Source organism: Staurois parvus, unplaced genomic scaffold (genome assembly GCF_062004578.1).
Source record: "Staurois parvus isolate SC_StPar_1 unplaced genomic scaffold, SC_StPar_1.0 ptg000137l, whole genome shotgun sequence".
NCBI classification, from domain to species: Eukaryota; Metazoa; Chordata; class Amphibia; order Anura; family Ranidae; genus Staurois; species Staurois parvus.
The window spans coordinates 16,195,956-16,268,044 of NW_028317933.1; the positions used below are offsets into that span (position 1 = coordinate 16,195,956).

Sequence of the window (72,089 nt, forward strand, 5' to 3'; positions counted from 1 at the left end):
TCAACAACCGACTGTAGAATAGGCTTGGGGTGAGGACACCACTGCATTCCTTGACAGGTAAGTGCCATAATATATATGTAGCCCTGTTTTGGGGGGGGTTATATGATCCTTATACATACATACAGTGCCTTGAAAAAGTAATCATACCCCTTGAAAACTTCCACATTTTGTCATGTTACAACCAAAAATGTAAATGTATGTTATTGGGATTTTATGTGATAGACAACACAAAGCGGCACATAATTATGAAGTGGAAGGAAAATGATAAATGGTTTTCAAAATTTTTTTACAAATATATATCTGAAAGGTGTGGCGAGCATTTGTATTCAACCCCCTTTACTCTGATACCCCTAACTAAAATCTAGTGGAACCAATTGCCTTCAGAAGCCACCTAATTAGTAAAAAGAGTCCACCTGTGTGTAATTTAACCACTTGCCCTTCAGAGGATTTACCCCCCTTCCTGACCAGGCCATTTTTTGCGTTGCAGCGCTGCGTTACTTTAACTGACAATTGCGCGGTCATGCAACGCTGCACCCAAAAGAAATTTACATCTTTTTTTCCCACAAATTGAGCTTTCTTTCAGTGGCAATTGATCACATGTGTTTTTTTAATTTTTTGCATTATAAAAAAAAGGCCAACAATTTTGAGAAAAAACTATATTTTTCACTTTTTGCTATTAAAAATGTCCAGTAATAAAATGTTAAAAATCAAATTTCATCATAAATTTATACCAAAATGTATCTGCTCCATGTCTTTGCTAAAATAAATCCCAATACATGTAAATTAAATGGTTTAAGTGAAAGTTATAGCATCTACAAATGGTGATATATACAGGAATTTTTTTTTTTTTTACTCTAGTACCAGTGCATCATACATTTCCCCGTGCTGCCCAAGCCCCCCTGTGTGCCTTCCCCCACACCCCGGCAGTGCTGATGGCTTCCCTCCTCTCCTTCCCATCAGCAGATGCAAGAATACAATAGGATCAATAGAATGGAGAGTGTGACAAGGGTCCATAATTGTGTCACATTTACCAGCCCTTCCTTTCCTGAATGAACACAATGGTGATTGGTAGCGATCACTCACTGTGCTCATTCGTAACTGAAGCATAATAAACTGTGTTAAGTTGGGGGCCCTACTACATTGGCTGTACGGGGCCCCGTGGTTTTTAACAGCAGCCCTGCCCCGTCACATCAAGCCTGACTTTTAAATCGTGCAACTTGCAGTGAAGTTGCGCAATTTCAAAGTCGGGTGAGATGCTGATTTCAGGTGCGAATCACAAGACATCTGACACAGATATCTAGGCAAATCGCACCACAAGTATTGCATGTACTACTTTAGAAATCGGTGAGGCTGTGACCAAATCAGAACCGCACTGATTTCACCGCTCTAATTGCTGACAATAGGGTGTGACTTGGCATACGATTTGCAAATCGCATGCCAAGTGGCACTGGATGTGCCTGGGGTGTGAATGGGGAAACAAGCTGATTCTAGGACATCTAATTCCCATGAGTCAAAGCAAATCATTTGTAATCAGTTAGCACGTTAATAAGATGGTAACTAATATGGAAAGTCACAAGGTGATTGGTGCAGGAAGGTCACATGATATAACATGTATTCGGCCAAGCCGCAGCTATTTCATTGGGAAGAAGCGCAATCATTCTTCCTGCAAATGAAGAGTTAACAGACGTTGCGCAATATTGATTGACAGCTTCTTCCCTAGCGGAGGCGGGACGCTACGCTCACCCAGCCAATTACGTTCTCTATTTTCAAATGCTCAGCGAGAGGCCAAGCCGCTGATTGCCTTGGAGACCCCGGCAACAGAAACCTGTGATTGGCGGAATCAAATTATAGCGCGTCTCTGATTGGTCCTCGAGCCTGGGGTTTAAAACGTTCAAACACAGGGCGGCTGAGCTAGCAGTGCGGTGTATTCAGCGGAGGAAGGAACAGACGTCGTCTCTACAGACCGGCCTCACTCAGGTCTTCTCCTATACACATACATGGCCTCTCAGAACGTGGACCCGGCCGCTGCCGCTACCTCAGCGGGCCACAGGAAGGGACTGGAGTCCGGGGCTCAGGCTGCTCGGGGCTCTGTGGGCAGGAGGTGAGGGGACGAGTCCTGTGTGTCTTTGTGTTTATAGACTGGTCTTTGTGTGGGGGGCTGTGCCTGACTCTCTGGGGGCCATCTTTTGTACGGGCGACAGCTGTATTGAGCTTCTTGTAGTTTGCCTGCTGTCCGGGCTGTGTCCACCATGATGGTCCGACCTCCAGTAGATGGAAATCCCGAATGGATGGCCTAATATGCCTATACACTGCGCAGTATCGATCAATCTGTAAAGACTTACATACATGGTGCAATCTGATTGTACAATCTACCAAAACCAGGTTATATGAGGACCTACCTGACCTATCCCATCCATCGGTATGCAACCAGGTGGGTCCTCCTATGTACTTGGTGCTGGTTCATCTAATGGAGTTTGTTAAAAACCGAAAAATAAATAAGAATATATATATATAATTTTTATAAATCTTTTATTTATACACTTTTTGTAAAATGAAAAAAGTGATATAAATTAAAGAATATATATTTATACCACTTCTTTTTACAGTGTAGAAATGTAATTTAAAAAATAAAATATACATTATGCTTTTTTTTTTTTTTTTTTTTTTTTTTTACAAAAAGTGGTATAAATATAATTTTAAAATTTGTATGTGTGTGCAGGGGTGGACTGACAAATCATGGGGCCCCTGTGTCCTTGGTCAAACTCAAAATAGCCTATGAAAAAGGTACCAGGGGCATCTCATGGGGCCCCCTACTGACCCCAGGCCCTCTGGCAGTGCCCGAGTTTCCAAATGGTCAGTCCGCCCGTATGTATGTGTGTGACTTTTTTTTTTTTTTTCTTCTCCCTCCCTGCATAAGGCCGGCTTCACACTGTCTTGATGTGCTATTGGCCGCAGCGCAGTGTGCCCGGGGTTTTTGTACAGGTTAGCTTTGCCTTGCCATGGGCTTCTGTTCTGTTTCATGGTTTAGTTGCACCCTAGGACATGTCTATAGCAAAGTGCAGCTAACCTGTACAACTATGGGTGCAACCAAAGCGCCTTTAACCACTTAAAGCCGAGTTCTACTCAACCTATCATCAAAAAATAAGTCAGCAGCTACAAAATCTGTAGCTGCTGACTTAAAAAAAAAAAAAAAAAAAAAAAAAAAAATACTTACCTGTCCCATGGTGTGTCCCCGCAGCCTGTTTCACTGGCCGTCCTGTATTCCAGGAGGTTGGCATCTTCAGTGTGGGCACCCGACTGTGATAGCTTGCGGCTTCACAGCCGGGTATCCACTGCGCATGTGAGAGTAGCGCTGCGCTTCATGAATGGTCCTGTAGTCTTCTGGGACCTGTCATGTGTCCCACGAGACTACAGGAAGGGAGGCAGGACACCTTCCGTTTCCGATCGCCTAGGTCAGTGGTGGGCAACCTTTTTTTTTCAACTGAGCCAAATCTCGCCAAAACCACGATTGAAATTTATTTTGAGAGCCACATTTTTAAAACTGAAAATACATAGGATGGTACACTGTTTTTAGTTTCAATAAGTTTTTTTTATAGTAATTCATCCCCCATATAGTAGTAGTAAGTAAGTAGCAAGTAGTAAGCCAAGTCCCCCCCTGTGTCAATTCACTTACCTTTGCTCTGCGCGTTCCTCTCGCCGTGTTCCCGCGCCGTTCCGGTCTTCAGGGCGGACTGAGAGGAGCCTAGCTCCTCTCACGTTTGTCACGCTGCCCCGCCTACACACATCCTGACAGCCAATCACTGGCTATCAGGATGTGAGTGGCAGCGAGACTGGCCAATCATTGCGTTTGAGCGCGCTGCCCTGGCTGTTTTTTTTTTTTTTTTGGATCACGCTGCAGAGTCCCTGCCGCCCGAGAGGAGGGAGGGGAGCGGGTGCCCGTCACACAAGAGCCGCATTAAAGCGTTTAAAGAGCCGCATGTGGCTCGCGAGCCGCGGCTTGCCGACCACTGGCCTAGGTGATCGGACCAGAAGTGAAAGCGGGTACTTGTCAAATTCGGGTACCCGCCCCCCCCCCTCCAAAGGTGCCAATCCTTAATGGGGAGTGGGGGAGCAGTCCTTTAAAGCGGAAATTCCCCTTTTGGGTGGAGCTCCGCTTTAAGCTCTGGAAGGTTTTATCCCCAACATGATCAGAGCATTATTTTTTTTTTTTTTTTGCTGTTTTCTACTTTAAATCAGAACTATACTGTGCTAGAATCCAGCGATGCACTGTCTGTGGAACTCTGCGTCGGCTGCTGGCTTTTTCATGCGGCCATCTTCCGGATCATTGGCTGGGTGGGGCTGATGTCAGTCCCACATGTGCGCGGGAGTTCCATCAGATTTGGCATTGCCGAATTTGTGCGGTGAGTTGCGCTTGTGCAGCTTTTTGTACTGGGGTGGACATGCAGGTAAGATGCTTTAATGCAGAAGAGACAAAGCATGCCTGTTCCCCAATTTTTAAACTGTAGCCTAAAGCTCCACTTTAACCCCCGGTTCACATACGTGCCGGCTGCGTTTTGCGTGGGCTCGAGAGCCCATTCATTTGAATGGACTCCCGGGACACACAGGGAAGAAGTCCCTGTACTTCTGTGGAAACTGCAGCCCGCACAGGAACCTCGCTTCCCAGTACGGTTGCAATTTCCAGTGCAGGCGGTGTGCTATTAGAATTAATGGCACTTGTCTGCGGTTCTACATTCTTCTGTGCGGGTGGTGCGGCTGCACGGATTTTTGTGAGGATGCACAGTGGCACCACCTGCAGAGATGTGAACCTAGCCTTACTGGCAATTGCGTGGTCATGCAACGCTGTACCCAGATGAAATTGATATTCGATAATGGAGCTTTCTTTTGCTGGTATTTGATCACCCCCTTGGTTTTTTTTAATTCTATAAATGAAAAAAAGACCAAACATTTTGAAAGGGTAGGGGGGAGGGTGGTTGTCTTTTACTTTTCTGTCATAAAGCATCCAGTAAAATCAAATGTGTTCATAAATTTAGGTCAAAATTATTTTTAAATTAAAAAAAAAAACAAACCTCCATTTAGTGTAAATATCGGCTTGTGCGACAGCTATAGCATCTACAAATTATGGTATGTGCTGGAATTTACCTAGCTGTGAAGCTATACCGATCATGGCGGTCATCAGCGACTTGTAGTGGGACTGTGATAGTCTGGCGCTGGCTGGGAGGGACAATGACATCAATAGTGATGCTAATACAGTGATCGGTGCTAATCTAGATAGTAAGCTCCCAGGATCAGGCCCTCCTATCCCTCTTGTATTGTTGCTGTATTGTCTCCCTGTATATTGTAAAGCGCTGAGCAAACTGTTGGCGCTATATAAATCCTGTATAATACTGTACACTCTCACTGTATTGACACTGGCTACGAAGGAGTTAACATCTTGGGGCAATCAAAGGGTAACTGTTTGCCTAACGTGCTGCTTTTACTACTGGATGTGGCTGTTTTTCTCAGTCACTCAATTTCCCCATTAACGCTGTCGGTGCTGATGGGAGGATTCTTCCTACTGTAAGATTGTTTTCTGCCAGCAGGGAGCATTCCTTACTGGCAGAACACAATGATCATGCTAGCGGCTATAGATGCTGGTAATGATCACCTGCAAAAAAATCAGGCTAGTTGTACTGAAGTAGTTGTACCACCAGACTGCCCATGGATGCATCAAATCTTTGCTGGTCCCTGCTGAACCAGCTAAGATTTTCATTTATGGCCATCTTTCTCCTCCTCCCCACTCCTCTGCCACATTTTGAACTTTTTTTTTTTTTTGGTGGGGTTGGGGAGCAGGTATCTGGTTTTGATAGGTGGCTGCACAATCCACGCAGGTGTTCCAAACGAAAGTTCTCAACCAATCATCCAACCCACAGCAGACTTCTGGGCCACCTCACAGATCCCAGAAGACTTCAGGACCATTCACAAAGCACAGTGCGGCTCACACATGTGCAGTGGGCAGCCGGCTGTGTAGCTGTAAGGAGTCACAGCCGGCTTCCCACAGAAGTTAAGATGCTGCTGGGGATCAAAGACCGGTGAAGAAACTGGTTCGGGTAAGGACAGTGTTGGATCCTGGGACAGGTGTCGGTTACAGTATTTGGAACTGCTGACTTTTTTTTTTTTAAATTTTGAGGAAAAAAATTACACTTTAAAGCCCCTTTTACACTGATGGTCCAATCGGGTCCGCTTTGCTTTTTTTTTCTTTTTTTTACACGAGGACCCAATTGGACCAACCATAGATCTCTATGGACCGGCGGGTGTCAGTGGACAAATGTATGCTGGCATCCGATCCTGTACGCCAAAACGGACGGATAGGGATCTGTTCCCCATCCGTCTGGTGGATTGGATGGAAACGGACAGGCAGTCCATTTTGCATCCTACTTTCTCATAGAAGAGAGTGGGCAGCGTCTGTCTGCTCTGCAACAGTAGAGTAGACAAACCTGTCATCTGCCTGATCAGTGGCTGAGGGGTCTGCCCTGTCTGAAAGGGGCTTAAGAGTATAAACTTTTTATTTTTATATCATTACATGGGTCAGATCAACATATGTTATCAACTATGCTGATGAGAAAATGAGTAGGATGTAAAATGTCTTTGAAGAAATTAATTTCTAATGTTGTATTTGGTTTTTGTTCAGTGAAGTCGATCCATTCCTAAAGCAAATGTTAAAAGCAAATTAAGTCGTTCAAATGTTCTGTAAAGTTTTTTTTGTTTGAATTTTCATAAGACTTTTTCTAAGAATTTTCTGAAATTCTATTCCTCCAAATGATATGTAGCAGCCTGTTAAGGCACAACTTGTTGTTCCTCATCTTGTGGTATGTGATCTGGGGTGGCTCGTTGAAGAATTAACAGGCCATGTCAGATCTCTTGTGGTTCATGTAATCTGGTGTAGCTTGTTCAAGAACAGGCAGCCTCAGATCCTCAGATCTTGTACGGTGCATACGTCAGATATGTACCAGCAAGGAAACTAGGAAGACGCTGGTCACTGATGACATTTGTGAAAATGGCAGCTCCATGGCCGGCACATAGATGCATATAACAATTGTGGCAAGGTAGTAGCAAAGACACATGTATATCTTTACCTGCCTCTCTCATTATCCTGAACACTTTAAAAGGCTGGATTTTTTTTTTTTCGTTACGTCTCTGCTCTCCTGATCTCCAGCAACCACTTGTCCATATGCACGCCCAGCGATGGCTGCTTGGCATTTCTCAAGGTGGGTTCCCTGATGGTGACAGCATTGGGACATGCCTGTGTAATGTGCATTGAAAGACCAGTTGTAATCCTCAGAATACTGTGTGAACAGTTGTAATCTATAACAGGAAGTGCTTGGTCCAGTACAGAAACTGTAGCTGCTGACTTTTTAATAAACACTCACTTGTCCCATATCCAGTGATGTTCCTTCCTTTGAACCTCTGTCCCCAGTAACCTGCATCTCGACTGAGCACCTGGCTATGACAACTTGCTAGCGTCACAACCTGGTGTCCACTGCACATAAGTGAGTAGCGCTGCACCTTGTGAATGGTCCTTCAGCCTTCTGGGACCTGTCAACGTGTCCCAGAAGACTGCAGGGAGGGGGAGAGGAGAACTTCCACTCGAAATGTAGCGGCAACTTTGGGGATACCAGGTAAACTCTGGACACTTTGAGGAAAAGAAACCTTTTATTCAAGCAGCGCTGGTTGAGACTTGGCCAGTCTCATGTCTGCAAAGCTAAGTGGCTTCAAATATATCGTAGTATACATAACAATTATGTCACAATGCATATTTTTCTTCTTTCACTTTCTGTACATTCAAAAGGCTTTCTAAACTGTGCAGTATATTGCCTTGAATGCCAGCTACAGATAAGGATACCAGCTACAAGCTGGAACACAATTCACAGGAAGTAAGTGGGGGGGGAGGGGGAGAGCTGGTGGCCTTGCTTTTGCAAACAGAGGCTGCTAGAAGTTAGTTTAAAGTGGAACTCTGCAATATCTGGGTACTGCCACAGGATCACCTAGGCTAGCCAAGTATACTGCTTTTTTGTATTTCTTTTGTGGAACATTCCTGGTATACCTGCCAGTTCCCCTGCTTTCCTATTTCAAACTAACCATGTTGGGTGTAGAAGCACCCCTATCCCAACTTGGCCAGCACAGCTGGAAAACTGGGATTACGGCCTGCCTGTCCTTGTGTCCTACAGCACAAGACTTGTACTGACTTGCCCTCCTGCACAGCAGTTCAGTATATTGCTCCTGCCTTCATCAGCGTAAACCAGAGTCTAGTGTCACTTTTAAGATGCTTATTTGGATAATTAAATGATTGATCGGGTTACTTTTTTCGTAATGACTTTTGACATTGAAAGTTATCAAATCGATGTGAGGTTACCACTTGCACTGGGGATCAATATAAACGGCAATGAAGGAAGGGTAGTTGCATGAGTAATCAATGTGGGTCAGCTATTAAGCAAATTGGTGACAAACATACATTGATTGCAAATCAGGCTGGCTTATTAGCCCAATGTGTGGCAGCAGTTAGTTGCAATCTGTTTCAGCTGCAAATGCACAATGTGAGACTTGGCGTTGTGGATGAGACAGATTTTCACATAATTAAGCGGCATAGGGAGACCTAATTTGGAGACACTGGGATTGCAATGTTCAGACAATGGGGAAAATGACTATCTGGGAAACGACTATTATACAGAAATGGGCTCCAATCAAAATATCATATCTCAATGGGACCATCTCCTGACATGGAGATGGAGAAGCCCCATAGAAGTCGATGTGGCTTTAATGTGCAGGTGTGGCCAGGAGAAAGGAGTATACTTACCCATGAGCCAATAGCATCTGTTTACATCTGTAAAGGGTCAGGGTGGGATTGTTGGGTCAGAGCAAAGGGGGACATAATTGGTGCAATGGACTGAGGGCATGGATGGGCTCACAATTATAACCAGAGAAATCTATATTTAGGTAAGAATTACTTTTTTTGCTGCAAAGGTGCACTGGCCAGGGGCAACTGCCACTTATCAATGATCAAATTAGACAACCTAAGCATCTTGGACACGTTTTTGACCAGACGTTTTGGTTTGGAGCTGTATACCTAGAATTACTTTGAGGTCAGATGTGGGCTTTATCCTCAGTGTTACCGAAAATTGGTAATAACCAGATTCATTTACCTTCGGATAGAAGCCTTTTGAATAAAATATATGGGTTACCATGCTCTAATTTATTTTCTTTGTCAAGTTACTCAAAGGCTTTTTTTCTTCCTTCCAGGTTACAGCAAGAACTGATGACATTAATGGTAAGTATAAAATTAGATTTGCCAATGTCAGTGGTGTAGAAATTAAAAAAAAAAAAAAATTGGGGTCCCAATCTATTTGTCCTGATTGTGTGTGGGTTTTTTTTTTTTTTTTTTTTTTTTTTTTTTTTTTAACATTGAGCTGTTTGTTTATCCCCTCCTCACCTCCACCTTCTTGTTTCTAGCACTGCACCCAGGGGCTAGCAGGGAGGGGAGATAACTTGCAGTGTGATGAGCACCAATTGGCTGTTAGTCAGGAAAATGTCTGGCACTCAGCAAAAGTGCATCCATGAGGAGTTGGCCCCAGTGGGGGGGGGGGAGGGGAAACTACTTTACTCCTTCAGGTTCCACTCACACAGAAGTGCTTGGGTGCTCAGTAAAAGTCAAACTCTGCTCTGTTAAAGGATCAGTTCACCTTCTTTAAAAATTTATGATAAAAGCATCTTTTTTTTTTTTTTTTTTTTTTCGCCTGGAAAGCATTGCATGAGCGGTCACCAGGCAGTTTCACATGGACAGGAAAAGTCAATGACCTTCCAGAGTGCTCAACAGCACTGTGGTAGTTAAAGTACAAACCGACATCTGCAAAGGATGTCTGTATATGTAGTTGTCACTCACAGAACTCTGAATAATATGGCCAGAGCCCTATACGGCTCCTTTCTTTTCAGAAAGTGACAGCTGGTACGGGGATCTTCTCGGCTCATGAGTGGGAATGGCACATGTTCCACCCTAAAAATGGATGGAACATGTAACCTGTTCCTAAAGGTGAACTTAGCCTTTAACTTTTACTGCCAGAGCCATTTTTGCACAAGTTTAAAAAAAAAAAATTATTTTAGGCCTTAAGATTACACCCCCCCCCAAAAAAAAAAAAATTTTTGTTTCTGAAAGACACCCTAGAGAATAAAGTAGTATTCCAATTTGTCACATATTAACATATTACTGCAAAACTCTTAAACTCAATGTCAGTAAAAAAAAAAGAAGGGGGCAAAATTTTTTTGATAAAAGATGAGGTTGCAGTGAGAAAATACTCAACATGTCAAACCTTAAATTTGCATGCGCCTTTGAAATGGTGACAAATTTCAGTACCCTATATTTTCTGTGGGAGACATTTGTAAACGTATCTGGTCCTACTCCGCTAGGTCAGATCTAGTTTATCACTTTTGATTCTTTCTCCAGATGTCTGGTGATAAAGGAATCTCTGCTTTCCCGGAGTCGGACAACCTGTTCAAATGGATTGGCACAATTGATGGCGCTGAGGGAACAGTGAGTATCTGAGCACTTTGTTTTCCATTGTTTTGATTAAAAAAAAATACATAAAAATTGGACATGCATTAAGTAGCATGCTGTTTGTAACTGTAAGAAAAATAGACCTTTCCTGAAGGTTCAAAAAACTCCTCTTTCCTGAAGATACTAGCTGCCTGACCTGTTTGTGTAGACATCTAGGGTAAACATCTTGGTGTACATGTCATGGGTTTGACACTGTGAACCCACCATACAGCTGTGTAGATCAAACTGAATGAACTGTATTGTAAGTTTCCTGCAGTCTCAATACATGTGGCAGCACAACACTGCTGGGGGCTGTTGCTCACCCCACCCAGTTTGGCAACTCTGTAGTCCTATGGTGCGTGTTAAAGCTGAACTTGGGCATAAAGACTTTCATTAAAAAAATGCAAAATAACAAAGTATTATGAATAAGCAGCTTTCTAACCTGTGAACACCCCCCCCCCCTTCTCTCCTTGCTCAGATCAGAAGTAGAACTTTATGGGGATGCTGGTGGCCACTGGGAAAATGCTTCCATTGTCAGGCGTCGAGGGGTTTATTCCTGTAGTGGGGCAGGACACTTTGCCATATACTTTCATACAGTGTAGTATGCACCCAGGGATGAATGCCCAGGACACAGGCTGTGCTCCAGGTATTTGTCCTGGGTGCATACTACACTAAATGTAAGAACCACTCTGCACACTGTCAGCCACAGCAGCTGTCAGCCTCTCATAGCGTTGACAAGTTGCTGGCACTCACACCTACTCGCCAGAGACTCTTGCACTGGGGCTAAAAGTGCTGGTCCTAAGCTGGCTAAAACAGATGCAATTTATGCAGTTCTATGTACTGGCTGTTGGCACAACATCCTTCAAGATGTAGGTCTTAATCTGTAAGAACCCTGACGTTTAATAGCATTACACTACACTTTTTTTTTTTTTTTTTTTTTTTTTTTATAGGTGTATGAGAAGTTGAGGTACAAGCTGTCGCTGGAATTTCCAAGTGGTTACCCCTACAATGCACCACAAGTGAAGTTTATTACCCCATGCTTCCACCCTAATGTAGACAGTCATGGAAACATCTGCTTGGACATTCTAAAAGATAAATGGTCAGCTCTGTATGATGTCCGGACCATATTACTCTCGCTACAGAGCCTTCTGGGAGGTGAGAATCTTATGTCCTATGTGTGTGTGTATATATGTAGACATTGGTTCTCCTGAATGCAAATCATACCATAGCTTTGTAGTTTCTGCACCTGCCTATAGGGATGGTACTGCCTGACATTCTTAGAACATTGGTGCCTTGAGGGAAGTTCTAAAAGTCTGTATATAGAACAGCAAGAAATTGATTTTAGGCATAAAACTACATTAATGTGTACACACTAAAGTTTCTGAACATGCTTTGAGTACAATCTAGGCACCTAGTGGTGGTGTCTTTTTTACGTGCCTTTTAGGGGCACTATGCTAAAGTATTTTTAGCACTTGAAAGCTGGCTTGCCTGAAGGGCCACCTGTTATATTGGCCCAATAGGGGGTGGGAGCATGCCAGTCTTCGACAGGAAACATCACTTTATTGTTATAGCTTCTCCGTTTTCAGGGGTCCTCAGGACCTGTTAAGCTTGCCATACATTTTTACAGTCTGATAAATCTCCTGCCAGGGGCTTTACTAAACAAGCCATTCTGTGAATAGCAATTCCCTTGTCCTATGACTGCTGTTTAGATCTAAATGAATTTATACTTTCTCCTAGATTGTAAGCTCGAAAGAGCAGGGCCCTCGAACCTTCGTGTATTGTATTTACTGTCTTGTCATGGTCTGTCCCCCTTGCTAGTGTACAACGCTGAGTAAACCCTTTGGTGCTATATAAATACTGTATAATATTGTAACAGGCCAGTTTGTCTTCAAATCTATTCCAAACTCGCATTGGGCTCTTCCCCAGTGAGTAAACTGAAATGTGCATGGGATTACAGAAAGGTAGGATCAAGAAAATTCAAGGCACCTAAAGCTGGATAATTGAGTCTGCCTGGAATTCAGCATTAAAGCAGAGCTCCACCCAAAAGAGCAAGTTCTGCTTTAAGGCCTCCTCCCCTGCTCCTGTTTGAGATGGAGCTTTTGAGAAGGAGCAGGTACCAATTTTGACAGGCCTAGGCGGTCGGAAGCAGAATTTCTCCCCCTCCCTGCAGTCTTCTGGGACATGATGGGTCGCAGAAGACTACAGGACCATTCAGTGTGCAGCGTTGCTAGCCTATGTGCTGCAGGCACCCAGCTGTGAAGCTGCAAGCTGTCACAGCTGGGTGCCCATAGTAAAGATGGCGGGGAGAGAGGATGCAAACTGAACCGCAGGGCTGAGCACAGCATATGTTCATGCAACCCTCAGTGCATACCGCTTCATCTTCTAGCTGGGTAGTAGATACTTGTAACCACAGTTTCTGAGATGCATTCCATGCTGCCAAGCAATTGCATATGTGGTGCTCTTGTAACATATTAAAATGTTCTGTTTTAGAACCAAATAACGACAGTCCTTTGAATGCACACGCTGCAGAGCTCTGGCAGAATCAGACAGGTAAGTGCTTTCTAATGCTTATTCCTAACTGACTTTTTCCATGTTGTAGTGGAAATTGCTTGGCATAAGCAAATGCAATGTTCTAAGTGATGTGCTGTTTGGAAATGCGCTTCTATGGAACAATGGAAAATTGTGCAGATGTTTTCTGTCAAAATATTTGACTCATGTCTACTGTTATCCAGTGATCCGTGATGTATATTGGATCAATTTTATTTGTACCCTTATTGAAACTTTTACAAGCAAGAGTATCTATTGTAATTTGAGGAGTGAAGGCCCTTGAAAGTGTGTGGGGGGGGGGGGGGGGGTTTTCTCTCCAGATTGCTTTGCAACAGGGCCATTGTATGCCAAAGTAAACTGTAAAAGACCAGGAGAGAGATTACAGAGTAAAGCAAGGATCCTGTGGGACCTCACCATAAATTGGGACATCTTTCTGTCAAACAATTAAATCTAGGAGTGTGTGTGGGGGGGCTTTACTCTCATGGTAAGTAGACCTAAGATGAATGAGATTTCCAGGAGCCATTGGCTGAGGGGAAAATTCTTCTTCTCCCTAGTGGCAGCTGTTTACTTTTAATTATGTAGAACAGATTTTGTATCTTGCCATACAGATATGTAAATTTAGGTCTAAATATAACCCAGTCTGAAATCCTATCCCAGCAATGCAAGCTGCTTTTCCATAGTCCGTGTCTGCCCCTAGGTGGCAATCACAGCCTAGCATTTCTAGATGCCATCCATGCTGTATGATTTGTAACCTGCATATTGTCTTGCAGCATACAAGAAGCATTTACTGGAGCAATACAAGAAGCATGCCCAAGAAAAGGACATTTGACCATCTTGCTGTTATGTTGTGTTCTGTGCATGAATGCTGTAATATACGCTTAAGTTAATGAGTTTGATTGTTGTGTACAAATAAAGTGGTTTTATAATTTTTTGAATGTATTGTTGCTAAGGTGTCCAATATACATTGATCCACAGTCTGCATTTGCAGATGTTGCTGTAGGATTTGTAGTTGCTGATTTTTGCCAGATTCATTGAAGATGTATAGCGTACATACAGTTTACTTGAATAGTGACTTGAAGATGAACTTTCCCTGGCATATAAACAAATGCTCTAGCGGTTTGCTCAGCTTCTACATTCCAGCCTGTGAAACTATTGCTATCTCATGCACTTGCTGCTTCACTGGCGGCTTGCGTTTGGGAGCTCCAACTTTCACGTTTCGATCACTGCGCACATATATGAAATTGGAGACTGGGTCCTGGAGCCTCCTGGATGTATATTGTGTAGACTATGGGGGCCATGAAAGGGTGGGCTGTGGTTGCATCATCCTTGCCTAGTTGAGGATATAAAAGTGAGATGCCACCAAAAGGAAACTGCTTACTGTGTGCTGCAATAACTCCCCCTCCCCCCCTCCAGCACAGCATACTTGGTGATTTAGGTTATTAAGTCAATTAAAGTGCAATTTTAAGAGAAATCCCCCTGCAAGATAATGTGCTAATTTATATTGCATACTAGCACATTTTGCAATGCATACCTTTTTAAAACAAAGCCCTCCAACGGCATGCTGTCACTGCTCATAGGGCTTCTATCTTCACCTGATTTTTCCTTCTGGGATTATGGGCTCCGGTTGTTCGAATGGCTGAGCTGTGATGGCCTCACACCAGCAGCACCACGCTCTGAAGGGACGGCATGCTTATGCCATCCCTTCAGAGTACATGTGCCAGGCTGCACAGATGGTGAATATCCCCTAAATATTTAGGAGCTATTCCTTGTACCTACAGATAGGGTTATAATAAAACACTTGTAGATAAAGTGTACTCGTGGTGTCTACTATTGCTTCAAGCATCAGGTGAGGTCAGAAATGGCACCCCCCCCATTTCTTGGCACAGGTTTTTGGCACCGCTTGTGTCTAAATTTCTATTTGGATACATTTTCCACAACAGCAGGTGTATATAATCAGTTCTTGTGCTACACAGGATATGATTTAATAGAAAATCTGAGTGGGGGTATTTGATCTGCACTGTGCCAGGCAAGTCCAATCTAATGATGGTCATACTAAGGTAAGTGCAGCTGAATCCATGGCATTTCCACTTGCCCCAATGTAGGCTGCTGTGGTTTTCTTCATGGAGAGCAAAGGCAAAGAACAACTTGCTATTTTGATTCTAAACTGCAGTACACCTTGTATAGGAGACTCAACAGCGGCAGTGCCAGATGATTTGCAGTCCCTGACGTAATATTTAAATCACTGCTGTTCATTTAAAATATCTGATCAACCTGCTTCTGAAAGTTCTGCTGTAAATTGCCATTTAGTGTCTTGGGCTTTATGCTAGTTCCAGGGCAGTAATTTGGGTTTGGATGAGTTGTCCACAAATGGCAGAACAGTCCAGTGACTGTTTGCTTTTTGGTAAATTGTTTTTTGTTTTTTTTGTTTTTTATTTCTGTTAACTAGTGAGATTTTAAAAACTGCATCTATTTAAGATTGTCTGCTCATTTTTGCCACAATACAGTTGCTTTCCATACCTAGTGCTGCTGATTGTATTTGCTGTAAAAGCATTCTTTAATTCCCTTTTGGGTACTCCCTCATAATAAATCTTTTTTTGTAACCATATTGATACATAATGGAAAAATCTGTCCCTAATGAATGGAAAGACTGACAATTAGCTTAATGCAGATCTCTTAAAGCGTCGTCTCTTGGGAGGTTTTCAACTTTTTTTTTTTTGTAAATGGATTTAATTGACTCCCAAAGAAGTGCCTCTACCCAAATCCCTAACACAGTACTTACTGTGTTCACAAAGTCTGTTCCAAGGCAAGACTTTGCTTTCTTATGTCGGAGCCTGTAATTAGAACAGTGAGTCCTAATGTTACCAAATCTCGGTAGACTAGCAGTCAGAGGCAGCAATGCCTTAGAGCCCATGCTGCAGATATACAGCTATGAGACTGCAGGCACAGGAGTGCTCAGGTACCCTTGCATATTAGAAAGTGAACTGTTTTTTTCAGAAGGAAGTCCAAACAAAAAAAAATATATATATTTTTTTTAAATAGTGCAAAAAAAAAAAAATGATCAAATACCACCGAAAGGTCAATTCATGGGGGGAATAAAGGATATAAATTCTATTTGACAATGGCAGGGTCATGCAATGCTGCAAACAGTTAAAATAACACAAAAAATGGCCTGGAGGGGGGATCCTCTGGAGGGAAAGTAGTTAAATTAACATTTTCCAAGAGTGGTGATTCCATACTTTTTGCCAGGGGTTGTAGTAAATCCTTTTTCTTTTTGCGTTCTGGCCGTCCTAAACTTTACTTTTAAGTCTTCTGGACAGTTCTATACAGTGCAATGCAGACTCCTATGGCCTACTGTTACTGTGACAGTTGCTTCTGTGTTCCATTTACTTCCCTTCTATGCTGAGCATGAAATTCCATGTTTGGAAGGAAGCAACATTGGTTAATGCAGTATGTTATGGTGTGTTAAGTGACACTGAACTGTGGCTAGTGCATACTAGCACATTAAGACCTAAACCCAGTGGGGGGCCTTTTTTTTTTTTTTTTTTTAAATTTGAGCTTTACTACTGGTTTAATTTTACATTTTTAACTGAGCTGGGAGTACAACTATCACTACACTTCCTGCGCTTCAATGCTAGCACATTAGGCTCTCAAATACTTCTTGAGTGTTGCGCCACCCCCTCCTCTCGCCTAATCATGGAGGGCTCTGCACTATATAAAACTATTCCCAAAATACAGAGGCTTCTGTGAATGAAAGGGAGGGGCGGTCAAGCAGCTGCTGTGTCTGAAAGTAGCATTGCTCCTCTCAGACTGCCGGGAGCATAGTGATCGCTGTACTCCTGGCTCTGCCTGATGCAGAATGGGGCAATGAGAGAGAGATTAGATACTGACAATAGCCAGCCTATCTACTGATAATCTGCCACTGTGAAAGCCATACAAGTACATGTTTTCTAGAGTAACAAAGAAAACCATTTGACACAAATGGATTTATTTGTAAATAAAAATGTTTTGAATGTCAGATTAGCAGAAGTACACCACATCAACATTTAACAAATGAATATGTTGTAACAGACACATGAACATGTTACATTTATGGCAGCTCTTGGAGCAATTGACTTTTGCATGATGCACACTAAACTCACAGAAAAGAAACTTTTGTTCACTGAATGTTTCAATAAAAAAAAAAAAAAAAAAGCAGGAGTTCATTTGTTCCCTAATGGCAGACAAGGTTTTAAAGCCAATGCTACAATATTTCAGAGGTTGGGGATTTGCAGCCCTGGATAATGAAGCATTCCAGCATACTGACAACTTTTTGTGGCAATCAGCCAATGTAAAGTATTTTTCATTTCACTGTATGTCACCTAAAATAAAAAAAACTAGCACAGTCTGAGATGTGTTTGGGAAAAAACACATAATGAAAAATTATTTGAGTAATCAAGAACACCTTGATGTGTTTTTTTTTTGGCATTCATCAGCAGATTTCTGTTTGTCTTTTATGGGAGACCAAAATCCTCGGGGGTTCTAGAATGTCAATTTCAACACTTTCTAGCTATGTTTTGAGTTGACCCAACCACTCCTGCACTTTTCTGTTGGCCTATAAGGCTGCTCATCACAGTGCTGGGCTAATAGAAGAAGGTGCGATCGTTAAGACTGGTCACACATTGCTTGCGGACTGTGTTTTAGTCCTGCAGCCAGTGTTAGAATGTTTAAACTATTGACAGCTGCACTTTAAAGCAACCTAGTGCTTTTCTCACGCAGGGAAAAACAAATTTGCTTTTAAAGGGTAACAGCATTAGGCCACATTTATTTCAGGTACTTGTATAGCGCGGTCAATTTACACAGCGCTTTATATATATATATATATAAACATTCACATCAGTCCCTAACCCTCAAGGGGTGTACAATCTATGCTCCCTAATTTACATTCATACATACACATACTAGGGCCAATTGAGACAGGAGCTAATTAACCTACCAGTATGTCTTTGGAGTGTCCGGAGGAAACCCACGCAGGCACAGGGAGAACATGCAAACTCTAGGTAGGTGGTGCCATGGCTGGAATTCAAACCAATGAACCCTAGTACTGCCGGGTGGAAGTGCTAACCATTTAGCCACTATGCTGCCCTTCCACATTCACATCTGTGAATGGGTCTGATTACAATTACATGCGAGAACCCCAGTGGGGGGTTCCCAGTACATAGGTGCAGGAGGCAGCCCACTGAAAGCAATGCAGGCTGCCTGGTGCAGGACCGATCACTCCACGAGAGATTATTTGCGACAATTAGCTACAGGAGCCAACATCCTACCATTGCTTTCAGTGGATGTAATTGGAGTTGAGCGCAGTCACAGGTGAGAATGTGGCCTAACTCATAACTTCCTGAATCCCCCAAGGATCTACCCCAGGCTGAAGCCCAATTTATGGGTGTCCCCAGGGGCGGACTGATCATTTGGAAACTCGGGCACTGCCCGAGGTCAGTAGGGGGCCCCATGAGATGCCCCTGGTACCTTTTTCATAGGCTTTTTTGAGTTTGAGCAAGGACATGGGCCCCATAAGTTGTCAGTCCGCCCCTGGGTGTCCCTATGTTGGAGTTACAGCACCCCCTTGCCCCTTTGTGTATGTTCTGTCCTTTTAGAGACCTGCCACTACTGAATGTTCATTAAATAGTTGTAAAAGACCAATTAGCACTGCAGGGCTTTGTAAGCTTTTTCCAGGAGCAGTGGATGTTTAGAGTCCTGTCATTTTTCTGCAAATGTAGGAGGAATTACTAAATGTCTGCAATGCACTTACATCCACTGTGTTGGCCGGTAGATCACACAGCCCTACAGCTCTGGCTGATCCTTACTGTGAATGACTCAGCCCTGCAGGGCTGTGTGATGTACCTGCCAACACAGCGGATGTAATAGTATATTGCAGACATTTTGGAATTCCTCCTATTCTTCCAGAAGAATGATAGGGCTGCTGGCAGACACCTCTGATACACAGATAGCACAGTGTCTCAGGCGTCCAATTAGTTGGGTAGCACAGAATACTGCCGCTAGATAGGTTTAGCCAGTTCATATCCCAATGCAGTACCCTCTCGTGTATAAAGCTGGCATGCCAGTGGAACTGTATGTTCTCCCCCTGTACAGGAAAGCTCATATCTGCCAATGCCGTGGATATTTCACAACAGTAGGCGCTTGTTGTCTGCTGTGCCTAATGGTGGCGCTCATATTCAGCCTGGTGCTAGATACAAGCACTTTCAATCAGCCCACATTAAGTGCCGGTTCACAGACATGCAGTGCAAAGCTGATGCGGTTTCACAGTGCAATTATTGCTGTGATAGGTGTGAATTGAATGCAATTTCTAAGGGGACTTGGCATAACAGGAGATGAAATTTGCACTACACTCATACAGGACCAGATCAAATTTGTACTGCGTATATGTGAACAGCCTGCTTTGGAAATAATGAGTTTGTAGATTACATGTGCATGTATGATTTTGGGATCACAGCTGATCCACATAGAATTTACATCAGTGTGAACTGGCACTCTATATTCATCCTCTTGCTAGCAGCATAGTCAGAAAGTGGAGGGGGGTAAGCTGTCTGCCCAGGCTGCTCAGCAATCACAGGATAGATCAGAACTGGACCAAGTGCTACATGCACTTGGGCCCCTGGGGGACTGAATTTTAAAGATGTGGTTATCCTTTAATGTGCCCATGCCCAGCAGCATATTTTACCTTTGCCTCACTTACCAAGGACTTATAGGTACAGAGGAGTATGCAACTCCTGTGACAAAACTGCTTGAAGGAAAAGTAGGGCCAAAGCTCTCTTGGGCCTACTGCTCCTGTGGGTCACGGGAGTGTACTTAGTTCTGTGACCCGTACATTTAGTCTGCTGTCAGCTGCCGTTACTCAGCCCAACCAGACTCTGGGAGATTATCCTTTTAATATTAAGATCCACCCAGATTCCTGACTGGCAGTTGGCTCAGTCTTACAGCATGCTGCTGGGAGCCTAGCCCAGCCCAGCCGCTACCCGACAGTCAATCGGCTCTTTGCTCACCAAGAACCGAGCGGTCAGCAGTCTTTGATCACTCCATTCTCTCTCTTAAAGGCAGTGGGGGACAGATGCAGAGTTGGAGCAATGCTGCATACACCCAGGTGAGAAAGCTTATTTTTTTTAAATCCCATACTTCTCTTTTAATGTCTGGCCCAGTGCAGTCACATGAAGGCGATAAGGGTAAGCTCGGACTGGGGCAATGTAGAGCTTACACGGATAACTGATGTTCTATACTCCTAGTAGGTGAATATGTGTAGCTTGGGGGGGGGGATTGGAAGCACACCATGACACAGAGGGGTATATTTACTAAAACTGGTGCACTCAGAATCCGGTCCAGCTGTGCATGGGAGCCAATCAGCTTCTAACTTTAGCTTGTTCAGCTAAGCTTTGGCAATAAAATGTGTAAGCTGGTTTCAATGCAGTTACACCAGATTTTGCACTTTTAGTAAATAACTCCCAGAGTGTTATGGGGGCAGAGATTTAGAAGAAAACCCCTTCCAAAGGGAACAGAAACTGCAATAAAAACCTGATGGAGGATCTAACGTTTACACTTCTACAAAGGTGTTGTATTGGAGAGATGTCTCCTCACTTCCTGTCCCATTGACCACACAGTAAAGGATAAAAACTGCACCAATAGGGGAGATTTTCTGTCAGGAGCTGGTTAATAGAAATGTAATAGAATGCTCTGCCTCACCCAGAACTACCTGGTTGGGGAAAGTATGCACAATCCCTACAGGCATCCTACTGGGCCATACTCCAGGAACCAGTCATCAGGCTAGGGCATAAGGGGATGTGCCTATGGCTTTGCAAATAGCAATTAGGAGAAACTTAATATTGGCATAGCTACTTCAGGAGGTCCATGGTGGGGTACTGCGCCATCAAGCAAGTAATCATCTGTACTGACAGCTTAGCCTGTTAGCTTTGTCAAGCTTATTTTAAATAATATTTTTTCCCATCAACAGTGGTTTGCTTTAAATAATGTTTTATCATTACCCAATAAAAAATCTGATTAGGTATAATTATAGTTTGGTTGTCATATACTGAACTTGACAAGTTTGGGTGCCAGACCCAGTCTTGGCCTTAAAGGCTGAATCTGCGGTGCAGTGATCTCTTACAGACCCCAAACACTATTCAACTCTCCTGAATAAATGTTACCACAGAGATTCATTTTAGGTGAATTGTATAAATTCCTGATCAGCAACTACCTCTGGTGTAAGATAATTCTTATGAGCTGACCAAACGAGTTTGAAAAAGAAATACAGCCTGCAAAGCCAACATGACCAGGCTTGGTCATACTTTGATCATGGGGATATAATGCTAGCTCGGAACACAAGACCACCATTTTTCAACTGCCTTCAGGCAATGACATTAGTAGACCCACATAGTACAGTGTTGATACAAACAGCCTGAACCGATACAGTAGCTGCAATGATGATGACCACATGACATGCAGGAGGTTTAACATGAATCAGAAAGACCAAATACTCAGAAAGTGGATGATGAATAAGTCTGTTGCTTCCTGGAAGTGTTTGTTGAACCCTGAGGAAGACTCCATGCAGGTCTCAAGTGGGTTAGGTTATTCAGCTTGCTATGATTAACATAAAAACAAAATGAGTTCAAGGTTTTGGTGATTATGCCCTTATGCACTGCTGCATATAATGATACCATGGAACATCCATTGTAATTCTTTGATTGTCCTCAGCTGAAAGAGACCCGACCTCTTTGATTCTGTCATAAATAAGCAGGTATAACTATGATTTCAGTAGCATACCAATACAGCTGAGTACCTGCTTACTCGCAGGATAATTTTTGGGCCCCCCTTTCACTCCTCAGGCCCCAGAACAGTGGCAATGCCAGTAGTTGCACCTAGGATCATGTAACACCCAACTGTTCTCAACCGAGTTTCCATTTTTCTTTAGATATAGTCCATGACAGTTGGGTTCACAGTCTTGAATGCCAGTGAGTGTCAATACCTGAGGATATGTGGCAGTGGAGTGCTGTTGATCCAGCCAGTTCGGACCACTGATGATGCACAGGCCAGTCTGAAAACAAGAACATATATTCTTTATAATTCTAGCAAATTCTAACTAAAAACAGAAACTCTTCTCTGATGTTACCTCGTGTTTACTTGAACCTTTGTTTTAGATGGTTCCTGTCATGCCTTTTCAGTAAAGTACTAAATTGTTCAAGAGTATTGTTTTCCTCATTTCTCCATCTTTCAGATCTGTGCAGTGCAGATTTTGTTCCTTAATTCAAGTGCTATATGTTTATTATGAGACCATACACAGAGGTCGAGCTAATGATTGGCGCTGGGCACAACATCCTCTACTGGAAATGTCTTCTCCAGCCAGGATCTCATTATCAGAGCAGTCATCCAGATCACAGGTTGAGCTGACTTCTGCCCAAGCCTCCTCGGTGGCCTCTACTGTCCATATCGGAATGCTGACTTTCATCTGCATGTCGTGTAGCATTCTTTCTACGTGTTCGATCTGACCAGCCAGGTCTGGGGAACACGGCCTTTCCCCTCTCTGTGGATTTTCTTTTACTCTTGAGCTCGGTGACTTGATGTTGCGTGCCCTGTAGGCCACTTCTGAGGTTTTACCAATGACCCCAGTATTAACTAGTCTCTTGCGTCGGCCATGCAGAGGGAAGAGTTGGCAAAGATGATGAGCTTTACATAAGTCCTGCTGGAAAAGCTCCAGTGTAGAAAGGAAAAGTACCCAGGTTCGTTCAAGTTCCACCCTCTCCTCCTGAGTTACTTCTTGTTCCATTAGCAAGACCATCAGCGTGTTCCTCAGATCTTTTAATAAAGAAACAAACAAAATTAAGAATTGTTTTAGAATACATTCAACACTATTTGATCATATTTAATGTTCTATTATGTTAGTTGATTTATTATTATGCGGGATTTATATAGCACCAACAGTTTGCGCAGAGCTTTCCAACATGAGGGCAGACAGTACAGTTAAACCACAATTTAATACAGAGGGAATCAGAGGGCCCTGCTTGTTAGAGCTTACAATCTAGGAGTGAGGGGCAAGTGATACAAAAGGTAATAGCTGTGGGGGAGTTGATGGAGAAAATAAAAGTACAGTTGTTAGGTGGGGAGAGACATCATCCCGGTATATTTATTTTTTAGAAATCGGTGATGCTCTTTCTTGTAAAAGCAATCCTAGCAGCAAATTAGCAGCTGAATTACTTTTACAGGCGGTGGAAAGCTCACTGGGCTCTCCCATCCCCCTGGGAAGTGCAGGACTGACGCTGGCATTTCCGCTTGCTTACCCTAAAAGTGATTGGGGACCCGACCTTCCCCAATCAACTCTATGGTATAAAAAACTGGAAGTGACATATTTTGTCACTTCTAGTTTCTCCAGAATGTTCCATTAGCTTGGGAATTCATCTGATCACACCTCTCTTGGTTTAATAGGATGTTTATAAGGGCAGAAGAGAGATATGGGGTCTAACTGGCCACTGCTGATGCTATTACAAGGAATATTGTTCCTCCCTTGTGATAGCAATAAAAGTGAAAGCAAATTTAACCCCTTCACGCCTAAGGGTAAAACAAATCTTAATGTCTAAGCACAATTTTGGAACGTTGACATTTGCAGGGGTGGACTGACAACTCATGGGGCCCCCGGGCAATAGGGGATCATGGGGCTCCTGTGTCCTTGCCCAAACTCAAAAAAACCTATGAAAAAGGTACCAGGGGCATCTCATGGGCCCCCCTACTGACCCTGGGCCCTCGGGCAGTGCCTGAGTTTCCAAATGGTCAGTCCGCCCCTGGACATGTGTTTGTAAAACCGTACATAATCATCACAACTACTTTGTATATCCGGGTGAATTATACCTTGTTATATTTCAGGACAAATGGGGCTTTCATTGGGTGGTAAATGGTAATGGATATCTCCTGATTTCTTTTTTCTATTATCAAAGGAAAACTGGTCCAAAGTAGTAAAATAAAATATATTTTTTAATTCAGCTGTGTGTTTCTTGTTGCTACCATAACCTACCACCAAAGAACAAACCAAAATAAATTTTCCAGCTCTTGACGATCGCAGCAATACCATATGTGTGTATGTTATTTGTACCCGTAGTACAGCCCAGAAACAATAGTGTGCATTTTATGGTTTGGTTTTTTTTTTTTTTTACCTAAAACACACTGACATTAAAAAAAAAAAAAAAAAAAATCCTGACCTTTTGACCCTGACCCAAACACTTACCCGGGCAATGAACTAGATCAAACCTTGATCTAGGTATTTTTGTCTTTTATTTTTTAATATATATTTATCTTTTTTTTCAATAAACATTTTTTTTTCTCTATGCCAGTAGTTAGAGAGATACAATGCATCTGTCTCCTCCATTCAAAGAGGAAAAAAAAAGAAACAAGGGGGATGGGCTATACAGTGACTGATCACTGTGATAGCCAATCAAAGTCTATCACAGTGATCATGTGACCCGGAATCGGTAGAACGGGACCTGGTACTCTCAGTGACACCCCGGTCTTTGTGCTGGGAGCGCACTGTGCGGTGCGCTCCCAGCAGAAAGACAGGTATGCAAATATGTGGCCCCACAGAAAAAAAAAGCCCAGTTCTGGGGGGCTGCATATTTGGGTGACGTCAGTGCAAAGGGGTTAAAAGAGATAGTATAAAAATGGAAAAAACAAAACAAATGAATAAAAAAAGTAAACGTAAAAATGCTTCCGTCTCACCATGCTCACGTGCAAAAGTGAACACACACGTCGGTCCTGGATTCATACGTAAATGGTGATTGCACCACATATGAGGTATCCTCACAAACGTCGGACCAAGAGCAAGAATTCTAGAACCAGACCTCCTGAGTAACTCTAAGCTGGCAGCCTGCAAAAGGCTTTTAAAGTCTTGCCTATGGAGATTTTTAAGTACCGTAGTTTGTCACTATTCCACAAGCAGGCGTAATTTTAAATCTTGACATGTTAGGTATTTTACCAAACAATTGGGAATTTTATTGTGTTTTTGTGATTTAAAATTAAAGTGTATTTTTTTTTTTCTTACCGTGTGACATAAAAAAATTGCATCACTCACCGTTTTATGCTCTAGGGCCTCTGCTTAAAAAAAAAAAAAAAAAAAGCAACACACAAATTTATATAATGAACAAATCGCCCGTTTTTTTGTTTTCGCCTGCTAGTCTTACATCGAAAGTGAAAAGGTTACTAAAAATTCTCCTACAAAAGAAAAGAATTTCGAAAGAGATTGTATTTGTATTGTATTTTCAGATGACAACTGTACTGATTAAACAAAAATTGTACAATCAGGTATCCTACAAGAAACATTTTCACGCTTGTCCCTTCGGATATTGTCGCACGAATTGTCGTGATCGGCTGTTGAAAGCTGTGTACTAACGATCCGGTTATCGGATGATTGGTTCTCGTACAATTTTCTTATAGTGTGTACGGGGCATTAAAGTGGTTAAAACATCCACAAGGTCAGGTAAAAACATTGAAAAAAAAGGGTAAGAAGCAGAACACACAGAGTAATGGAGTCATCCAGCATGTAACATCCCTGTGTCTTTCAAGCCCTGCAATACACTGAGAAAGAAAAACGTGTACATCCAATAGACCCAACACTCAGACACAAGCAAAGTAACTTGGTATATACAGTATCATGTAGGAAAGGAATGCAAAGATTTGTACAACGGGCAAACAAAACCTCTCAACAAACATTTGGCCCAAGACAGAAGGGAAAATTCTTCAGGTCAAGAGTCAGCAGTTTTCCTCCACTTTCGGGAAAAGGGACATTCTTTTGAAGCCAATGAGGTGAACATTATGGAAATAGAGGACAACTGGTGCACAAGTGAAAAGGGCAATCTACGTCATACTGGAATAATCACCACAAGGATGGAGCCTTCAACACCATCTGTCTTGCACATATAAAACAGATTTAACATCTCTACTCCAGCGTTTTGACAATTCACACCTTCAGTCATGTAATTACCTATGAAGCCTTGCTGGTTTTACAGTGCTAGAACACAGGGTTCCATTTTCACACCCGCCCCCCTCCCAGCGTCACAATAACATCTGCCTTTCAGTGGTGATTGGATCAAGGTGTCAGTGATCATTAGGAAATTAATGTTGGCATATTTTTCTGACACTCATTAGAAATGAAGGAGTGTCTTGGATATGGAATGTCTTCAACACTACAGAGCACATTCAACAAGAAGAACTACTAATAGATATAACAACCATTCTTCTGTATTTGCAACCATTTAACCTCCCAACGGTATGATTATGTCCTTCTTTCTGTGCTCAAAGCGGTACATTTTTTTGCATGGAAATGTTTTTTTTTATTGTAGGCCTGTAATTTTTAGGAATAACTCAATGAAATCTGTCCGAACAAGAGTCTAGTAAACATCCCGGGTAGCAACCATTTAACCTCCCTAGCGGTATGATTATGTCCATATTTCTGTGCTCAAAGCGGTACATTTTTTTACATGGAAATATGTTTTTTTTTTTTTAATTGTAGGCCAGTAATTTTTAGGAATAACTCAATGAAATCTGTCCGAACAAGAGTCTAGTAAACATCCCGGGTATGTTAAAACTTGAAACACAAAATCATAAATGATAATTTAATAAATAGTCATAAAAAATAATAATATAATAATACATGTAATTCAATAATATAATCAAACCAAAAACACTGAAATTTGAAATATAGCGCCGAGTTTGCACATCACTTAGCAAGTCGCAGAATCGTTTTCAGTGTCTGATGCCGAATTTCCCCACAAATCATTATCACTCAATTCTGCAAGTGGTTCAGATTTACTATCGCTGTTCTCTAGCCGGTCTAAAACCGCTAGCCGGTCTAAAGGGACGCTTTTTGGACGCCATGGACGTTTCTCAGTTTCCAGGCAGAAAGAACAATAAAAATGCAGGCAGGGCACAGGACAAAGCACTCGGGACAAAATGTATGTGAAATGGTTTGATACAGTAATGTTTTACTATGTGATTTTAGTGAATGTCACTTTTTGTCATTTTCAAATTTCCCACCGTTCCGTCCCCCGTACGTCCCGACGCTCGCAGGTGACGGAACCCAGATGACAGATGCCGGCATCCGCCGGATTACACTGCCGGGGACACTGCAGGAGGGACATCGTGGGAGTGCAGGACAAGGTAAGTGATCGAGGGATCGCGGAGCAGTGCTGCATGGTAACCCCGAGTGTAGCTCGGGGTTACCGCTTGTGGTACTGAAACTTTACCCCGAGCTACACTCAGGAATACCGCCAGGGAGGTTAAAGGGAATAAATATGGGAAAAGAACGTGTATTGGACAGATGTACTGAATATTTTTTTTTTTTAAATTGTAATCACGGGAGTCTGTATACCCGGAGTGCTCAACCTTTTGAAGAGCGAGGGCCACTTCATGTCAGAAAATAAAGTCCTGATAGATCTCTTCAGGCTGGCCCCTTTTGCAGGTATAGATATGTAAAATATTAAAACTAAGTGCCTATACGGTTTAAAATCCAGTAATACACTGTTGCATGCCCTGCTTGGCAAAGTGGAAGCAACTGGGAACAACAGTAACTCAGCCACGAAGTAGTAGGCCACGTAAAATGACAGAGCCGGGTCAGCGCATGCTGAAGCGCACAGAAGTCTCCAACTGTCTGCAGAGTCAATAGCTGAAGTCCTCCAAACTTCATGTGGCCTTCAGATTAGCACAACAACAGTGCATAGAAAGCTTCATGGAATGGGTTTCCATGGCCGAGTAGCTGCATCCAAGCCTTACATCACCAAGTGCAATGCAAAGTGTCGGATGCTGTGGTGTAAAGCACGCCGCCACTGGACCCTGGAGCAGTGGAGATGTGTTCTCTGGAGTGATCAATCATGCTTCTTTCTCTGGCAATCCGGTGGACGTGTCTGGGTTTGGCGGTTGCCAGGAGAACAGTACTTACCTGACTGCATGGTGCCAAGTATAAAGTTTGGTGGAGGGTGGATTAGGGTGTGGGGTTTTTCAGGGGTTGGGCTTGGCCCCTTAGTTCCAGTGAAGGGAACTCTTAAGGCCTCAATATACCAAGACATTTTGGAAAATTTCATACTCCCAACTTTGTGGGAACAGTTTGGGGATGGCCCCTTCCTGTTCCAACATGACTACGCACCACTGCACAAAGCAAGGTCCATAAAGACATGGATGAGCGAGTTTGGGGTGAAGGAACTTGACTGGGCTGCACAGAGTCCTGACCTCAACCTGTTAGAACACCTTTGGGATGAATTAGAGTGGAGACTGCAAGCCAGGCCTTCTCGTCTGATATCAGTGCCTGACCTCACAAATGCTCTTCTGGAAGAATGGTCAACACTTCCCATAGACACTCCTAAACCTTGTGGACAGCCTTCCCAGAAGAGTTGAAGCTGTTATAGCTGCAAAGGGTGGGCCAACTCAATATTGAACCCTACGGACTAAGACTGGGATGCCATTAATTGTTCATGTGCTGTAAAGGCAGGCCGACCAATACTTTTGGTAGTATAGTGTGTATGTATTTTTTTATTCATAACTTTAAAGTCTTGGTGAGATTGATGTTCATTTGCCTCCCAATTCTGTGTGTGCGCAAATTGGCAAGTGTCTGCACACTGGTGGCATTTCCATGCATCCACATAACGGAGTCAGTATGGAAATGCCAACACTTGGTGTGTCTGCACATTTCTGAAAGCCCTCACTTGCATGGACCCAAAAGCCAGACAGAGCCCTTCAGCAAATCTGCGCATGCACCAGACGAAACAAGATGGCGGCGCTGGAGGGAGGGATGCCAGACCCAATCTAAAAGGGACTGAATTTCCTCTTTATAATCCTGTCTGAAGACTCTCCACAGTGTGCCACACACGCATTTCCAAGAGCCAGCGTCTGATGATCTGGGACACAGGTGCACATAGAAGGACAATAAGCCCCATTGAAAACGGTGGGTTCTGGAAATGTCATTTATTTTGAACATGCTGGAAAATGCATGACATTGTGTGCTGTGGAAACAAGTACTCAGTCTTTCTCCACTCATAAATCATCAAAAGACTTGTAAGAGATTAATACAGCTTCATAGCCAGCTTCAAATACTTCTATCAAAGAAGATTTTTTTTTTCCATTTTACTTTTTATTGAAAGAATGATTTTCATAAAACAGTGGATTACATATAGACTTCTAATAGATGTTAAACAATTTTTTTAAAGGTTTCAAGGTTCCATCAGTGAAAAATGTAGAAGTAACAATGAGTCTGCTGTTTTACGGGATATAAATGAATATATAATGACAGCCGTATTCATAGCGCAGGAGTGTAACGTCAGCCTTACAGCTAGCCGCAGCTCTTTACAATAAGTCCAGTCTGCCTTGGCTAGTCATAAAGGTCAGTCAGTTGCCCTGTATAAAGGGGATTTTCTACCTTCTGTTGTATTTGGAAATGTATAAAAGCAAGCTATTTATTCACTATGCTGACACTCTAAAATCACAAAGTTTTACTGAATCTTTATTTTAGGGCTCATTCACATGTAGGGCTAGTTTATACAAGCGCTAGCCCACTGAAGAGTAATCTGCAGTGGATTACTCCTCAGAGGCAGTTTAACAGGCTAGGAGGTGGCGATAGGTCTTCTCTCACCACCTGTTTTAACCTCTAAAAGCCTGCACCACTGCTCCGTAACTGCAGTTGCGTCATGACCCTATTCACTTGAATGAGTTGAATACGGTACTGCCCACCAAACGTGACAGGCGGTTAATTGTTACTCTGGGGCAGCACAGTGGCTTAGTGTTTAACACGTCTGCCTTGCAGTAAATGGGTCATGGGTTCGATTCCCGACCATGGCGCCTCCTGCATGGAGTTTGCATGTTCTCCCTGTGCTTGCGTGGGTTTCCTCTGGGTGCTCCGGTTTCCTTCCACACTCCAAAGACATGCTGGTAGGTTAATTGGCTCCTGTCTAAATTGGCCCTAGTATGTATATGTATGAATGTAAGTTAGGGACTTTAGATTGTACACCCCTTGAGGGTTAGGGACTGATGTGAATGTTCAATATATATATATATATGTGTAAAGCGCTGCGTAGGTTGACAGCGCTATATAAGTACCTGAAATAAATAAATACTCTGTTCGCAAAGCATCAAGGCCACAGCATGTGTACCCTCCTGTCCCAAAAGCAATTGTTTTCTATGTGTGCTGTTTGCATTGCAATGCAGCCTGGAGGTGCCGTGCAACGAACTGCGGTAAGATGCAGACATGTAGCATTTTACTACAGTGCACAGAAAGGCACAGCATGTCAATGCACAGCAGCGCAACGCACCATAAATGGAGTGTCATTCTGTGCACTTCAAATAAAGAAAAAAAAAAAAAGTGTGAAGCACTGAAACGCGCATCACACTGCCCTCTCACTACCATTCACTGCAATAGCTGACCGCATGCAAAAACCAAGTTGTGTGTGAACAAGCCCATAAAGTGTTAATTTACTAACACTGCATTCCAGAGTGGATTGTACGCTGAATGTATTGATGATCCCGCTGGAGACACCTTGAAGGGTATGTTGAGGTGGAAAAAAAAAAAAAAAAATACCATATACAGTACATCTCCATAATGCATGCACATTTCTCCGTTTCATCCCTTTAACCATTTGAAGTCCATGGTGATTTTTTTTTTTTTTAACTTTTTGCATTTTTTTCTAAAAAAAAAAAAAAAAAAAAATTTACATAAACCTCCTAAACAGGTATATATTTTTTGAAAGGTGAGGCCCTGCTGAATAAAAGGATGATAGTTTAAAAATTTTTATGTCGCAAAATAAATGCAACTTTTGATCAAACACACATTTTTTAGTAAAAGAAAAACACTAAATTAATTTTACTGCACACAATCACAATATATGGTTTACTGTGGCACCATGTGTTTTGGAGCTCAGTTAGAAGATGCGTCGGGGTTCCATTAAGCCCCAGTTCACATATCTGCAGCCGTGCAGGCCGCGTTTTGCGCGGGCACGAGAACCCATTCATTTAAATGGGACTCCTGTGCCCGGGACACGCAGGGAAGAAGTCCCTGCATTTCTTCCGAAAACACAGCCCGCACGGCAGGGGCGCACTAACCATTTGGGAAATCGGGCACTGCCCGAGGGCCCGGGGTCAGTAGGGGGCCCCATGAGATGCCCCTGGTACCTTTTTTATAGGCTTTTTTGAGTTTGAGCAAGGACACAGGGGCCCCATGATCCCCTATTGCCCGGGGGCCCCATGAGTTGTCAGTCCGCCCCTGCCGCATGGGAACCTCGGTTCCCAGTACGGTTGCGATTTCCAGTGCGGGTGGCGTGCCATTAGAATTAATGGCACAAGCCCTTTGGGTCCGCATATGCGGGTGGTGTGGCTGCACGGATTTTCGTGCGGATCCGCAGTGGCACCACCTGCACAGATATGAACCCAGCCTAAAGGCGGAAGGTTTTTTACCTTCATGTATTCTATGTAAGGTAAAAACCATCAATGTGCAGCTTCCTCTGGGGCCACTCAGTGGGGGGGGAGGGGCCAGAAGCGCTGGCGGTGGACTCATAAAGAGGAGGATTGAGGCCGCTCTGTGCACAGAGCAGATAAGTATAACATGTTTGGATTAAATGAACGTTTATAACCAATTTAACAATCAATAGCACTGCCATACATCTGCAAAAGGGCAGCATATTTTTCGGCACTGCATAAAAGCGTGCGATTTTACGCACATTCCCACAATGCACAAGTGAGAACGTACCTTTAAAGTTAGTTTTCATTTATCTTAGCAAATGAAGTGAAACCAAGTGAAAATTCACTTTGCAAAGAATACCAAATCACATGCAAAGAAAATAAAAATAAACAGGATTTTTGCTTGTATGTGATTGGATGATTGAAGTTGCCAAACTCACCCCATTCACTAAGTTAAGTGAATTTTCTCCCTGCAAAGTGATTTTTTTACTTAATGAGTGAGGTGAAGTTGCGTTGATGTCAATCATCCAAACATGCAAGCATAAATCTTGAGTTATTAAATTCTCATCACGTAATTTGGTATTTTTTGCAAAGTGTATTTTCACTTGCTGCACCTCATTCGTTAGGATCAGTGAAAATTCACTTTGCAAAATGAAAAACATTCGATTTATAAAGGAACAGGATTTACTCTTTTAGTAAATCAAGGTTACTGTGTCTGTGTGGAGGTGGACATCTTAGTAGTGGGAGGACTTTCATCTCTACCAGCAAGGAGAACATGGAGCAGCACAGCATTGACATCATCAATTAGCACTCCAAAATCTTTGGGGGCTAGCAGTCCGAGGCAACAGTGCCTTAGATCTCACACTGCAGATATAAAGCTTTGAGGCTCCAATCACAGGACAGCCTAGGCACATTTACATGCCAGGAAGTGCACTATTTTTCAGGAGAAAAGACAAAAAGCTAAATCTTCCTAGGTACTGCTTAGGTGCAAATAACAGCTCTAGATATTCCCTATGACATAGCAAATCTTACTTTTTGAGTTTAGGTCCACTTTAAGTACATTTACTATGTATTTTTTTTACACATTATATTAGGCACTAATAATGAAGCATGTATTATTTCTTACAATTCATGTTAATTAGCTAATAATTAAATATTGCATACAAATATTTAATATTTACCACTTGCAGCCAGTGGGTGGTGTCCTGAGCAAGACAAGGCAGCAATTGAGCTAAAAATAAACATGAAGGCCTCAAAGATAAAAGACATATCTTCCTACTTATCTTCTAGCATACAGTGTAGTATCTTAACTTAGAGAACAGACTGCTAAAAATCATACACGTAATCATATATTATTTCTTACAATTTATTTTAATTAGCTAATAATGAAATACTGCATACAAATATTTCATATTTACCACTTGCAGCCAGTAGGTGGTGCCCTAAACATGTCTCAGCAGCAACTGAGCTAACAATAGACATGAATGACTGAAAGATAAATGACATCTCCTTACTTCTCTTCTAGCATACAGTGTAGTATCTTAACTTGGAGAACAGTCTGCTAAAACATCACACACATAATCATGTATTATTTCCTACAATTTATTTTAATTAGCTAATAATGAAATGTTACATACAAATATTTCATATTTACCACTTGCAGCCAATAGATGGTGCCCTAAGCAAGTCACAGCAGCAACTGAGCTAACAATAGACATGAATGACTCAAAGATAAAAGACATCTCCTTACTTCTCTTCTAGCATACAGTGTAGTATCTTAACTTAGACCAGCCTTTCTCAACCAGGGTGCCTCTGGGGTGCCTTGAGGTTTCTTCAGGGGTGCCTTGGCAAAATGTCTAAAAATTACCCAAAACTTGCATACAAGCCAGCGGGTGGGACAAGCCTGCCTTTTAGTTACACAAAGCCACAGGTTTCCATCGTGCACCATTACCACCTTCTAGCCACCGGCATCCTGACAACCAATTACATCATCAGTTGATGAGGAGGACGTCAGCTACATGCACAGCATCCTACTTTGACCCTCTCCTGCCCCTCTCCATCAATGCTGAGGGTCACATGAGCTCAGTGATGGAGAAAAACTGAGGGATAAGAGAAACATTGGAATACTAGTCAGTACCACTGTGCAAAAAGTGTATTTGCTTTGGAGGAATACATCACCTGTAATGTTGGGTGTCCTAAGTGTGTGGATGGTGCTGCGTTATATAAAACTATTAGAATAGGTTTTTGCATTGTAGAATGGGGTGCCCTTTTAAAATTATGGACAGTCTTGAGCAGGGGCGGACTGACAAATCATGGGGTCCCCGGGCAATAGGGGATCATGGGGCCCCTGTGTCCTTGCCCAAACTCAAAAAAGCCTATGAAAAAAGGTACCAGGGGCATCTCATGGGGCCCCCTACTGACCCCGGGCCCTCGGACAGTGCCCGAGTTTCCAAATGGTCAGTCCGCCCCTGGTCTTGAGGCACCCCAAATAAGAATGGGGTGCCTCAAGACTGTCCATAATTTTAAAGGGTGCCTCGGGACTGTCCGTAATTTTAAAGGGTGCCTCGGGACTGTCCGTAATTTTAAAGGGTGCCTCGGGACTGTCCGTAATTTTAAAGGGTGCCTCGGGACTGTCCGTAATTTTAAAGGGTGCCTCGGGACTGTCCGTAATTTTAAAGGGTGCCTCGGGACTGTCCGTAATTTCAAAGGGTGCCTCGGGACTGTCCGTAATTTCAAAGGGTGCCTCGGGACTGTCCGTAATTTCAAAGGGTGCCTCGGGACTGTCCGTAATTTCAAAGGGTGCCTCGGGACTGTCCGTATTTTTAAAGGGTGCCTCGGGACTGTCCATAATTTTAAAGGGTGCCTCGGGACTGTCCATAATTTTAAAGGGTGCCATGACTGAAAAAAGGTTGAGAAACACTGACTTAGAGAACAGTCTGCTAACAATCACACATGTAGTGCTAGGCTTTCTTATCAGAAAGCTTAGCATTCTTCACAGAGCATCATGGATGCACCCTATATTATGGGTCCGTATTTACAAACACCTTGGAACATGTTTAACCTATACAAAGTTACAGGTCGACTTTCCAGGAGGGATAATAATCAGCCAGTACTACTGGATTAAGAAATGACTGTGTGCCTGAGGACACATGACGACCTCTACCGAAAATGTACACCTAAGTTGATTCCCCCCGGGAGGTAGACCAACGGTGCTCCAAAGCTCACAGTGTCTTCCTGGCACTTTAAACAGCATAGGAGATGAATTGCCAGCAGCTCGTTCTGCCGATAAAAGTACTTTTACGTTATGTTACAGCAGTTTACGCGTTTCGGTAAAAACATTTAATCACAGCCATGACTTTCAGGAATCTGCCGTAAATGGTGGGTGTCCTTCTACGCCTGGGAGACACAGCTGTAGTGTACAGCCACCCATAGCAACGAACGGCTGCACACCATACTTGAATAAGCACATACAAGGACTTGCGGAGCTTAGTAAATACAGGGATAGTTTTGTTCATTTCAATCAACCAATCACGTACAAGAAAACAATCCTGTTTCATTTTTTTCTTGCATGTGATTGGGTATTCAAAGCGAACACAACTTTATCTTCCTTTGCTAAGTGAATACACCCTACTCCTTTGGAAAATCAGCCCCCCCACACATTTGGCGAATACCACTTTGCCCTGCAGATGGGGGTGAAACTTTGATACTGTCACTCACCAAAGCAGAAATAAGAGAGGTAGCAGGGAAGGGAGGTCTTAAAGTAAAACTAAAGTCTTGTTTTACAAAAAAAACAAATAAAACAAATGTCATACATACTTGCTCTGTGCAATGGTTTGCACAGAGCAGCTCGGATCTTCCTCTTCTTGGGTCCCCCACTGGAGCTCCTGGCTCCTCCCTCTCATCAGGCGCCCCCACAGCAAGCAGCTTGCTATGGAGGCACCCGAGCAGGTGCGCTCCCTCCTGTCAGGTGCCCCCACAGTAAGCAGCTTGCTAAGGGGGCACCCGAGCAGGCACGCTCCCATGCCATGGCTCTGCGTGTCCATTCACACACAGAGCCGTGGTTCGGCCCTGCCTCCTCCGTCTCCCGATTGGCTCACTGGCAGTGACTGACAGCAGAGGGAACCAATTTGCTGCTGGCGTGAAGCGAGTCCTGTCATCTGCCTATTGCCGTTAAGGAGGGGCGGTTGGCAGTGGTGTATTTACCGTGAAGCAAACAAGGTGTTTACCTAGGGTGGCAGTTTTCAGGTGGGGGGTACCTGCAGACTTAGTGAGGCTCCCTCGTGGAATCCAAGGAGGCCGCGTGCTACTGGAGAGTGTAAGCTTCCCGCACAAGGAAGGAAGACACTGTGCTTGGGTCCTTAGAGGGTAAGGCTAGTGCTTGAATAACTATCTCTGCAGGCAGGGGCTGGGGCCGGGTTTAGTGGAGAGTGGCAGGGCTCAGGAAGAAGGGGTGGGGGGTGTTTGTGGCGTGCCCAATTTTAGTGGTGGCTGCGGACATGGTTATGGGGGGTGCTGGTGGGGGGGCGCCCAATTTAAGTGCAGCACAAAAGCAAAATACACCACTGGCGGTTAGCGGGAGGCAAAAATGTGGCTCAACCATGCTTTTTTTTACCACCCTCTCAAGAGGAATCCCAAGCAGTATTTTTCTCAGTGATCCCCAATGGGCTGGTTCTCTCCGAGGGTCTCCATAACCTGACAATTATTCCAAGGGTTGTTCTGGGGGGGTGTAAAGGTTGGGAAAGACTGCCCTATAATAGAAGAGTCACTCACCAGTGCTCAGCTCAAAGGCTTTCTTTCTGCTCTCCTCCAGCTCCTCCCGCAGCCGAGTGCAGTCCGATGTTCCCCCAACACACAGCACCAGCTGCCGGTAACACGCGGTCACTTTATTCAGGGAGCTATGAACTTTCTTGCAGTTGGCCGCTGTCCCCGAACCGCCGCTGTCCGCTGCGTGCCCACGAATCCCACGCAGCGTCAGTGTCCTGCTGGGGTGCAAGTGTGGGGGTGCCGGGGAGGCACCCTCCAGGGCCGACATGCTTGACCTGTCCCAGTTCTGAGGCGGGGGCACCTGGGCAGACAAAAAAAAAGGAATCAAACTGATCAAGAAGCCATCACAGCACATTTCCCACACGTTCCAGCCGCCCTGTATTCATTCTGTCCATTGAAAGCGCCCTGATTGCTGGCAATGGGCTGTGCGCTGGCGATGAAGTGTTCATTAGCGCTCACCAAGCACCGCACACAAGAGACACTTCTTTTTTTTTTTTCTGCAAGTCATGACTGAACACTATAGGAATGAATGTGCATTGTCTGCAGCAGCATGAAGGAGGTGAATGCTGAGGATCAGCCATGACTTGCACCGTGCCTGTTGATATACTCTGCTGGGCTCACTAGGTTTACATGGCGGTGACACAGACATCACTGATCTCAGCACTCAGCAGGCTGGGGGTACCATTACCACTACTTCTCACCAGGAATCCTGCCCCAGGCACCCCATGTCTGCCTGCAAGGAGGAGGCTGCTGTCACTGGATATGAAGGGACTGTGCATGGAGCAATGTCATCCTTCCTAGGGCAACACAGGAGCAGTTGCTCCAAGCAACCAATCAAAACAGAGCCGTTGCTCGTAGCAACCAATCAGGTTTCAATGTCTAACCTGCAATGGTGAATGAAGAAAGCTGTGTGGTTGCTAGGGGCAACAAATGCTCTGTTTGCATTCATAAAGGTGACTGGCCGTCGTCAGGGGCAACAGATTCCCTCCTCGCTCTAGTCCTGACAGTCCAGCCCCACACTGATAGATCGCCCTCCCCCGGCCCGGTCCCCTTCGGCCACAACTTACCCGGCCCCCAGCCGAGTTGGTCGGGCGGCGGTGCTGGCGGTCACATCCCGGGGTGGAGGGAGGGAGGTGAGGAGCTGAGAAGCCGTGTGTGTGCGGCTCAGCCGGCCCGGGTAATAGGATAATGGCAGGAAGCAGCTGCTGTGCTGATTAAAGTCTCATGGAGCCGGATTCCCCCGGGGAACCAGTGTGGGAAGAGCGCCGAGCCCCCGGGGGTGGATCCCGCCTCTGGCTGCCCCCCATCCACCCCCAAAACACCGACGGGGAGGGGAGGGGAGAGGAGGAGGGGCGGCTTCACCCACCGAGCGACCACCGCACACAAATCGGGGGGAGTACCGACCACACCGATCTGCTGCACCGCACACTGACCGGGGGGAGCAGCGATCTGCTGCACCGCACACTGACCGGGGGGAGCAGCGACTACACCGATCTATTTCATCGCACACTGACCGCGGGGATCAAAGCGAAGAGGAGCACCGATCTACTGACTGTACAGCACAGGACACGGGGAGAGAGACACAACACAGCTCCATACACAACACATCACCCTACACTGTACACAATACATCACACTGTACACAACACACAATACAATACATCACACAACACACACCACACTGTACACACCACACTGTACACCACATTGTACCCATCACACAATACATCACACTGTACACAACACAGCTCCATACACAACACATCACCCTACACTGTACACAATACATCACACTGTACACAATACATCACACTGTACACAACACACAATACAATACACCACACTGTACACCACACACTGTACACCACACACAACACACAATACACCACATTGTACCCATCACACAATATACCACACTGTAAACATCACATAATACAACACACCACACTGTACACCACACTATACACAACACACAATACACCACACTGTACACAACACACAATACAATACATCACACAACACACACCACACTGTACACCACATTGTACCCATCACACAATACATCACACTGTACACAACACAGCTCCATACACAACACATCACCCTACACTGTACACAATACATCACACTGTACACAACACACAATACAATACATCACACTGTACACAATACAATACACCACACTGTACACACCACACTGTACACACCACACACAATACAATACATCACACTGTACACAACACACAATACAATACACCACACTGTACACAACACACAATACAATACATCACACTGTACACAACACACAATACAATACACCACACTGTACACACCACACTGTACACCACACACAACACACAATACACCACATTGTACCCATCACACAATATACCACACTGTAAACATCACATAATACAACACACCACACTGTACACACCACACTGTACACCACACAATACACCACACTATACACAACACACAATACACCACACTGTACACAACACACAATACACCACACTGTACACAACACACAATACACCACACTATACACAACACACAATACACCACACTGTACACAACACACAATACACCACACTGTACACAACACACAATACACCACACTATACACAACACACAATACACCACACTGTACACAACACACAATACACCACACTGTACACAACACACAATACACCACACTGTACACAACACACAATACACCACACTGTACACAATACACCACACTGTACACAATACACCACACTGTACACAACACACAATACATTACACTATACACCACACTGTACACAACACACTATACAAAACACACACCACACCACACTGTACACAACACACAATACATCACACTGTACACAACACACAATACATCACACTGTACACAACACACTACACTGTATACAACACACAATACACCACACTGCACACAACACAGCACACATGACACAGTACACATCACACTATACAACACACAATATATCACACTGTACACAATACACTATACAACACACAATACATCACAGTGTACACAACACAGTACACATCACAGTGAACACAACACACAATACATTACACAGTGCACATCACACAACACATCACACTGTATACAACACACAATACATCACACTGCACAATACACTGTACACAATACACTACAGATCACACTGTATACAACACACAATACATCACACTGTACACAACACAGCACACCACACTGTACACAATACATCGCATTGTACACATCACACAATACACTATACAACACCCAATACATCACACTGTCCACAACACAGTACACATCACACAATACATTACACAGTACACAGCATACATCACACAGTACATTACACTGTACACATCACACAATACATCACAGTGTACACAACACAGTACACATCACACAATACATCAGACTGTACACAACACAGTACACATCACACAATACATCAGACTGTACACAACACAGTACACATCACACAATACATTACACAGTACACAGCACACATCACACAGTACAGTACACAGCACACATCATACAGTACATTACACAGTACACATCACACAATACATCACAGTGTACACATCACAGTACACATCACACAATACACTATACAATACATCACACTGTCCACAACACAGCACACAGTACATCACATTGTACACATCACACTGTACACAGCACACTACACACACTGTACACAGCACACTGTACACAGCACACTGTATACATCACACAATACATCACACTGTACACATCACACAATACATCATACTGTACACATCACACACTACATCACACTGTACACATCACACAATACATCACACTGTACACATCACACAATACATCACTGTACACATCACACACTACATCACACTGTACACATCACACAATACATCACACTGTACACATCACACAATACATCACACTGTACACATCACACACTACATCACACTGTACACATCACACAATACATCACACTACACATCACAAAGGACACAAGGGACCATCTTTCTTAACGCCTATCAGAGCACAACACAGTACACCACAGATTACACTGTACACACAGCATAGAACACATCACACGGTACACACCACAGTACACATCACACTGTACACATCAAATCCAAGTGCGTTCCAAACTACACAACGTAGTACACAACACATCACACAAAGCACCCTACACATCTTTCTGCACACACTGCATCACAAAGCCTGTCACACAGTACACACACTACCCCTCCCCTGTGTCAGTACCCTGCACCCCCCAATCATCTGCTCTGGTCTGATGGTAAACATTTTAGTGCGGAGTCCCGGGAGAGGAGTTGATCAGTAATGGAAGTTTTTCTGTCTCTGTACACAGCCATCAGTAATCATTTCCTGCTCAGATCTGGCTCCTTGCTCCAGAGCTAGACTTCCATCATGACACCACACTATTCTGGATCACAGTATCCATTGTTTAATTTTCTGTATAATAAAGGCTCAGTCCACCCAAAGCTGATATTTCATTTTTCAGTAGATGCCGGAGAGACACTTCACCTGAGAGCTTCCTATATCTTTTGGAGACAAGGATCTGCCTACAAGAACCCCAAATTCATTTGTATAAAGACCTTCTTATGAAGTACTGACCCCTATACAGAGATCCTTACATCATTTCTATAGAGATCCCCTAGAAATCCCAAAATCAATCTTTTGGCGGCTGCCTTGAAAGAGACCCTCACACTATTCTTATAGGTTCCCCTTTGAGAGAGAAACTATCATCATTCTTGTAGTGGACTGTGTGTAAATAGACTGCCAACCATCATTTCTAAATTCTGCAAAGAGGTCCCCATATCATTCCTATAGAGACCCCACTCCAAACAGGTCCCCATATTCCTATAGAGACCCCACTGCAAAGAGATCCCCATATCATTCCTATAGAGACTCCACTGCAAAGAGATCCCCATATTCCTATAGAGACCCCACTGCAAAGAGATCTCCATATCATTCCTATAGAGACCACACTGCAAAGAGGTCCCCATATCATTCCAATAGAGACCCCACTGCAAAGAGATCTCCATATCATTCCTATAGAGACCCCCCTGCAAAGAAGTCCCCATATTCCTACAGAGAGCTCACTGCAAAGAGGTCCCCATATTCCTACAGAGACGTCACTGCAAAGATGCCCCAATATTATTCCTATCCCACTGCAAAGAGGTCCCCATATCATTCCTGTAGAGATCACACTGAAAAGAGGTCCCCATATCATTCCTATAAAGACTGCACTGCAAAGAGGTCCCGGTGTTATTCCATATAGAGACCATGCTGCAAAGAGATCTCCATATCATTCCAAAGAGACCCCACTGCAAGGAGGTTCCCATATCATTACTATACAGATCCTACTGCAAAGAGGTCCCCATATCATTCATATAGTGATCCCACTGCAAAGAGGTCCCCATATCATTGCAAAGAGGTCCCCATATCATTCCAAAGAGACCCCACTGCAAAGAGGTCCCCATATCATTCCTATAGAGATCCCACTGCAATGAGGTCCCCATATCATTCCAAAGAGACCCCACTGCAAAGAGGTCCCCATATCATTCCTATAGAGATCCCACTGCAATGAGGTCCCCATATCATTCCTATAGAGATCCTACTGCAAAGAGGTCCCCATATCATTCCTATAGAGATCCCACTGCAAAGAGGTCCCCATATCATTCCTATAGAGATCCTACTGCAAAGAGGTCCCCATATCATCCCTATAGAGATCCCAATGCAAAGAGGTCCCCGTATCATTCCTATAGAGATCCTACTGCAAAACAGTCCCCCCTATTTTCCTACAGAGATCCTCCTGCAAAGAGGTCCACATGCCATTCCTCCTGAGGTTCCTCAGCACAGAGGTCTCCATATTATCTCTATGAAGATTCCCCTGTAAAAAGACCCCCCCTCCATCAATTGAAAGTCTCTGTACAGAAGACCGCAGCCCCGTAGTAAGGGACCTCCACATGTAGCCTAACCCCCCCCCTTCCCCCCAGACCTGGAGAAGTTCTTTTTTGAGAGCTATCATTGGCTGTCATTCATCAGATTGGAGTGGTCAGCTTTTCTGTCCTTTCTCCGGGTGCTATGTCACTCCCGCAGCCCCAGGAACAATTATGCCTTGCAGAGGGTGAGGGTACAGGATGTGATGATGGAGTCAGAGGGAGAAGCTGGAGGACATCTTGGTGACCATTGTCCTTCCGACTGTAAACAGAAAAAATCCCAAATTTTCAAATGTCATCAGAACACAAATAGAAGCAAAACCTTGCAATGGGGACAACTGTTTTGATGACAACTGTCTGAGAGAGGATCACCCTCACTAGAGAGATTTCCATTTACGGTATAAGTGGAAGTGAGAGAGGAAGTAAAATGGTCTTAGGCTGCTTTCTCACTGATCAGTTGTTCTATTTTTGTGTTAAACCAGGGGTCTCCAAACTTTCTAAACAAAGGGACAATTTGTCCTTCAGACTTTAGGAGGGCCGGAGTGCCCAGTGGGAGTAGAAAATGTCCCAGCGTCAGTAGTAGTAAAAAAAAAATGACATAGTGCTTGAGGAAGGAGGAATAGTGTCCAGTTATTGGTGTCAGTGGGAGGAATAGTGCCCCATCATTGGTATTAGTGGGAGGAATAGTGCCCCATCATTGGTATTAGTGGGAGAAATAGTGCCCCATCATTGGTATCAGTGGGAGGAATAGTGCCCCATCATTGGTATCAGTGGGAGGAATAGTGCCCCACCTTTGGTGTCATTGGGAGGAATAGTGCCCCATCATTGGTATTACTAGGAGGAATAGTGCCCCATCATTGGTATTACTAGGAGGAATAGTGCCCCATCATTGGTATTACTAGGAGGAATACTGCCCCATCATTGGTATTACTGGGAGGAATAGTGCCCCATCATTGGTATTACTGTGAGGAATAGTGTCCCATCTTTGTTGTCATTGGGAGGAATAGTGCCCCATCTTTGTTGTCATTGGGAGGAATAGTGCCCCATCTTTGTTGTCATTGGGAGGAATAGTTCCCCATCATTGGTATTACTAGGAGGAATAGCACCCCATCATTGGTATTAGTGGGGGTAATAGTGCCCCATTATTGGTATTACTGGGAGGAATAGTGCCCCATCTTTGGTATTAGTGGGGGGAATAGTGCCCCATTATTGGTATTAGTGGAGGGAATAGTGCCCCATTATTGGTATTACTAGGAGGAATAGTGCCCCATCTTTGGTATTAGTGGGGGGAATAGTGCCCCATCTTTGGTGTCATTGGGAGGAATAGTGCCCCATCATTGGTATTACTAGGAGGAATAGCACCCCATCATTGGTATTAGTGGGGGTAATAGTGCCCCATTATTGGTATTACTGGGAGGAATAGTGCCCCATCATTGGTATTAGTGGAGGGAATAGTGCCCCATTATTGGTATTACTAGGAGGAATAGTGCCCCATCATTGGTATTAGTGGGAGGAATAGTGCCCCATCTTTGTTGTCATTGGGAGGAATAGTGCCCCATCTTTGTTGTCATTGGGAGGAATAGTGCCCCATCTTTGTTGTCATTGGGAGGAATAGTTCCCCATCATTGGTATTACTAGGAGGAATAGCACCCCATCATTGGTATTAGTGGGGGTAATAGTGCCCCATTATTGGTATTACTGGGAGGAATAGTGCCCCATCTTTGGTATTAGTGGGGGGAATAGTGCCCCATTATTGGTATTAGTGGAGGGAATAGTGCCCCATTATTGGTATTACTAGGAGGAATAGTGCCCCATCTTTGGTATTAGTGGGGGGAATAGTGCCCCATCTTTGGTGTCATTGGGAGGAATAGTGCCCCATCATTGGTATTACTAGGAGGAATAGCACCCCATCATTGGTATTAGTGGGGGTAATAGTGCCCCATTATTGGTATTACTGGGAGGAATAGTGCCCCATCATTGGTATTAGTGGAGGGAATAGTGCCCCATTATTGGTATTACTAGGAGGAATAGTGCCCCATCATTGGTATTAGTGGGAGGAATAGTGCCCCATCTTTGGTGTCATTAAGAGGAATAGTGCCCCATCATTGGTATTACTAGGAGGATCAGTACCCCATCATTGGTATTACTGGGAGGAATAGTGCCCCATCATTGGTATTACTGGGAGGAATAGTGCCCCATCATTGGTATTGCTTAGGAGGAATATTGCCCCTCATTGTCGTCAGTGGGAGGAATAGTGCTCCATCGTTGGTATCAGTGGGAGGAATAGTGCCCCATCATTGGTATTAGTGGAAGGAATAGTGCCCCATCTTTGGTGTCAGTGGGAGGAATAGTGCCCCATCTTTGGTGTCAGTGGGAGGAATAGTGCCCCATCTTTGGTGTCAGTGGGAGGAATAGTGCCCCATCATTGGTGTCAGTGGGAGGAATAGTGCCCCATCATTGGTGGCGTTTTGCAGAAATGCACTACAGTCCATTTAACATGATTTCCTTTGGGACATGTTCACATCTGTGCATTTTCACCCGATGTGGTTTTTGGGTCAGGGATTTTTTTTTTAAACGCAAAAAGTTGCATTTTTGGTTCTATTATCAGCGTTTTTCATCCAGCTTCCTGCCCTAGGGTGACAACGCTCACTCACTGTACTGTATCTGTGGAGGAGCAGCGTTGTCACCTAAGGCTATTTTTTTTAATTTGTACTACAGCCCCTGCCCCTTCTACCAGAGGCGGACTGACAACTCATGGGGCCCCCGGGCAATAAGGGATCATGGGGCCCCTGTTTCCTTGCCCAAACTCAAAAAAGCCTATGAAAAAAGGTACCAGGGGCATCTCATGGGGCCCCCTACTGAACCCAGGCCCTCGGGCAGTGCCCGAGTTTCCAAATGGTCAGTCCGCCGCTGCCTTCTACTCTGTAATTTCCATTACATGGAGGGGAGTTGTTTTGTAGTTCGCAGAAGAGAGCTGATAGCATTATTGCAGATTTCAGTACAGTGCATAGGAGAGCTACAAGGATCAATGAGAATTTTTTTTTGTCTGTGCAGAAAATGTACAGTACTTGTCTGAAAAAAAAAAAATAAAGTGACGATAAAGTCTATTTTTTTTCTGTATTTTTTCCATAAAACAGATGATAAAATAATTTACAGCTAGATTTCTCTCATTGAGCTCCACAGGCTGAATGGGAGAAACCACTCGGTTCCAACCAGGGGCGGATTGACAACTCATTGGGCCCCCGGGCAATAGGGGATCATGGGGCCCCTGTGTCCTTGCCCAAACTCCAAAAAGCCTATGAAAAAGGTAACAGGGGCATCTCATGGGGCCCCCTACTGACCCCGGGCCCTCAGGCAGTGCCCGAGTTTCCAAATGGTCAGTCCGCCCCTGGTTCCAACACTAAGTAGCATGGATGGAGAAATCTCTGTTGACGGCTATTGTCTTCAGGTAGCCAAAGCACCCACAGCTGGCAGAACAGAATGATGGGAAGAAGTTTCTGTATGGCCATCAATTTTCCACCTACCTCACTCAAATTTTTTAAATCAACTTTTGTTGAGCCGGGTGGTGGTCCAATTTCATCTCCTGCTGATTTGAACCAAATTCAAGCCGTGTATAGCTAGTTTTACATTCTGCAGAGTTTCTGTCGGTGAGGGACAAGATCGTGAGAAAAAGTAGGCAACCACCTACAGTGGCACTAGGTGGAGGACAGCTACGGTGGCCAGAGGGTTCTTACACAGGGAAATGTTACTTAGCTGGTTGCTACACCTTTACAACCGGTGATGGTGAACGACCCAACTGTCTGCATTGTATCCAGCCAATGCTGCTGTCCGACCCATTTGTCAGCATCCTAGCAACCAATGATGCACAGCAGTATAGTGTCATTTGTTGCTGGGATGCTGGCGGCTGGGCCACAGCATCATTGGTTGGGCACCCTGGCAATCAAAGGGGTGGCAGAAAAATGGGTAGGCATCACAGTAAACATGGTATAGCAGAGATCATACCAGCTTTTCACTTTCAATCATATTTATCAGTCAATGATGCTGTCCGACCCACTTGTCAGCATCCTAGCAACCAATGATGCACAGCAGTACAGTGTCATTGGTTGCTGGGATGCTGGACTACAGCATCATTGGTTGGGCATCCTGGCAATTAAAGGGATGGCAGAAAAATGGGTAGGCATCATAGCAAACATGTTATATCAGAGATCATACTGGATTTTCACTTTCAGTCATATTTATCAGCCAATGCTGTTGTCCGACCCACTTGTCAGCATCCTAGCAACCAATGACGCACAGCAGTACAGTGTCATTGGTTGCTGGGATGCTGGCAGCTGGGCCACAGCATCATTGGTTGGGCATCCCGGCAATCAAAGGGGTGGCAGAAAAATGGGTAGGCATCACAGTAAACATGGTGTAGTCATCACAGTAAACATGGTATATCAGATATCATACCGGCTTTTCACTTTCAATCATATTTATCAGCTAATGCTGCTGTCCGACCCACTTGTCAGCATCCTAGCAACCAATGACGCACAGCAGTGCAGTGTCATTTGTTGCTGGCATGCTGGCAGCTGGGCCACAGCATCATTGGTTGGGCATGTTAGCAACCAAAGGGAGGCAGAAAAATGGGTTGGCGTTACAGTATACATGGTATAGTAGAGATCAGGGGCGGACTGACAACTAATGGGGCCCCCGGGCAATAGGGGATCATGGGGCCCGTGTCCTTTCCCAAACTCAAAAAAGCCTATGAAAAAGGTACCAGGGGCATCTCATGGGGCCCCCTACTGACCCTGGGCCCTCGGGCAGTGCCCGAGTTTCCAAATGGTCAGTCCGCCCCTGGTAGAGATCATACCAGCTTTTTACTTTCAATCATATTTATCAGCTAATGCTGCTGTCCAACCCACTTGTCAGCATCCTAGCAACCAATGACGCACAGCAGTAGAGTGTCATTGGTTGCTGGGATGCTGGACTACAGCATCATGGGTTGGGCATCCTGGCAATTAAAGGGATGGCAGAAAAATGGGTAGGCATCATAGCAAACATGTTATATCGGAGATCATACTGGATTTTCACTTTCAGTCATATTTATCAGCTAATGCTGCTGTCCGACCCACTTGTCAGCGTCCTAGCAACCAATGACGCACAGCAGTGCAGTGTCATTTGTTGCTGGCATGCTGGCAGCTGGGCCACAGCATCATTGGTTGGGCATGTTAGCAACCAAAGGGAGGCAGAAAAATGGGTTGGCGTTACAGTATACATGGTATAGTAGAGATCAGGGGCGGACTGACAACTAATGGGGCCCCCGGGCAATAGGGGATCATGGGGCCCGTGTCCTTTCCCCAACTCAAAAAAGCCTATGAAAAAGGTACCAGTGGCATCTCATGCGGCCCCCTACTGACCCTGGGCCCTCGGGCAGTGCCCGAGTTTCCAAATGGTCAGTCCGCCCCTGGTAGAGATCATACCAGCTTTTTACTTTCAATCATATTTATCAGCTAATGCTGCTGTCCAACCCACTTGTCAGCATCCTAGCAACCAATGACGCACAGCAGTAGAGTGTCATTGGTTGCTGGGATGCTGGCGGCTGGGCCACAGCATCATTGATTGGGCATGTTAGCAACCAAAGGGAGGCAGAAAAATGGGTTGGAGTTACAGTATACATGGTATAGTAGAGCTCATACCAGCTTTTTACTTTCAATCATATTTATCAGCTAATGCTGCTGTCCGACCTACTTGTCAGCGTCCTAGCAACCAATGACGCACAGCAGTACAGTGTCATTTGTTGATAGGATGCTGGCGGGTGAGCCACAGTATCATTGGTTGGGCATCCTAGCAATCAAAGGGAGGCAGAAAAATGGGTTGGCATCACAGTAAACATTGTATAGCAATGGTCATACCGGCTTTTCACTTTCAATCATTTTTATAGAAAATGTATTGCTATAGTACAGAGAGGTACATGTTTGCATTATTCCCATACACAGTTGGTTCACATAGAACGATAGACATCAGAACAGCTTTTAAATGTTTCTGATGTTTCGGGGGGGTCATCAAAAATGGCTGCCTCAGGCGGCAAATAGTCTTGGAGCAATCCTGGCAAAAGAGTAACACCTCATTCATCTGGACACATGAAAGTAGGTGAGAATGTTCACTTCCACAATCCTGACAAATTTTCATCAGTGACATCGCTAGTGTGACATGACCCTTATTCCGCATAATGTCACAACAAAGCAGCTCTGAACTAGAAAACTAAAGCAGGCCATACCTGGGTCGAATTCCAAATGATTTCTTGATTGAAAATTGAAAACATCGTTCATTCTGTAATCTGATGGTTCCACCAATGATTTTCGAAAATCAGTCATTTTTCACAAATTTTCCAGCAAACTAAATGAGAAGGAACCACGAAAATCGTCTGGTGCCATCACCCCACTAACAGAGTGAAAATCAGCCGATTATTCTTAGGTCCGATTTTCAAACAAAAAATCGTTGGAATTTGACCCATGTATGGCCGGCTTAAAGGTCAGCTCTGATGGTATAACACTCCGCTTTCAGTACAATGCTGGGTGTGTCATTTAGTAGAGGGGGTCGCCACTAATTCTCATACTGAAAGCGGCTGATCTAATAAGAACATCACATTTGATATAATGATTTCTGTGTTGCATTAATGGGACGTTTTGTGATCTTCACACAATTGATACAATGTTTTCCTTACTAGATGAAAAGGATGTGATATACAGTATTTGGGTGTCGAAATCACTTTTATTTAGCTCATTTTTGCATTGGTTGTCAGCTCTTCCATCATACTACTGAAGAACATTGAAATATTAAATGTATGAACAAGTAAAATATTTGTAGTTTAAAACAATAACAAAAAAAATTGTTGAATGTAAAATGCGGTAATAAACCCAAAAGCAAACATTTATTATATTGTAGCATAGCAATTCCTAGATGTTATGGCTGCATTAATCTCCTTTTTTAAGCCTTGCTTTTATTTTCACCTGGTGATCCTGCCAGTAAGTCTTTGTTTTACAACAGAACAAGCTGTCCTGTAGATGCAGCAGTTAGAGGGTTGAGACAAACCAATTACCACTGACAGGGGTGCTTACAATGATCAGCTTTTATTTATTTATGTAAAACTTGTATACCAAAAGGAAAAACAAATTGATGTATAAAGTGATAGCTGGAGTTTGGCTTCAATTTCTTGTTATTTAAATCTAGAGCGGGGGTCTCCAAACGTTTGAAACAAAGGGCCAGTTTACTGCCCTTCAAACTTTAGGGGGGGGGGATTGTGGCCAGTGGGAGTAGAAAATGCCCTGGCATCAGTGGAAGTAAACAATACCCTAGGCTTGGTGGTCAATGAGAGGAACAGTGCCCCATCGTTGGTGCCAGTGGGGTAATTAGTTCCCCATTTCTGGTATCAGTGGGAGCAACAGTGCCCCGTCGCTGGTGTCAGTGGAGTAATTAGTTCCCCATTTCTGGTATCAGTGGGAGGAACAGTGCCCCATCGTTGGTGCCAGTGGGGTAATTAGTTTGCCATTTCTGGTATCAGTGGGAGGAACAGTGCCCCGTCGCTGGTGTCAGTGGAGTAATTAGTTCCCCATTTCTGGTATCAGTGGGAGGAACAGTGCCCCATCGTTGGTGCCAGTGGGGTAATTAGTTTGCCATTTCTGGTATCAGTGGAACAGTGCCCCGTCGCTGGTGTCAGTGGGAGGAACAGTGCCCCGTCGCTTGAGTCAGTGGGAGCAACAGTGCCCCGTCGCTGGTGTCAGTGGGAGCAACAGTGCCCCGTCGCTGTTGTCAGTGGGAGCAACAGTGCCTCGTCGCTGGTGTCAGTGGGAGCAACAGTGCCCCGTCGCTGGTGTCAGTGGGAGCAACAGTGCCCCGTCGCTGGTGTCAGTGGGAGCAACAATGCCCCGTCGCTGGTGTCAGTGGGAGCAACAGTGCCCCGTCGCTGGTGTCAGTGGGAGCAACAGTGCCCCGTCGCTGGTGTCAGTGGGAGCAACAGTGCCCCATCGCTGGTGTCAGTGGGAGGAACAGTGCCCCGTCGCTGGTGTCAGTGGGAGGAACAGTGCCCCGTCGCTGGTGTCAGTGGGAGCAACAGTGCCCCGTCGCTGGTGTCAGTGGGAGCAACAGTGCCCCGTCGCTGGTGTCAGTGGGAGCAACAGTGCTCCGTCGCTGGTGTCAGTGGGAGCAACAGTGCCCCGTCGCTGGTGTCAGTGGGAGCAACAGTGCCCCGTCGCTGATGTCAGTGGGAGGAACAGTGCCCCGTCGCTGGTGTCAGTGGGAGCAACAGTGCCCCGTCGCTGGTGTCAGTGGGAGCAACAGTGCCCCGTCGCTGGTGTCAGTGGGAGCAACAGTGCCCCGTCGCTGGTGTCAGTGGAAGCAACAGTGCCCCGTCGCTTTAAGTCACTGTACTTTTGTTTGTTTTAGGAGGAAGGTGCATTGTAGTATGGCTCAGTTTGTAGAGTAGTTGCAATGTGGTATTGAACCTTCCCATATATAGGAACACAACATTCTTTTCAATAGGTTTTTATTGTTTTTTTTTAGTATTTCAAGTACATAGTACAAACTACATCGCTTTCAAAGACAAAAACCAATAAAAAGGGGGAGGTGTATTGTAGTACCCTTTGTACTTACCAATTTTTGCACTATTTGGTTTCATGCATAACTTTTTTACATATTGCACATTTGCGCACTTTCACTTGATTGTAATAAGGGACAGCGCTTCACAATTTATTTTACTCCAGCAGTCGTTTCACACACCTTTGAGTTGTGTTAGGTTCTAGCAGCGGCCCATCTGTAGGTACCAATGCGCGGATCCTTCTACTAATTTCCTAAACTGCAATATATAACATTTTTGTTTTTGGGTTTAATACCCTTTCCCCCCCCCCCCCACACACACACACTTTGGTGCCAATCTCCAACAGGGATAAATGAGCTACAGCTAGCACAACATTAATAAAGGAAAAAAGTTTTTCTATATATAAAGGGTAACACTAATAAAAGTTTCATTATCTGTAATTTAACAAAAATCTAGGCAGAGCTCCCAATTCCTGGCTGAGGTATTAATACCGCAGAATGCGGCTATACTTCTTTATAACAATAGGCTCTTGCTTGGAAATACAGGAGATCCATAATAATAATAAAAAAATGTAAAACAAAAAAAAATATCTTACAAAACCTTTTAAAGAAGCTAATGGCAGGGAACAGGTTTAAGGTAAAACTAAAGCAAGCCCAAAGCCGGGTTATTTTTTTTTTCCTTCCCCCAGGGTGAATAAAAACAGAAAAATAAAGCAAATAAAGCTACAGCTGTTATGTTAACTCCTCTCTGGCACTGCCTTTCGCAGTACCTCTTCTTCACCACAAGATGCCCCCAGTCCTCTAGGTTGCAAGATAGCCAGTGACATTCAGCTTGGAGGAGTGTGGCAATACTGTGAGTGCAGCGCATCTCCAGTGTCAGCACCGTGCTATGCTCTCAGTGTAGTGATACAGAGAACATCCACTATATTTTCAGTGCAGCATGATCTGACAATTAAATGAAGATGAAAATAAAGAAGAAAAAAGTAAACAGTATGAAGCAGGGGTGGACTGACAACTCACGGGGCCCCCGGGCAATAGGGGATCATGGGGCCCCTGTGTCCTTGCCCAAACTCAAAAAAGCCTATGCAAAAGGTACCAGGGGCATCTCATGGGGCCCCCTACTGACCCCGGGCCTTCGGGCAGTGCCCAAGTTTCCAAATGGTCAGTCCGCCCCTGGTATGAAGCATCATTTACGATGCATTTGCACCACTCCCTTCACTACACACACTAGTGGCTGCGGTTACATTAAGCGTCACCATACACATTACAATCTAGCCATACATTGTACGATCAACTTTAGTGTTACCAAAATTATGTAATAGGAGAATCTACTTAATCCATCCAATCAGGCAGACCCTTACACTACATACTATATATTTTGGAGTGGCGCTGCAATACACCTCCCTCCTATTCATTTCTGTAGCATGGTAATATAACTGTTTGTCCTTATACTGTATAGTTGTTGGTAGATCTAAAGAAGATAACTAGATTGTAAGCTCCAAGGAGCAGGCCCCTTGAACCCCTTGTGTATTGTATTGTTACTGTGCTGTCTCGTGTACTGTCTCCCATTATAATGTACAGCGCTGAGCAAACTGTTGGCGCTATATAAATACAGTATAATAATAAAAAAACAATATTAGATTCAAGCCCTCATGAGCAGGGCCGTCCTAACCCTCTTGTATAGTTTGTATTGTACCTGTACTGTTTCCTCTATAATAAGCACTGCGCAAACTGTAACTTCTTCATAATAGTAAAATAATAGATGATTATGATATGTGTGCTGAGCTTTAGGCTCTGTTCACATCAATGCGTTTTTTTGTGCTTTTTGCAGCAACGCACTACAGTCCATTTAACATAGTTTACTATGGAACATGTTCACATCTATGCTTTTTTGAGCTGCTGCGTTTTTGGAAAGGGTCAGGGACTTTTCTAAAAGGAGAAAGCAGCGTTTTTACTACAATAGAGTTCAATGGAGAAGGTGCTGAAATGCATGGTAGTGCATTTTTGCCACATTTTTCTTTTTTTTTCTGCCCAGCAACAAGAAAATTCTACTTTAACCTCTTCACGGCGGCGCCTCCCGGCCTTTTAAGGCTAGGTTCACATATGTGCAGGTGGTGCCACTGCGGATCCGCACGAAAATCTGTGCAACTGCACCACCTGCACAGAGGAATGTGGACCTGCGGGCAGGTGCCATTACTTCTAATGGCACGCCGCCTGCACTGGAAAACGCAACCGCACTGGAAACTGAAGTTCCCGTGCGGGCTGCGTTTTCGGAAGAAGTGCAGGGACTTCTTCCCTGCGTGTCACGGGGTACGGGAGTCCATTCAAATGAATGGCCTCTCGTGCCCGTGCAAAACGCGTCCCGCACGGACGCATATATGTGAACTAGGGCTAAGGGGTTTCAGACGCTGGGAGGCGGGGCGGGGTTTTAGGGTCATGTGACCGCCATGATTCGCTGTCACAGCGGTCACATGATCAGAAAAGGCCCCGATCGCAAGGGGAGATCGGGACATTTCCGTGAGACACCGACATATGTGCTGGGAGCACGGAGGGCGTTCGCTCTCTGCATATATGTGTTTTCAAATGGTACACAAATATGCGGCTGCTCAGTGTCAAGGCCCAGCTGCTGACAGGCCGCATATTTGTGTATGGTCGGCGTCAAGGGGTTAACAAAAAAAAAAAAAAGCTGAACGAAATGCAAAACGCGTCATAACACATCAAAAGCGCGTGTATAAAAATGCTAAACGAACTGCGAAAAGCACTGCAAAACTAACAAAAAGCAAACTGCATAGGTGTGAATGGAGCCTTAGGACCTGTTCACACATTTGCATTTTAATGCGCATCTTGGAACATGCTAAAGCGCCTGCGTCATGGAAAGCAATGTTATAGATCACGGGTGTCAAATTGGCGTCTCTCCAGCTGATGCCAAACTACAAGTCCCATGAGGCATTGCAAGATTGACATCTTAGATTGTCATTTTAGATTGTAAGCTCCAAGGAGCAGGGCCCTCCTAACCCTCTTGTATTGAACTGTATTGTTGCTGTATTGTCTCCCTTTATATTGTAAAGTGCTGAGCAAACAGTTGGCGCTATATAAATCCTGTGTAATAATAATAATAATTTACAAGCATGACTCCTAAAAGCAGAGGCATGGCAGGACTTGTAGTTTCACAACAGCTGGAGGGCCGCCAGTGTGACACTGTTATAGATAGTCTGTTTTTTGTCTGCTTTCATACATTTATTATATCCCTATAGAAGTCAATGGTAATGCAGAAAATTATGCATTTTTCATGCGTTTTCAGTTCCTAGTAACAAGCCTATATTAGTTTTTTGTATTGGCCAACATGAAAAATGTATGAAAAACACATTAAAAGCTTGTGTCAATGCATGTGCAAAATGCGCATCAATGTGCACTAAAAATGTGTTAAAAACGCAAGCAAATACAAGGGTGTGAACCTAGTCTTACAATAGGTTTAGACTTGCAGCTAAATTGCTGCACCTTTGATAAGCGATCCACACTCAGATCACTTTCCAGAAGCATTTGATAGGCCTTGAGGAGGCTATATGATGCATCCTTACTGCCTGTTTTACCCTGTAAATGTCGCACCAATGCGCCACAACCAGGTTAATGGCACACAATTTGAGGGCACTTGTGATGCGCTCCATGTGCTTGAATGGGTTGCATGCAACGGCAATACTTCTTGTCGATCATGATAGGGGTGAAAATGTTTGTCGCGGGCAAAGAATCACAGCCACACCATGTGAATGCTCCCGTCCACTGTACTTACGGCTTAAGAGATGGCAGTTGGAGGGCAGATAAGCGATTCATCCGCAGCTGGAGACCTTCATGCAGAAAATCTTAGATTGTAAGCTCCAAGGATCTAACCCTCTTGTATTGAACTGTATTGTTGCTGTATTGTCTCCCATTATATTGTAAAGCGCTGAGAAAACTGTTGGCGCCATATAAATCCTGTATAATAATAATAATGAACACATAAAACACAACACGCAATTCTAATATGATAACAATGAGCAATCCTAGGTTTGAAAGAATAAATTATCCCTTCTACAGATATATGGGCATATTTATAAAGCAGTGAATGTGACTTTTACAATGCACATACAATACATGCATCTGGAAGATTCACCTGCAGTGAATATATGGTAAATGACAAATTCATTACTTTCTAACTATACTCCATATTGTTGTCACTTATATGTGTAAGTTGTCACATTTATCAAAGTATATTTTACAGGTAAGTGTAGGGAAAATGTGTGAGCCTGATAGAACATTTTATTCCACTTCAGGACTTAGAGCAATGGGGGGGGAGTGTTACTAATGTGCAATGAGCATGTGTGAGTCATGGGTTCTTGATGCACATAATCACCGGGAGACAATGGGAAGGTTGAAGGAAGGCACTGCACTCATACAGAGCAATCAATAGCGTATAGACTGGAGTGAGCTGTTTGTACATTGCTCCAGGATCAATAACATCAAACCTGTTCATTAAGCAGTAATGAGTGAATTCGTTTTCATGAATCCAGGCTCACAAAAAATGGGTCTATTAATGATGAGTACATGTCTACTGGGCATCACCAATTCACCCTGGGTGAGCCAATCTGCACTGATAAAGGCCTTCTTTGGACAGCTTCCTGTTTGAGGACAGTCCATATTCTGCCACACAGCATGGGCTCTGCTAACCTATGGACTTCCAAACCACGTGTGTGGGATCTTGCTTTTTATAGTTGCAGAGAGAAAATGGATGGAAATTTAGAGTAGGAATCCTAGAATCCATTGTATAATACATCCAATAAAAAATACTATACTTTCTTCATGGGTATATAATCCTACAATGCACTGCTGCGTTCAGCCTACTATGGTATGCCAGAGTTTCTCAACCAGGGTTCCTCCAGAGGTTGACAGGGGTTCCTTGAGCAGTTTCCACCTCTCGGATAAATTCCCACTAACACCAATGATCTTTTTAGTTATGTGTAGAGGGTATATCTTCCCAATGTGCACAAGTGTAAGGAGCATTCTTCCCACTGACCATCACACTAATGTATCACAAGTTGTAGATAAAGTCCTTGATGCCAGAACATTATTTCAAGAGTTTCAAGGCTGGTACATACAGCTCTCTGCCCAAAGTGGAGGGGAGAACTGAGCAATCAGCAGTGTTTGATCACTCAGCAGTGCCATCTTAATAGCATCATGGGCCCCTGGGAAAAGTAATACACAGGGCCCTTACCCGCCTGCATCAGGTATCCCCATCAGAGTGTACCCACACATCAGGTTCCCCCATCACAGTGTCCCCATACATCAGGTGTCCCCCTTCACAGTGTTCCCATCCCCTTTCCCCCTTGTACTCACAGATCACAAATGCTGTTCACACCTGCAATAAATGTATCTCTTCTTTCCCCTTGCATGCTGAGACTGAGGTGAGTTCTTCCTCCTGCAGAAGCCAGCCACTGCTCCTTCTGACAGGAGTGACATTGCAGTTACTCTTGTCAATGAAGAGGAGCACAAGTGGTCAAATAAGCAGGGACCTCCCCCCCCACGACAGAGAATACCCATTTTCCTGGCCCTGATCATGGGCCCTCCATGCATCTGGGGTCCCTGGACACTGCCCAGGTGTACCCATTCATTAATATGGCCCTGTTGCTCAGTTCTCAGTGCAGAGCCAGCAGGGGGCAGATGCAGCATCAGATCGATGCTGCAACCACCTAGGAGAATATAATAGATTTGTTTTACTATATCCCATACTTCTCTTTTGAACAGTAAAATACTAATATGAACATTAATTAAGCAGCCAATGCTGGAACCCAATCATGTGACCATACCGGAGCTTCATATTAGGGAAGTATAGACATCTTTCCTTTTACAGGGTAGATAGAATAGTCTTAGAATGGGGGTGGAAGTAAGTTTAAAAATTTGTCTGGAATTACACTTTAAATATATAATAACACCCTATGTATGTTGATAATGTTGCACTTAAATCAAAAGTATTCTTTGTGTTTAAAACTTTGTGCTCCACACTAATCCTCATCCCTCATATCCACCATCTTCCATATAGACAACATATATAAAGAGCACCGTGTATAAAAGGGAAAATCAATATACATTATTGAACATCATGAATCACTGGGCAGTGACTGCCATTCTCTGCGCTAGCAGGCTTGGTGATGCATCTCCAAAGAGTGTGTTCAGGATACCCTGGGCTCAAGGTCAGTTGGTTGAATGACACTGGACTTCAATTATCCCAAAAAATGAGTGGCCATCAGTGACAGAGGAATACAAGTTGGGCAGTGCTGGAGTGTGGAGTAAATGAGTAGAGCTCATCAACCACTGTAGGGTTTGGACCTTGAAATATTCACATATTCATAATTATAAGTAGTAAATACATTTAAATACAACCCTCACTGACCTTTGCAGTTGCAGTCACATTGGAACAATTCATCCTTAAAGTTCACAATAGAAGCACTAAAGTTGTTCAAGTTTAGCCTCAGCAATTATCTCTTTTATCTCTTCCTAAGCATCTGCTCTGTGTTTAAAGCCCATCTCCAGGCAAAATTTAGGTGGTGGAGGGGGAGCCTGGAGATCAGCTTTAAAGTATAGAGTAGAAGGCTGACAGACTGCCGAATCACTGTTGGCAGGGGGAGCTATGCTATGGAGAAAAAGTGAAAATAAAACTAAGACTCTTCCACTGCATAATTCAAGGATGAATTGCTCCACCGTGCATGCAGCACAGCCTGGCAAAAGTTCTATTTAAGCACTTGCTGTATTTTTTAGATAGCATTAGCACTTCACTCATTGCCTGAAACTACTCTTTATGGCCTTTTCCAGGTCACAGAAATAATAAAAATCCCACCATGCTCTACCCTAATTTTCTCTTTATTTGTCATGGCACTCCAAATTTCTAGTCCCAAAATATTTACAATGTCTCCCTGGACAACCCTCAATTGTGACAGAGCCACAAAAACTGTGACTGTTGAGAGTTATGTTTTAACTGAACCTGCCAGCATAGAGACATGGAAGCTACAACTCTCAACCCGTTTTAGTGGTGCAAACCCAGGGCCATTATTATCCCTGCTTTACCCCTTAGTGTACTATTGACCTGGAGCAAGCATGCATCCAGTGAAGTAGGGAAGTCCAAACTGCATGCATGGTCCATGTTAGTGACTAATTTAAAGAAAACCTATATTTTGCCCATGTACAGTCTGTCAAACCAACAGGTTTACACTACTGTGCAAATGTTTTAGGCAGGTGTGAAAAAAATGCTTTAAATTAAGAATGCTCTCAGAAATAGAAGTGTTTATTTTTTATTATTTACAAAATTAAAAGTAAATTAACAGAAGAAAAATCCAAATCAAATTAATATTTGGTGCGACCACCCTTTGCCTTCAAAACAGCATCAGTTGTAGGTACATTTGCTTTCACACAGTTTTTGAAGGAACTCTGCAGGTAGGTTGTTTCAAACATCTTGAAGAACTAATCACAGATCTTCTGTGGATGTAGGCTGCCTCATATCCTTCTGTCTCTTCATGGAATCCCAGACAGACTATATGAAGTTGAGATTAGGGCTCTGGGGGTCCAAACCATTACTTCCAGGACTCCTTGTTATTCTTTGTATTGAAGATAGTTCTTAATAACATTGGCTGAATGTTCGAGATTGTTGTCCTGCTGCAGAATGAATTTGGGGCCAATCACACTCTGGCATGGTATGGCATGATGGATAAGTATCTGCCTGTATCTCTCAGCATTGAGGACACTGTTGATTCTGACCAAATCTCCAACTCCATTTGCAGAAATGCAGCCCCGAACTTGGATGGAACCTCCACCATGCTTCACTGTTGTCTACAGACAATTACTATTGTACCACTCTCCAGCCCTTCAGAGAACAAGCTGCCTCCTTCTACAGGGAAATATTTAACATTTTGACTCATCAGTCCAGAGCACCTGCTGCCATTATTCTGCACCCAAGTTTCCTATGTCTTCATTATTATTAGTACAGGGGCGGACTGACAACTCATGGGGCCCCCGGGCAATAGGGGATCATGGGGCCCCTGTTTCCTTGCCCAAACTCAAAAATGCCTATGAAAAAGGTACCAGGGGCATCTCATGGGGCCCCCTACTGACCCCTGGCCCTCGGGCAGTGCCCGAGTTTCCAAATGGTCAGTCTGCCCCTGTCAGGTACTAATATAGCGTCAGTTTACGCAGCATGACTTTGGCTGAATGTTTGGAGTCATTGTCCTGCTGCAGAATGCATAGTTGAGTCCCTTAGCCTTGTTTCCTTGTCAGAGGTATGACTTTTGGGCCACAATTCTTCCATGAAAACTACTTCTGGCTAGACTTCTCCAGACAGTAGATGGGTGTACCTGGGTCCCACTGGTTTCTGCCAGTTATGTTCTAATGGCACTGCTAGACGTCTTCTGATGTCGTAGGGAAGTAAGCACGATGGGTCTTCCATCTGCTGCATTAAGTTTCATTGGATGACCACTGCATCTATGGTCTTTGTGCTTCTTCAAAGGCATTTGAACAGCACATCTTAAAACCCCAGTCTGCTTTGATATCTCTGCCTGGGAAAGACCTTGCTGATGATGTATAACTTCTATGTGCTTCGTTTTGCCATGGTGTATGACCTGTGACATGAAACGGTCTTCCACAACCTCACCTAAGTAGCAGAGGTTGTCTGTCACCCAGTTTTAAGCCTGTACACATCTGTTTCAGTTAATGATTGTATTTCAATCTGCATATGGAATTGATGATCATAAGCAACTGCTTGGTAAAATTGGTTAATCATATGCCTGTCTCTAATCCTACAAAACCCCTATCTTTGTGAAAGTGTACAAAGTGTGCAGGTATAAGAATGGATACTGGTTTGAAGCCAATGGGTAGTCACAAAAAAAATATTGATTTGATGTAGATTTTTCTTTTTTTTTGCATTTTTGTAAATGGATAAAAAGAAAGAATTAAAATATAAATTTTTCAAAGTATTATTACTTTACAGCATTTCTTCACACCTGCCTAAAACGTCTGCACAATACTGCTGGTTATTGCCCCACCAGCAGCACATGTTTATCCAGTATTTCCATTACGCTCCCGCCAATCCAGTCAGTATGCCAGTGTAAGCTCAGAGTCATGCTAATTGGAGCTTATACAAAATGATTGTCTCCCCAACTCATAGGACAGTGCTGGGACAATCACTAAACACCATGTTGTCACATGAGAGGCAGAGGAGTGATTCACATGCTCCTTCATACCAAGCAGTTCCAGTTATTTTCACTAAAGAAAACCCATCATTAGTCACACCTGAATAAAAATTGATCCCTAGGCAGATATAAAAGGCACATGTTAATGTAATGCTGTATTCATTAATACATCATTGCATTATTTGTAATGTAACCAGTGCCAGTGCCTGAATGTGACTTGGTATTGGCCTCTTCTGACCATTCTGTACTGCAAAACTCATAGGGGGGGAAGAAGAAGAAGAACATAGGGGGAAAGAAGAACAAGAGCCAATTGGGTATTCGGCAGTGCAAGGATCAATGCTGATGGAAGGAGAGATCAGAGTGACGGAGAGGTGACCTCAGCAGCTAGCTGTTTGTCTTTTCAATGTCCAGTCACAGGTAGAGGTGGGAAGGTTTTCTGAAAGTTAAAGTGAACCTGCAGCAGTGAAAGATTATCTCCGCTCTAAACAGGGCTGTGCTGTGTGGCAGATCTGTGCAAATCACTGGACTGGATAGACAGAAATACAAATCCCGGCAGGTAAAAAAGCTTTCTTATACTGTATGTATTTAAAATGTATATTTAGCTGTTTGCCTGGAGTTTAGGTTTTTTTTCAGCACTGCATAATCAGGCACAGCTCTTAATTCCCACAAGATAACAGAGAGCATCTATACTGATCACTGAGGTAAACTGTTGCATTTTGGAAAGCTAGGAGGGATCTAAACTCCAAAAAAGTTGAGGAAACCAAAAATGTACATTGAGGGGACTTTGGGGCAGTTGGGTTGAAAACACTGTCAAACCCAATATAATTATGCGCTTAAACCCTATAATAAAGGCAGCTAGCACAGGTGTAAGATACACAACCTCAAATATCATATTTCAAAAAGTAGAGTGCTAACAAATTAAATAATTGGAAATAATGAAACTCCACCAAATACAGTCTGTGCTCAAATAAATGTCCACAATAATAAATGTGTTTCCAACCATCAAAGGAGAGAAGAAAGGGTCCACTTTTCCAATGAGGCCGAAGAGAGAGTGGCACTCCAAGAATCTAGTGGCAACCACAAGTGGGAGCTGTTGGGCTTCCAATCTAATGAAAAGCCAAGCGCGCTTTAGGGGTCAACCCCAAACATGTCTGCAGCAGATGGTAATACTCCAATCCTGCAGTTCCACTTTGAACTCCACACTCCACCAATTTAGGGGATGCAAAATATACAAAGGCTAATAGTGCAGTATGTTCTATTTGGATGTTTACTAAAAAAATATATTGCACTTACAGTGTAGTAACAGCAGAAAGTCATCAAAAAGCATCACAGGGCTGCAGTAACCCCGATGTAATGTATTGAAAGTTCTGGCCGACGGCCACTCAGTATGGTGATGTCACGTCAGGCTCCACCCAACACGTTTCGTCATACATTTGATGTCGTCAGGGGCGATCTTTGGTGTATGCTCATCACCTTAGATGGTGCCAATATCTGGTAGAAGAAGGGAATCTGTTTTCCTCAGCACAGATAGCACAGGCATATCATTGCCAAATGACTTAACAATGTAACCTGCAAGGTCCCTTCACTGGAACGAAAGGACCAAACCCAACCCCTGAAAGACAACCCCACACCATAATCCCCCTCCACCAAACTTTACACTTGGCAAAATGCAGTCAGGCAAGTACCATTCTCTTGGCAACCGCCAAGCCCAGACATGTCCATTGGATTGCTAGACAGAGAAGTGTGATTCATCACTCCAGAGAACACATCTCCACTGCTCTAGAGTCCAGTGGCGACGTGCTTTACACCACTGCATCTGACGCTTTGCATTGTACTTGATGATGTAAGGCTTGGATACAGCTGCTCGGCCATGGAAACCCATTCCATGAAGATCTCTATGCGCTGTTGTTGTGCTAATCTGAAGAACACATGAAGTATGTAGATCTTTCACTATTGACTCTGCAGTCGGCGACTTCTGCGCACTGTACTCTTCAGCATGCGCCGACTCCGCTCTGTCATTTTACGTGGCCTACCACTTCGTGGCTGAGTTGCTGTTGTTCCCAGTTGCTTCCACTTTTTTATACTACCACTAACAGTTGACCGTGGAATATTTAGTAGCAAGGAAATGTCATGGATGAACTTATTGCACATAGGGTTTTAGGACTCTTGCCCATGACATTCTCACATCCCGAGCCAGAGTCTTTGTCCACTATTATTTCTTTATATTTTTGTTGACTCATTATGTATGTGCCTACATTGGCGTTTGTCTTGCTTACCACTCTGTGTGTTTTTTTTTTATAGTGTCATAATAAAATATGCTCTACTTTATCCAATATTGTTCATGATTTTGCATCTTTATACCCATAATGGTATGGTACCTTAAAAGCCCCATTATTTTCTCCTACTAGGGTTTATTTTCTTCATTGTTCTATTATGGGTGTGGTCAGGGGCGGACTGACAAGTCATGGGGCCCCCGGGCAATAGGGGATCATGGTGGCCCCTGTGTCCTCGCCCACAGTCAAACCACACCCAAGAAAGCCTATGAAAGGTATCAGGGGCATCTCATGGGGCCCCCTACTGACCCCGGGCCCTCGGGCAGTGCCTGAGTTCCCAAATGGTCAGTCTGCCCCTGGGTGTGGTACCTGTAAACCCTTCACACAAGGACAGGTGAGACCTAGTATCTCTCCAGCTCCCATCAATCACCAATCTATCACAGAGCACAACTTGGCCCCCACCCCGCTCACTCCTGGTTGACTCACTGGCTGTGATTGACAGCATCAGGAGCCAATGACTCCCGCTGTTGTGTGAGCCAATGAGGAGTGAGAGACCCAGGAGAGCCGCTGCTCTCATGCACATCACTGGATCGAGATGGGGCTCAGGTAAGTATAAGAGGGGGGCTGGAGGGGGACTTGCACTCAGAAGATTTGTTTACCTTAATGAATAGAATGCATTAGGGTTAAAAAAAACCTTCTGCCTTTAGAACTACTTTAACACAAATATCATAGCAATAGCAAGTAACAATGACTTAACCAAGACTGTCATTGCTTGTATTCCTTTTTATTTCATTTCACGTGCACTCTTGATCTTGTACAACTGTTTGAGATGCAAAAAGAAAAATGGTTGTCAATGGCAGCTTTCATTTTTCACGACAGGTTCCCTTTAAACAAGCCTACATTTTAGTGACGTCTCTAGCTATTAGGATGCGTGTCTGGGCCTGCACATTTTATATATGCTACATGACTATCTGCTACGGTTTCTCCTCAGGGATTTTCCTTTTTTCCGCATAGGTTCCAAGTCTCTCTCCTCTCCTTAATTTTTCCACTGAAGTCTTCGTGTCTGCTTTGGAAAAAAAAAATGACGCTTGTGAGAGATGGCACAGCAATGTATGAGCCAAGGAGGGACCTGCTGCTTCGTTCACTACAGTTACCTGGCAACCAGGCTGCTATTAACCCCATGTGCCGTTCTGACGCATTGTACTGTAACTGCGCCATAGCGATTAGAGCGTCAGAAAAAAAAAACAGGCGTTCATCTTCCTTGTCAGACAGAATGCATCGATGTTACATAAAAAGATTTAGTCAGAGATAGTATGTAAGTGAGCAAGTCTCCATTCAGTGCAGTTGGACAAATGATGGGGATATACTGTGTGGAGTTTTGTTGGAGCTAAAAAAAAAACAAAACCTACTAATACAAGATGTAAGTAATCATTCCTACTACTAGTAATTATCTCACATACAGCCTTATTGAAAGTGAAAAAATAGGGAGCAGGCAGATTTTCAGTGCAGAAGGCATAGTATTTCTTTTCTGCATCAAAGTCTCTTACTTGCCTGTCCACACTGTCCACTGAGCTACTCACGAGCAGCTCTGTGTACAACTTCAGCATTTGCCAAGAGGATTGAGCTACCACGCATGCACGGGAGTGATGTCACGTCAGCCCGGCCAATCAAAATGGCTGAACATAGGGCAGCACAGTGGCTAAATGGTTAGCTCTTCCGCCTGGCAGTACTAGGGTTGGTGGTTCAAATCCCAGCCACGGCACCTCCTGCCTGGAGTTTGCATGTTCTCCCTGTGCCTGCGTGGGTTTCTAGGAGTTTTTTAGCTGTAAAAACATTCTGATGCTGAAAAAAATGGTAAAATGCCGCAAACCAGCGTTTTTGGACTTTTTTAACAAGAAAAAAGAATTGTTTAATGGTAAAAAAAATGCTAAAACGCGCAAACATGGAAAAACGCCGCTAAACGCTAATGCAAAAACGCTAAAAAAAGCTGAAAAACACGTTTTTTCACATTTTAATGTGACTTTACACAGCTAACGTCACCAGCGTTATCAAAACGTCCCGTGTGCATGAGGACTAATGCAGGCCATAGACGGGTCGAAAATTGGCACCGTTAGTGGGTTAATTGGTCGGCCATTTTCGGGATTTTGGCACTTTTTTTTATCAGTAAAATTGGAAAAAAATCAGCTGATTTTGAAAATCGGACGATTTTTGCAGCAATGATGGGCAAATCGGCTGATCTTTTTACCGATAAAAAATCTGCGCATGAGCCATGACCTGCAAGAAGAAGAAGAAAAAGAAGAATTCTAGTCCGCTATTATATGTGACATGAAAAAGTATAGCGGTTACAACATTGTATCTATATCCGAATAAAAACATCTGTATCCGAAATGGATACAATTAGATACAATGTTGCAACCGCAATACTTTTTCATGTCAAATATAATAGCAGAGCTCTCTGCAAGGGACAGAAGTAATTAAATGCCGGCCGTAGACGGGACGAAAATCGGACAGTTTTTTTTACCGTTGGTGGTAGGTCGGCCTATTGAACAACCGATTTTTCTTTTTTTTTTAAAAAAAAAACTGCCGATTTTCGACCCGTCTATGGCCTGGATTAGAGGAACTCTGCGCTGGCCAGGAAGTGATACAATGTATCAATGTGGAAAATGTTCTCCTCTGAGCTCAGGAATGAAAGTAATTTGTAACCTTTTGATCAGAGGGAGATTGTTTTGTAAATGAAAGCACACTAAAATGTTTTTATAGTTTCACAATAAATATGTGCCTTCTAGTGCAGTGTTAGCCTGCCAAAAAAAAAACAGTGTGGCCTGGGCCACCAGCATCCTAGTAACCATAGACCAGGATCTGCTCCTGGCACGGCCCTGAAATTATTGATATATTAATACCTGTGTCAGGAATCATTCCTTCTAGATGCCTAAAGAAACACCAGTGTCAACTTGCACACATTTACACATATTTGTACAACATGCAGAGCTGTGTTGCATTTTGAAAAACAGTGCATGGAGTTTCCACATATTTTTTAAATTCGAATTCGGAATGGAAACATATTGCAATAAATACAGTAAGAAATAAAGTGGGATAAAAGGAAGATTCCTACTTAGGCTGCTTTATAGAATAGAATAAAACAGAATAGAATGGGGCAGCAAAGTGGCTAAATGGTTAGCCCTTTGAGGACCAAGGGACGTATTTGTCCCATGTTTTTAATTGCCTGTATCATCTGACTAAGAACTTAAAATACTTTTTTTTTTTTGGCTTGATTCAAAATATTAGTTCTTATCAACAAATGGATCTTGCTTTTTGCCAATTATTTCATGAAATGGCTTAGTTACAGCAACTGAAGTGTACGAACTTTAACAACAAAAAATTGATTCTTTTGGTGTTCTGTAATCTTATGGTCCTCAAAGGGTTAGCACTTCCACCTGGCAATACTAGGGCTGTTGGTTCGAATCCCAGCCACGGCACCACCTGCCTGGAGTTTGCATGTTCTCCCTGTGCCTCCCTGCTTCCTCCAGGTACTCCGGTTTCCTTCCATACTCCAAAGACAGGCTGGTAGGTTAATTGGATCCTGTCTAAATTGGCCCTAGTATGTGTATGTATGAATGTGAGTTAGGGACCTTGGATTGTATGTCCCTTGAGTTTTAGGGATTGACATGAATGTGTTATATATGTAAAGCGCTGTGTAAATTGATGGCGCTATATAAGTACCTTCAATAATATTGATAGTTGAAGGATACAGTTGTTGTCAATAAATATATTAAAGTTCAGTGGGAAGAATTCCCCCCTACAGTGATGGTCAGAGCAATCCTCTTCCAGACACTTGAATAGACCATTGGGTCTGCCAAGTGGCATTGGTCCCCTATCTATGTAGGCACCATCAGATGGGAGGTCAATCAGCCACATCTCAAGGAACCCCTAGCAAACTCTGGAGGAACTCTAGGTTTCCACAGAACCCTGGTTGAGAATGCCTGATCTAAGGTCTCTACCTCACATGCATACATACTAGGACCATCTTAGACAGGAGACACTTAACTTACCAGCATGTCTTTGGAGTTGAACTTTACTTATTTAACTATGTAACTCCGTCTTCTTCTATAATCCCATCTCCTCATTAAAAAGGTCCCACCTGGATGATTTTACGTTTCCACTCCCAGGGTCAGACACATAGCAAGTAGTTGAGACCTGCACACGTTTATTTCTGTGCTTGGGGCAGCTACTGGTGATAAATATCTTTAAAACATGCTGGATAGAGTTAAATATAAGAATGTTCAGATATGGAGGGATTCTCTGTAACAGTTTCATTATCGCAAAACTATATATGCTCATTTCCACACTTTTCTTAATCAAAGTCATTTATTTTATGACACCACCACTGGCTGTCCCAGGCAGGAGTTGCCATGGGTGGGATTTAAACTAACGACCCTAGTACTGACAGGCGGAAGTGCTAACCGTTTAGCCACTGTGCTGTGCTATACAAATTCATTTTATAAAAACAAGCAGATAAGCTGTGGTGTGTTTATGTTTCGTGCTGCACTAGGCAACACAAAAATTGGCTCCCTCCCCATGGAGAGATCCTGACACCAACACCCCCCTCCCACATGAAGAGAGCTTGACATTGACCAACAAAACCCCAGCCCCCCCAACCCCCACCTGAGAGAGCCTTCCACTACCCCCACCCTCCATACACTGGAAACCCCCTCCACCCCGGCAAGAGAGAAGACATTCACCTTCACAGCTCTGGATATCCGCAGGAACAAGAGTCAGGCTCTACATACACCATCAAGCAGCCCACAGCCTCTCTCAGATCCCACCTGGTCCCCATGCTGTGTGTGTCCCTTCTTTCATTCCTTCTTTCTGGGGGTGGCGCTGCCCTCCTGAAAAAATGCTGCTGCCCCCCTGAAAAATGCCGCCCTAGGCAAATGCCTTATTTGCCTTGTGGTAAATACACCCCTGCAGATAAGGGAGCCACCGTCTAAGTGTGAGCTATTTATTTAAATATAAAAGAAAAGAAGAAAAGAATACGCTCACTGCATTAAACATAGAATTGGCATATCACAAGTCTGAGGTGAAGTCATCATTGGAGCAGTTGGAGTATGCAGAGATCAGGTCACTCCACTGATGACTTCACCTTAGATCAGGGGTGTCAAACTGGTGGCCCTCCAGCTGTTGCGAAACTACAAGTCCCATCATGCCTCTGCCTTTGGGAGTCATGCTTGTAACTGTCAGTCTTGCAATGCCTCATGGGGCTTGTAGTTTGGCAACAGCTGGAGGGCCGCCAGTTTGACACCTGTGCCTTAGATAGTGGAGCCCTCTTTCGCTTGTATTTATATGTGCATTAGGTATACTCAGGATCTGGTTCAGGTGAGCAGCAACCATCTCTAGAAGTGAGCTCTATTTTATTTAATTGACCAGGCCCAATTTATCCCTGTTGGTCCAGCATCACTATAGTTATAATATCAATAAATTCGTTTTAGCAGGGGTTCACTGAGATGTGAAAATTATTTACAATGGTTCCTCTAGGGCAGGGCCACATCAGCACTATGGTTGCCCTCAACGGACCGGTTGTATCTGTCAGACTATATAAATGTATGCAGGACCGGTGCTAGACTATTTTGCGCCCTAGGCAAGACAAGCTAGTTGCAGCCCCCCCAAAAAAATAGAACTTTAACATTTTTTAAATTTTTTTAAATAGTAGAAAATATTAGAACAACAAAATAAAACAAAACTGCTAAATTTCTTGCAGTACAGGTAGCTTTAGCAAAAAATGCTATAATAATATTTTGTGCTAAAAAAAAAACATGTCCTTCAGTCTGTCCCCTTCCGTGCAAACTATTGTGTACAATACAATCTGCCCATAGAGTCCTGTGTATAATCTGCTCCAAAGGCACAACTAGAAAGGTTAGAAATCTCATTTTAAAGCAGTGTGAATGGAGCAAATAGCAAACACACAGTGGGGCTTCTCGCAGGTGGAAATTAGGGTTGCCACCTCAAAACCGAACACATATTAATGACACAGGTTCTGAGGCTGAGTAAGGTGGTAATTAAACTCACTTAGTGCCTTATCTGCATTAACCAATTCAATACCGGGCAATTTTACCCCCTTCCCGCCCAGGCCAGTTTTCAGGTTTCAGCGCTCTCACACTTTGAATGACAATTGCGCGGTCATACAACATTGTACCCAAACTAACATTTTATCATTTTCTTCACACAACTAGAGCTTTCTTTTGGTGGTATTTAATCACCACTGGGGTTTTTATTTTTTGCTAAATTAACAAAAAAAGAATTTTGAAAAAAAAAAACACGTTTTTCTTTGTTTCTGTTATAAAAGTTTGCAAATAAATAATTGCTCTTCATAAATTTAGGCCAAGATGTGTTTTGCTACATGTCTTTGGTGAAAATAACCCAAATTAGGATGTATTTTTTAGTCTGTAGGAAAGTTATAGAGTTCACAAACTATGGTATAGATCTGAATATTGATCAATCCTGAAGTACTGACAGCCAATCTAATTTCTTGAGGTCCAAGAATGTCAGAACAGTACAGATATCCCCCAAATGACCCCTTTTTGCAAAGTAGACAGTCCGACGTACTTCATAAGAGGCATGACGAGTTTTTTGAAGTTGTATTTTTTTTGTCATAATTTTTTGGAAAATGAAAAAATTTAAAAAATTAGTTTCACAATTTTTTTTACATATTGTCACCAGTGCATTACAGCGTCATCATATAACTGGCATGGTGGTGATCAGTATGAAACTGACTGGTTACAGTATGAAAAAAAAAATATATATATTTTTATTTTTTTTATTATTTTTTATAAAAAAAAATTATTTTTTTTAAAGATTTTTTTTCCATAATTTACTATGACCAAAGTAGTACAATGTTACCATAGTAACATTGTACTACTTTGGGGAAGTGATCAGTATTTTTTTTTTTTTTTTACACAATTTGCTTATAGCAAAGAATTACTTTGCTATAAGCAAGCATTTACCTGAATGACATCGATTCATTCAGGGTTTTTTTTTTTTTTGTGCTTAGCTGTGATTTGGCCACAGCTAATCACATGACATGTGCATGTGACCTGCTGTGACCATTCACAGCTAGACACTAGTATACAATGGATGGCATGAATGAAGCCATCCATTGTATACAACTGTCATGTGACCTGCTGTGATTGGTCACAGCAGGTGACATGGTACCGGCAACGGGGGCCGATACTTAGATCTGTCATCGGCCGTGTCTGAGGTACACGGCCAGTGACAGATCGCGCCGCTGCATGGCTCTGCAGGAGCACAATCTGCGCATCTGCGGGAGGACGCCATATGGCATCCACCCGGAACGCTGATGACATTTGCTGGCCGCCATTCAGCCATAGGGCGGGCGGCAAATGGTTAAATTAGCCCCAGAACCTGTGTAATAATATGTGTTCAGTTTTAAAGGGATGAGGTGGCAACCCTAGTGGAAATATCAGAAAGTAATGGTACTCAGACAGTGGCACCATCTCCAACCTGCATGGTAGGACACCTGGCTTGGTAGAGGAGCTCCCTGGAGAAACCTAGGTTGGGGCTGCAGTGTGCGGAGATTGACTGCACTCATCCAGAAGACATCTTTGCTGTGCATTGACATGAGAAGTGTGAGTCAGTGAGCAGACAGATGTTGATGATGAGTTGGGTCACCCTGCTCCTGAGCCTCAGAGTGAGATGAATGGTGGAGGCTCGGGCCTCCTCCAATCCCCCATCTCTGTACACTGTAATGGCTCCTTTGATCTGACTTCTGGGGAGTGATTGGAGCTGTGTATGGTCACCGATCCGATCGGGTCGCCATGGTCGATCATCATCCACTGCTTCACGTGTCCAGGCTTCCCCTCCAATCCTTCGGTAGAGCTCCTGGGAATCCCCCTCCCCCCACTTATCTGACTCAGCCCAATCCGTATTCCCAACAAGAAAAGGCTGATCCTCAGCCACTGTGACAGTCCCTGAGTAATGGTGAGGGGGGCGCTGCCTGCTCCTTCTCCTCGCACAGCAACTCTGCACCAGCAGCCAGCCAGATGGAGCCACTGAAAATGCTGCCTCCTCCTTCCAATACACTCTGCATGGCACCAGGGGGGACCCCGACCGACCGATCCTCCAGAAGGGACCCCAATATATCCTCTTTCCGCTACCACTGAGAGTAGGGAATCCAGCGGTCATGGGGAAGCAGAAAGTGCAGGGTCTGGAGGAGGACCAGAGGAGGACTGGAATCAGCTGTCAGAGTTTGCTGAATTCTGAGACCAGGAAGGCAAAGATGGGGAGTGCTGCAGCTGAACAGAGAGGTGCAGGATCTGTAGGACGAGTTCTGTCCTCCTCTCTGCTGCTGACTGCTGAGAAGGGGAAAGCAGAGATGAGCCTCCCCGCAGCTGCACAGAGAAGCGCAGGATCTGGCTCAGGAGTTCTGTCCTCCTCTCTGCTGTTGACTACTGAGATAAGTTCAGTGCGGTGACGAGGGGGGTGCCACAGCTGCAGGATAGGTGTGAGAGCTACATGAAAGGGCCTGGTGGGACGGATTTGGCCATTGGGCCTTGTGTTTGACACATACCTAAGGTAAAAAGGTTAAGAAAGGCTGCCTTAGATTGTAAGCTCTTTGACAGCAGGGTCTGATGTGAATGTACACTATGCTGTATGTAAAGCTCTGCATAAAATTGACAGAGCTATAAAAATACCTGTAAAAAAATAAATAAACCTCTTGCATCCAGGGAAATCCTCTTTAACAAAGGTGCTGTAATTTAGTTTCTCACATCTGTACAGCAGATCATGTAAACCATAAGTACTGTTCTAAACCAACTTACCCAATCGTTCCATTCTGATATTTGTGTGCCCGGAGTGCTGTGGTAGGTGGTCTATTTATCACCACACTCAGATCACAATTTGAAAGCCATAAGATTTTTTGGACCTTCCGTTTTTAGCAAAGATTTATGAACAAAATTCAAGCACCAAAAACCTTTGGCTCCTTGCACATGGGACAGTCTAGCTGCAATGTGTCCCTCCTGGTGCTTTAGTGCGCTTGGGGGTCAGGTGCGGTATCACTGCCTGTCAAAGTCTAAGACAGGCTGAAGCTGAACAGGACTGAATGTTGTACTGAGTTGTATGTGTGTTTAGGGCCCTGTGTGTTCCTGTGTGATGAATGCAGGTCTTCTGCATTGCGTTGCGATCTAAGGCAAGCATCTCACTTAGATTCATGGTGTGAATATCCCTCTTCACTGAGTCTGGTTTTTGAAATTTTTAACGTAAACTTGTTGCCAGGCAGTAGACATTCAAATATTTACATATTCCTAACACACAATAAATGAGCTTTAAAGCAAGACCTCACTGACCTCAGTAGCTGCAGCTACTGTAGAGATATTTATTTTCAAAGTTCAGAGCACAGCTGAGCTTGGCCTCTGGTGTATCCCTCTGCCTGTAAAGAGGAATGGGCTGCCTCCTGTTTATTCATCGCTATGTATGCTCCAATATGGAGGCTCTCATAGCCTGGAGTTAGGTCCGCTTTATACAGAGGGGTGTTGACGAGGCAGCGCGAGGTTTTTTTGTTGTTTTTTTTTAATTTTGCCAACTAGCAGTTAAGTGTACTGAAAATACATTTTGTTTTGTTTGTATGGTGCAAAGCCCTTCCATATACACCCTACTCTAAAGGCTGCATATAAACTGAGGCAACTGTCATTTTTGTTGTAGTTTTTATTATTTGTATGGAGATGC

The 72,089-nt window shown here is 43.8% G+C and overlaps 2 protein-coding genes across 4 annotated transcripts; one reads left to right on the plus strand and one right to left on the minus strand.

Moving 5' to 3' along the window:
• Positions 1 to 1,869: 1,869 nt before the first annotated feature.
• Positions 1,870 to 14,043, plus strand: UBE2C (ubiquitin conjugating enzyme E2 C). Its single transcript, XM_089673409.1, has 6 exons — positions 1,870 to 2,101; positions 9,274 to 9,301; positions 10,472 to 10,558; positions 11,512 to 11,716; positions 13,052 to 13,111; positions 13,879 to 14,043. The coding sequence occupies exons 1-6, from the start codon at positions 1,998 to 2,000 to the stop codon at positions 13,935 to 13,937; spliced, it is 543 nt and encodes a 180-aa protein (XP_089529535.1). The 5' UTR covers positions 1,870 to 1,997; the 3' UTR covers positions 13,938 to 14,043.
• Positions 14,044 to 17,076: 3,033 nt separating this feature from the next.
• Positions 17,077 to 37,858, minus strand: LOC149465873 (regulator of G protein signaling 9-binding protein-like). Of its 3 annotated transcripts, XR_016312212.1 has the most exons (4): positions 37,030 to 37,134; positions 36,335 to 36,629; positions 22,260 to 22,942; positions 17,077 to 22,184 (listed from the first exon to the last, which is right to left on the minus strand). XR_016312212.1 is itself a non-coding variant. In XM_089673408.1 (3 exons), exons 2-3 carry the CDS (start codon positions 36,594 to 36,596, stop codon positions 22,413 to 22,415), a joined length of 792 nt encoding a protein of 263 aa, XP_089529534.1. In that variant the 5' UTR covers positions 36,597 to 36,629; positions 37,396 to 37,858; the 3' UTR covers positions 17,077 to 22,412. The 3 variants fall into 3 exon arrangements, 2 of the variants coding, with proteins under 2 accessions (XP_089529534.1, XP_089529533.1); XM_089673408.1 differs by lacking the exon at positions 37,030 to 37,134 and adding an exon at positions 37,396 to 37,858 and having other exon boundaries at positions 17,077 to 22,942; XM_089673407.1 differs by having other exon boundaries at positions 17,077 to 22,942.
• Positions 37,859 to 72,089: the final 34,231 nt, after the last annotated feature.

What these genes read in the sequence shown, in the direction of transcription:
- UBE2C (XM_089673409.1), top strand. Translation starts at nt 1,998, where the DNA reads ATGGCCTCTCAGAACGTGGACCCGGCCGCTGCCGCTACCTCAGCGGGC. An exon ending in CGGGGCTCTGTGGGCAGGAG is followed by an intron (nt 2,102 to 9,273) that starts GTGAGGGGACGA and finishes TCTTCCTTCCAG; the next exon opens with GTTACAGCAAGAACTGATGA. An exon ending in TTGATGGCGCTGAGGGAACA is followed by an intron (nt 10,559 to 11,511) that starts GTGAGTATCTGA and finishes TTTTTTTTATAG; the next exon opens with GTGTATGAGAAGTTGAGGTA.
- LOC149465873 (XM_089673407.1), bottom strand. Translation starts at nt 37,107, where the DNA reads ATGCACAGTCCCTTCATATCCAGTGACAGCAGCCTCCTCCTTGCAGGC. An exon ending in TGCCTGGGGCAGGATTCCTG is followed by an intron (nt 36,630 to 37,029) that starts GTGAGAAGTAGT and finishes TTGTCTGCCCAG; the next exon opens with GTGCCCCCGCCTCAGAACTG. An exon ending in AGCCTTTGAGCTGAGCACTG is followed by an intron (nt 22,943 to 36,334) that starts GTGAGTGACTCT and finishes CTTTATTAAAAG; the next exon opens with ATCTGAGGAACACGCTGATG.